Source organism: Oncorhynchus masou, chromosome 30 (genome assembly GCF_036934945.1).
Source record: "Oncorhynchus masou masou isolate Uvic2021 chromosome 30, UVic_Omas_1.1, whole genome shotgun sequence".
Taxonomy (NCBI): Eukaryota; Metazoa; Chordata; class Actinopteri; order Salmoniformes; family Salmonidae; genus Oncorhynchus; species Oncorhynchus masou.
In genome coordinates this window covers 29840099-29912187 of record NC_088241.1, presented here as the reverse complement: position 1 = coordinate 29912187, position 72089 = coordinate 29840099, and the positions used below count along the sequence as shown (strand labels likewise).

General features: G+C 42.4%; 2 protein-coding genes and 1 pseudogene across 4 annotated transcripts; 2 read left to right on the top strand and 1 right to left on the bottom strand.

Annotated features, from left to right (window-relative positions):
• Positions 1–1217: 1217 nt before the first annotated feature.
• LOC135521627 (lysophospholipase-like protein 1) lies at positions 1218–5156 on the top strand (annotated as a pseudogene).
• A 28989-nt stretch (positions 5157–34145) lies between these two features.
• LOC135522503 (prolactin regulatory element-binding protein-like) lies at positions 34146–41698 on the bottom strand. 2 transcript variants are annotated; one of them, XM_064948806.1, is made up of 10 exons: positions 41525–41698; positions 39991–40167; positions 39586–39775; positions 38971–39221; positions 38787–38867; positions 38518–38645; positions 38230–38403; positions 35144–35216; positions 34901–35060; positions 34146–34797 (listed from the first exon to the last, which is right to left on the bottom strand). In XM_064948806.1, the coding sequence occupies exons 2-10, from the start codon at positions 40123–40125 to the stop codon at positions 34703–34705; spliced, it is 1287 nt and encodes a 428-aa protein (XP_064804878.1). In that variant the 5' UTR covers positions 40126–40167; positions 41525–41698; the 3' UTR covers positions 34146–34702. The 2 variants fall into 2 exon arrangements, with proteins under 2 accessions (XP_064804878.1, XP_064804879.1); XM_064948807.1 differs by having other exon boundaries at positions 38971–39218.
• A 2665-nt stretch (positions 41699–44363) lies between these two features.
• Positions 44364–71605, top strand: LOC135522502 (adenylate cyclase type 3-like). 2 transcript variants are annotated; one of them, XM_064948805.1, is made up of 21 exons: positions 44364–44714; positions 45026–46539; positions 47783–47932; positions 56470–56612; positions 56725–56836; positions 57072–57199; positions 57644–57802; positions 58155–58320; positions 58697–58813; positions 59310–59452; positions 59799–59960; positions 60068–60155; positions 63169–63285; positions 63640–63908; positions 64145–64226; positions 64394–64552; positions 69115–69261; positions 69461–69574; positions 69916–70042; positions 70154–70278; positions 70759–71605. In XM_064948805.1, exons 2-21 carry the CDS (start codon positions 45865–45867, stop codon positions 70939–70941), a joined length of 3366 nt encoding a protein of 1121 aa, XP_064804877.1. In that variant the 5' UTR covers positions 44364–44714; positions 45026–45864; the 3' UTR covers positions 70942–71605. The 2 variants fall into 2 exon arrangements, with proteins under 2 accessions (XP_064804877.1, XP_064804876.1); XM_064948804.1 differs by having other exon boundaries at positions 58694–58813.
• Positions 71606–72089: the final 484 nt, after the last annotated feature.

Genomic DNA, 72089 nt, shown 5'->3' with positions numbered 1-72089 from the left:
TAACTCTACAAACTATGTGGCTTCAACGCAACTCTGAGTTATGATATGGCATACTGTGGCAAATTAATCATGAAGATAACAGTAGCTACGTAGATAAATTCAATTGAGTGGTCAGCATTGGGAAATGTTATTCTAAGGATACTTCATGTTTGTCCTTGATCACGAGAAAAAAAACCAGAATGCTATGTTTTTATCTGATATCTCCCAGATAAAATGAATGTTAAATAAAATAATCTATCAAATATTTAAAAACAAATATTATAGTAAAATCCTTTTCATCGAAAAAAAATGTGAGCAACTCAACAACAAAAAATATAATTGTGGCATCACCAATATTATTCAAAATACGGTTTATGCCAACAACAGTCAGCAACATGTGAAAGGGATGTTAGTGACACCACTATTCTGCTCTGTAAGCCTAGTGACAGGTGAGTCAGTTATATTGGCTAACTGTTCACTTCTGCCATGCAGGAGCCACATGACAGTGAGTGTGAGCATGGGTCAAAGAGGTTTCGTTACCAGACCTGGCTTTCCCCCACATCAGAGTGGTATATCCCACAGCCCTAGCCAGTTAAATGCCCTATACAGTCCTGCAGTCAAGCTGCTGAAACCCCTCAACACGGGTGGGTAATAATTTGTGGAACTTTCCAACAGGAATCTGTTCCAAAATCTTTGTAGATAAGGTTGCCAACAAACAACGTATACAAAGTTGTATAGCGGCAGAATAAGATACAGTGTTGGGAGCGGGCTATTTCATTACGTTTTTCAAAATGTCTGTCCTCACTCTGGTAGCCTAAACATTAAGAATAAGCTACGTGGTGAGTTGATGCCTATTCGGCAGCTAGTTAGCTAGGTGAATTGATCATGCTACTTTGTATGCTTTGTTTGTTGGCAACCTTGTACTTTACAAAGTTTTTGAAACAGGTCCCTGTTGGAACATTCCACAAATTATACCCACCCCCTCAAAACACAGACAAAGCCCTTCAACTGTCATCTTTAAAATAACTTCACTAACCCAGACAAGTAGAACATCTGGGCATGTATTCATAAAGCATCTCAGAGTTGATCTAGGATCAGTTTAGCCATTTAGATAATAATGATTACGATTATATATCCTAGATCAGCAATGCTACACCAATGCTTTATGAATATGGGCCCTGAACAGCAATTTAAATAGGCTACATAGCCTAATACCCTTTTCACACTACCGTGCCGAGATGAATGGACCATGTGAGTATATCATTTCCATGCCAGTGTGGTTCAGGTCAGCACGATATTGTGGAAAGCGATAAATCTTCTCATCTTCCCAGTTGACCCTCACTGCCCCAACCTTTCCTCGTTACATAACCAAACTTTGAATCTTGTTCTGTTTTCTGTTGACCCCTCAGGCCATACACACCCATGCGGGGGGTTCTGTCCAATGTGTGGTTTGACCGCTACAAAATCTCACAGGACTGTCTGGAGCACTTGGAGTCTATAGACGCCATGGCCAACTCCCTGGGAGCGGTCATACAGGCGGAGGTCAGGGCAGGAGTGCCTAAACACAGGATGATCATAGGTACTGTGTCTCTCACACACACACACACACACACACACACACACACACACGCACACACACACACACACACACACACACACACACATACATACACACACACACACACTACTTCTGCTGCTACTAGAGCTGTCTTACTTAGCCTGTTTTATTTCCCTGTCTCTTTCTGGCTGTATGTCAGATTTGGCTGTATGCTTTCTCCCTCACTCGTTGCCTTCCTCATGACATCCTAACTCCATGACCCCCCTGAATGTGTCTGTTATGCACCCCTCCACTTGCCCATTTGCTTGATCTCGCTCTCCACACTCTCTCTCTCTCTTGGCCTTGGTGTTCTCAACTCCCTCTGTCATGATATAAAATGAAGAATGCAATTTATCAGGTTTCTTTATCCTTTCATACGCTGCCAATTATGAACCGTAAAAGTATTTCCGGAGTGATTCTCAGGTTCTGCAAATCCTTTTCCCCAAATATTTTGGTTATCAGGTTCGCATGTAAATAACAATGACATAAAACCGCTCAGATCAAGTGCCATAAACACTATTTTAGAACCTAGGTAAGAGTTCCCACGGGAAATATGTGTGTGTGTGTAGGGGGGGGGGGGGGGCGGCATCGCAACGTTTTATGTCTTTGTAAGAGAACGAATGATAGCCGTCCATGAAAGGGGAAACCGATGGGAACAGTGGGAAAAAGGTTAACCTACAAGCCCTGAAATATATACATTTACAGAAATAGTTGTGAGTAGAAAAAAAGAGCTGAGCGTTTGTGTGAAAGGCCCAGTGTGGAACGCCAGAAAAGCCCCTGAACTCCACTCCCAGAGAAAATGATTTGAAAAACACATGTTCCTGAGAGACTGCTGAAATATTATCTTTCTAAATCATAACATTTTGTCATTAACTATAAATACCCATTGGAGTCACTCGGCAGACTGGAGAAACGAAGTGGTCTGTACCCAGAGTCCACTTGCAGGGCTGACGGATTGACAAGCGCCAGATCTTTCCGTGGAAAAAACGTTTTTCAAGGAAAATCCACTGCCGCAGGCTTTTGGGTTTATGTTTTTCACGCTTTAAGAAAAGCACGGATTTGCTGGGAAATCTCAGGAAAGAGAAGCTATCACCACAGTCGTGATTTCACACATATAGGCTCGCACACACACCGAAAACACACAGCAGCACTGTACCAAACAGCACCACGGAGGGGTTTAAGAAAGAAGGAGACATTAAAATGTGAATGTATGATTGAGGTTTGTTATCGTGGATTGGAATGAGAGATTGAGAGCATACCAGAAAGACGGTCTCAAAGTACACACTCTTAGAAAAAAAGGTTCTTCAGCTGTCCCCATAGGAGAAGGCTCTGCCTGGTCCCAAGACAGCTAAAGAACCCTTTTATGTTCTAGATAACACCTTTTTTTTCAACGAGTGTAGCCGGTGAAGTAAAGAAAGAAACCGAGAATCTCACGGACAAATGTTTTATTCATTGGGCAAAGCGTGTGAACTCCCCCTTCCCCTCCCCCTCATATCTCCGTTCTTCCCTTCCCCCTCTGACAGGATGATGGGTACTTGCACACTTTCCCAGATGTACGCTGTGTGCCCAGATGTACCCAGATGTGTGAGATTAAGGACGGGCTCGTGAACGGATGCCGACTCCTGAGGAGCGAAAAAGCTGATGATGTGGAACTAAGGAATGTTTTTTCTTTTCTTTCGCAGTCAAAGGCAGAGTATTTTCCACTTCGGACAGCTTAAACTGCCAGGATGGCTTAAGCTACTGTTACTCATACATAATAATAAATGAATATATTTATTATTATGTCGCTACATTATATTATTCCCAATATGCACCATTGAAAAATGTGATCTTCCCGTGAAAAGCACTTGGGATACAATATTCGATACACATTTTCAGTGAATACCTGCAGAAAGAGACCTAATGGACCCAGTACAATGACATGTTCTGTTTTGTCTTGTTCCTCGTCCAAAGGGGGTTTCTCTATGGGCGGAGCTATGGCCCTCCACCTATTGTGCCGTTATCACCGTGGCGTAGCAGGAGTCTGCTCTGTTCATCTTTCTCAACGAGGACTGTAGTATATCAGGTAAGGGAGGCTCTCACTGGGCATAATGTCCTGTCCAGACAATATTCTAAATCTTAACTAGAGCGCCAGAAATCTAAAACTATCTAGTAAACTGTCCTTTGAACGACAGACAGTGGTAAAGATGCTCCATGTCAGTCCCAAGACCTTGCATTTATTTGGAGTTGGCTGCACTTGGTTCTGACAGCGATATTGGACCTATAGTGTGTGCTCGTAAGCAGTCTAGAAGTATCTGACTGACTCTTCTCCCCTGCTAGGCTGTGGAGGAGAGGGCAGGGGCGGGGAGCCCCCTCCCAGAGCTGTTCCAGGGCCATGGGACAGGAGACGAGTTGGTGTTCCATAAGTGGGGAGGAGAAACTACGGCAGTGCTGAAGAAGGCTGGGATGACGACCACCTTCCACTCGTTCCAAGGTCTCCAGCACCAGCTCTTCCGGCCAGAGATTGAGCTACTGCGCTCCTGGACCCTCACCAAGCTGCTCCCGGATCCTCACGAAGCTGCTCCCGGATCCTCACCAAGCTGCTCCCGGATCCTCACCAAGCTGCTCCCGGACAGTCTAGATGCTAGTGGGCAGTGACCAGTCAGCCCCACACCACTAAACAGACACATTAACCATATGTTATTAACACGTTAATAACACGTTCACACTATTGAGCTGATTTAAACTGGGCCAAACCAAACTGTACTGCGCTGGCCTGGTAGAGCATTGCCCGTATTTTCTGGAACAAAGCTGGAAAAGCGAGACAACACGGTTTGGTCGGTATTATAGTGCGAAGGGGATATTAACATGCTGAGTGGGCTGTGGACCACCTCACAACCACTGTTGGACATAATACCGTTTAAAATTAAGTGTCAATAAAAAAAAATGTTTTCTGCTTGGACACTGTCCGTTGTGCTTGCTTAGTGTACTCAACAGCTGTGTGGTTCCCTTCAAAACAGAACATGTCATAGTTGAGTGTGCTTATAACCACTCCCTCTGCACTAGTACAGTCTCCACTCTTAACACTTCAGCCTCGTCTGTCTGTCTATGATAGGATATGGGAGCATGCTCTGCCTCCATCCCTATAGTCTATAACTAACACTGGAGTCAGATTAGTATCGTTTCTGTAGAGAGAACAGGAATTGTTAGGTCAATCTTTCGCTCGCTCGTTTTTTTTATTTTTATACACCATTATCGTTTTGTGCTGGGAAATGTGTTGAACATGTGTGGGGATGGAGGGAGCTGTTCTGTTTGCTCAGTAGTTCTGCTCCGTTAGAACACATCGCTTCATTGATGGTTAGTGGGAGGAAGCGGTTAGCTATTCCTCCCTTCTTCCGCCCAGCAGCCTCTCGCTCAGCGTTGGGCTTAAGGTAGTCCGGATGTTGGGCTGCCTTCACTAGTATAGGGCTGCAGGCCAGGGTAAAAACACAGGAAGATCATGAGTGAGCAGTAGTAACACTTAGGTGCCAAACATAATGAGAGTTATGTAAATTATTAACGTTTCTTGTATATAAATTAAACAACTGTCCACATCAGCAGTCACCTTTTGGAAAAGTTATTGATAAGCATATTTCAGCTTGTTGCACAGCTGTGTATTTCCTCACTGGCCTGTAGTCTGTACTCATCACTGCCACATAATGGGAGCCAATTTGAAAACAAACACACTCACATTCCTTCACCCCTCCACTTACTGTATGCGCTAAGAGGCCACTTAAGATGGGAGTTAGAGGAAGTGAGATAAGAGTTTTGATAGGAGGAGATGATATTGGTCATTGGATGTCATTAAATAAGACGTTAGTAGAAGCAGCTGCAAAGAACATAGTATGTGTGTGGGAGGCATAAGTTGATTCTGATTCCGATATATAACGATTGTTTTTGGAGGAAGAATGAAAAAGGTATGTTGAATTATGATTTTTGAAATTGTAACCACAAACTTTTAAAATGAACATTATTTGAATTACTTTATTATATATTTGTGGTTTACCTAATATAGGCTATAACAAATCAGCAGCTTCTTAGACATGAATAAGGAATGAAAAATTATAGCTGCTCAGTTGAACCAGCTACACAATGTAACATGGTCCCCCAACACACACGAACACCAAACCAAAATGTATCTCACTGCAAAAGAAAATCCAAGTTTATTACTTCACATCCGTGCATGCTTTCATTCAAACATATAAACTGTATGTCCAAAATGCGTTCACAGTGTTGGCAGCTGTTTTTACAGTAGCAAGAAGGCTATTTAAATTCAGTTGGAAGTTGTCCTCGACACCATTCACCATTTAGGAAGCGTTCACCTCCAGCATCTGTTTCACCAACATGTGTTGTACTCAAATCAAATTTGATTTGTCACATGCGCCGATTACAACAGGTGTAGACCTTACAGTGAAATGCTTAACTTACAAGCCCTTAACCAATAATGCTTTAAGAAGTTAAGAAAATAAAAATAAGTGTTAAGTAACAAATAGATAAGTAGAAAATAGAAAATAAAAGTAACAAATAATTCAACAGCAGCAGTAAAATAACAAGCCAGGCTATATACAGGGGGTACCGGTACAGAGTCAATGTGTGGGGGCACCGGTTAGTCGAGGTAATTTAGGTAATATGTACGTGTGGTAGAGAACTCAACACTGATCAAAGTCTCTGTGCTCCCACTATACTCTCTCCACTTTCTAATCACCCAACAAATCATGTGCAAAGTGTATTCGTCAGTCATGCTCTCTCCCTCTTTCTAGCTCTAGGTTTCTATTCTTTCTCTGTCTCACTCTCTCCTTCCACTGGAGAGGATGGAAACGTGAGTATCAGGTGAACTCGGATTAGGCAACAATGTTGAGATCATTCTTAGTGGTTTGGCTGGGATGGGAGGCTGAGAAAGGGAGAAGAGAATGGGGAGGTGGAAGATTAGGGTGCGCTCAGGGCCTCAGCCCATGTCGAGGGGAAGGGAGAGAAAGAAGAGAGGAGAGGTGCGGCCAAAGCAAACAGACTGAGCTATGAATTTTTATCTGGCCCTGATCACTGATTACTTCCAGCTATGTGTGAAAGAATGCTACTGTTGAGCGGCCAGCAGTTCTCATCCCCTACACCAACTGGCACACTCCCCCTCTCTTGTATGCCTCCTGAGCCATCACTCCTTACTCGCTCCCTCCCTCCACGCCCCCGCACTTTCTCTCTTTTTCTACCTCTCTTCCCCTGGCCCATGAGAGGCCGGGCTGTAGCCTATTGCCATCCGGGTTTTTTATGATATAATGGCGGGAATAGATGTAGGTAATGGAGGCCATGAGCGGTCTACTCTCTTGATAAAATGAGGTGAAGAAACAAGTGTTTGTCGACGGCTCTAAAAATGCTGCATTTTGAAACAAGGAGGATACAGCCTCCACCTTAATTAACAACCCTCTTACACTGTAGAGTCCTCTCAACACTCCTTATCAAATACCCTACTTTTCACCACTAATTTGCGTATGATATGCCACTACAATTGTATGACTATAACTCCTGTCACTGTTTCTGAGGCTATTAAAATTCTTATCGGATCGTAATGACATATCCACCCTAACTTGTAACTCGCCCCATAACCCTTAGCCGTCCTCACTCCTCTCTCACTGGCTTATCTAACTTATCCCTTCTCTTCTCCACCTTTCCTTCCCTTTGCTTTCTTGTTCTATATTTTCCTGAGGTATTCCCCCTTCCTCTCCTCCCCTGCTCCTCCTCTAAAGTGCGTCCCCTGTCGGCTCAGATGATAATCTGCTTCACGGTGCATGTGTCAGGGGGAAGGAATGCTAATCTGGAAGAGTTGTGGACTGCGAAGTCGGGGCTTTTTTGGCTGCCAGTTTCCACTGCGCACTACTTTCCATGTGGACCTGCTCCAGAGTGGCCAGGCTACAGCAGGAGGAATTCCCGGCCGAGGGAGCCGAGGTGTTGAAAGATTCCAGATCACTCTTCTGGTCACCCCCCCCCCCCCCCCCCCCCCAATTTAAGGTCACCACTCATTCGGTCTATCGCAGCGCTGGACCATCCTTCGTTGATTTATAATTTGATACTGTGGATTCCAATCCAGTATTAAATGATTTGTGGACTAGGGATTAGATTATTGTTGTATCTTCTAATATATTCTTCTAACATTTGTTTTGTACAGTGTGCCAGCCAAATCAATTAGGAAATGTGTGAGCAAATGTGCCAGAATCTGATTGTATACTCATTTTATTCCGAGAGCACATTTACTGCAGGCTAGGATTTATAAATAGTCTGAATTCAAGAATAGGGTTTAACTTGAGTTAATGTTACATTATAGAAAAACCGTTCCGACCAGCAAAAATAAGTTCTGAACCGGTTCGACCCCCAAAAAAGTGCTGGTTCCTTTCTGCTCCTTTTTTAACCTGTGAAATAAAGTTTTTTACATTCATCTCATTAAATTACTTCACCAATCAGTGTGGATAGAGCAGGCAAGCTCCTTGTTTATATACCCAATGGACTGACAAGTATAGCCTACGCCGCAAGATGCGACTGAAATTTTGCAGAGGGTTGAGGAGGAGGCTTGAAGTGCTGGGCATCTTGTTATGACATGCATTATCTGAATTAGGTCCACAGAATTATCCTGCACCTAGGATGAGCGGCTTCTACGGAGAAAGGTTGAATGTCCTTTGAGCTAGCTAGCTAACAAGCTTATGTGTGCAGAGCGGCACTAGAATTAAAAACATGTCTTACCTTTTTGTAGTTAATACATCCAACTTGAAACGTGATAACTAGGCCTTTAGTATCCGTAACTATCATTGAAAAAGTTCATCCATTCTTCTCTAGCTAATAAAGAAACTCTCTCCCTATCTTCTGAATCATGGTTGTAACGTCAGTAAAGTAGCTTATGCTTCGGAGGGGGAAGGGGCAGGTAGCCTAAACGCACACACACTGGTTAAGATTTTCAGCTTGCAGGCAGACACTGGAATGCATTTCTGAGTGACAGAGTGAGGGCTTTGCATTGGGGCTTTTTTGCATTTTTTTGTGTGGTTAGAAAAGTGAATGAAACGTAAAATAATGTTATTAACCTGTCCCCATGATTTTAAAATAACGGTTCTGTTCCCGGAACAGTATGGATCACTTTCGTTCCTGGTTCCATTTCTGTTCCTAGATAAATAGATATATTTTCCGTTTTTTGGTTCTGTTCCCTGTTCCAGTTCCAACCTCTGCTTTATGGGAGCTCTTTACTCCAGAGCTAGTCCCATTGAGCTTTTTAGTTTCAAACCAGAGTTGTCTTTTTATTAGCCTTTATCATATATTTAACTACACACACTATGGCTACTTGATGTCCTGCCCTGACCTCTCCCTTTAACCTTTGACCTTTCCTCTTTCTGTGCTTTGAATACATCCTCCGTGCCGTGAGACCACGGGCAACACACGGCCACAGGGGAGCGAGGCAGGTCTCATGTAAAAAGTGTTCATAGCTTTAGCTCTCCTCTCTATGACCTGAGGACCCAATAGACAGAGAGGAGCTGTAGCCTCTGGGCTTCCAGGAAGAGAGGCATTATGCTGTGTCTGTTCTCCCCCCAGAAGAACTGGACCTGGCTTTTACAAGAGGCTGGAGCTGGGCTCTGGACAGAGATGTCACTGGAGCTTCAGCCAGGGCCTATGGTGATCTCCCCACTCTGAGTTTAGTGCAGGGGATTTACACTGAGTACACCAAACATTAGGAACACCTTCCTAATATTCAGTTGGGGGCATGGACTCTACAAGGTGTCAAAAGCATTTCCCAGGGATGCTGGCCCATCTTGACTCCAATGCACATTTGTGTGGTGGACCATTCAACTCCAGTCACTTTAATAATGGGAATTGATGGGAATTTATGTAAAATATATCACTAGCCACTTTAAACAATGCTTCTTAATATAATGTTTACATACCCTACATTATTTATCTCATATGTATACGTATATACTGTACTCTATATCATCTACTGCATCTTTATGTAATACATGTATCACTAGCTGCTTTAAACTATGCCACTTTGTTTACATACTCATCTCATATGTATATATCGATACCATCTACTGCATCTTGCCTATGCCGCTCTGTACCATCACTCATTCATATATCTTTATGTACATATTCTTTATCCCTTTACACTTATGTGTATAAGGTAGTAGTTTTGGAATTGTTAGCTAGATTACTCCTTGGTTATTACTGCATTGTCGGAACTAGAAGCACAAGCATTTCGCTACACTCACATTAACATCTGCTAACCATGTGTATGTGACAAATAAAATTTGATTTGATTTGATTTGATTCTTGATATACACGGGAAACTATTGAGCGTGAAAAACCAAGCAGCGTTGCAATTCTTTAAAAAATATATAATATGTTTATTGTTGACATTCACTATAGTGTTGAATGGGATGGCAAATTTAGAGGACAAAACAAAACTTAACTCACGTATACAAAATACAAATCCTATTAAGTGGTACATATTATAAGAAGACAGTATATAGCCATTACAAGCAGTGTAGTTAAAAAAATAATATTGAGTGGAGTACAGCACTGAGTAGCAGCAGATTATCAACTCCGTTATGAAGGGGGAATAGACCATTTATCCAGTAGCTGCCATATTTAGTAAAATACTGTTCTTCTATTGGAGGTATTGTATCAAATCTTTTCCATTTCATTACATACCCTAAATCCTGTAACCACATTTTAAAGGTAGGTAGTCTCCAATTTCCAAGATCGCAATATAAGCCTTTTGGCTAATAGAGTTCAAAGAGAAACAGCCTTTCCGTCCTGCTTTTTCCCCATCAACTGTACCAAACTGAGCGATCAATTGGTCTGGGGCTATAACTCTATCAAGGGCATGTAACTTAGGACATGTCCAAAATAAGTGTGTCAAAGTCCCCTCATCCTGATTGCACCTCTCACACAGTGGTGAGGTGTCTGGGAATATTTTATGCAGTTTCACCTTTGAGTAATGTAACCTGTGCATGACCTTAAACTGAACAAGGTTTTTATTTTTTATTTTATTTTTTATTTCACCTTTATTTAACCAGGTAGGCCAGTTGAGAACAAGTTCTCATTTACAACTGCGACCTAGCCTTTGCTTTCCTAACTGACTGTGTGTATTAGTTCCTTGTTGTATCTGGTTGTATCTGGCTTTCACTGAACTGTGGTTTATATTCATGAGAGCTTCTACCCAGTCCTCATCTGAGATTTATGAACCAAGTTCCTGCTCCCAAGCCCTTTTAATAGTGTCTGTAGATACCTCTATGTGGGCCTGTAGCACATCATAAAGTCTAGAGACCGACCCTTTTGAATGGGGTTTGACAAGGATCAAGCTATCTAATGTACGATTCTTTGGCTTAATGCCATACTGTGGGATATCTGTCCTTAAGAAATTCCTGATATGAAGGTTTCCGAAAAAATGGGTTGCTGGCATTTAAACTTAACCTGTCACTGTTGAAATGAAACTTAACCTGTCACTGTTGAAATGAAACTTAACCTGTCACTGTTGAAATGAAGCTAATTGACCATCAATGTATTAGTTATTTATTGTTGTGAGCCCCTTTTCCCTCCACACCGTTTCATCCAATGCGGGGTGGAAAGCATGATTCAGGCAAATTGGGCTGTCAATGTATACATTGGGTATGTTAAGAAAAGACCTAATCTGTTTCCAGATCCTAAGAGTGTGACAAATTACTGGGCTATAGGCATAATTGGCTTTTTTAACACATGCTGGGCTATTAATAATTAACAAGTGAGGAGTGTCAACAGGAGGAGTGTCGACAGGAGGCCTGCTCAATCATAAGCCATATCATATCTGACAGATACCAGGTAGACTTTCCCTCCAGAAAGACACGATGTTCAGATTGGCAGCCCAATAATACAGTTTCAAGTGAGGAAGGCCAAACCGCCCCTCTATCTTGTACTTGCATAAATGCTTCTTTGAAATTCTGGCTGCCTTGTTATCCCATAAAAATGGAATTACTATTGAATCCAGTTTCTTAAAATAGCTCTGTGGTATGACATTGGGTAGACATTGGAAGAGATAACGAAACCTGGCGAAGACAACCATTTTAATAGTGTTTATACGACCAATCAAGGAAATAGGCAGAGTATTCCAAAAATCTATATTTTGCTTAAGCTGATCAATTTTCATGTCCCAAATCGTTTTCAATAGCTGATCAAATTTTCGTGTCACTACAATGCCAAGGCATGTGAACTTGTCTATCGCAGTTCTAAATTTGATATTCACAGGCCGTGATATTGGCATTAATACGCTTTTTTTGCCAGTTTATCTTGCAACCAGAGAAGGAGCCAAATGTATTTATCAAGTTAAGTAAGGGGGGAATAGAAGTTTTAGGCTTGGATAAAAACAAAAGAGCATCGTCTGCATAGAGGGAGATTTTGTGCTGCGTGTCTTTAATTTTAACGGGAGCTATATCGGCACGTACACAAATGAGAGTAGCGAGGGCTTGTTAATGGTGTGTTCCTTTGAATCAGCCATGTCTGTATAAAGAACATGCAAAGTTTGTAAAAAATGGCTATAGCAAAGAGAGCAGGCGAAATAGGGCCCCCCTGTCGACATCCCTAGAACACGCAGACTGCGACATCTCCTGATGTGATTGGGTGTGCATAAATAATTCTTATCCAATTCATAAATTCCTTTCCAAAACCGAAATGCTTCCACTCAATCTGATCAAATGCCTTCTCTAGATCAAGAGCAATCACTTCAACTTCAACTTTATGATCATGATACTATGGTATCCCGGGAGGTCTACCCCGGGGGTTGGTGATAGACAATTGGATTGTTTTCTGTCTCATCCAAAATATTTTGTTTAGCACCTCCTTTTTTTGATGCCTTTTCCTTTGTCATATTGCCAGACAATGTTTGAAATTATAGGTGGTGACAGATTAAGATAAATATTAATTTGTTTCAAAATCTCTAACAAAACACTTCTATTCCATAGCACGCTCTCTAGCGCCCCCCACGTTGCATTTCTTGACATAAACTGGTGCGCCTGGCACCTAATACCATACTCCATTCAAAGGCACTTAAATGTTTTCTCTTGCCCATTCACCCTCTGAATGGCACACATACACAATCCATGCCTCAATTGTCTCAGGGCTTAAAAATCATTCATTAACCCGTCTCCTCCATTTCATCTACACTGATTGAAGTGGATTTAACAAGTGACATTAATAAGGAATCATAGCTTTCACCTGGTCAGTCTATGTCATGGAAAGTGCAGGTGTTCTTAATGTTTTGTGTACTCAGTGTATCTTATCACGTGCCTATGCAAATAGAGAAGATACTTTCTTGTCAGTTTTGTGGACAACACACTCAATTACACTGTTCTCTCTCCCCCGATCTCTCCTCACGCACACTCTCTCTCCCTCTCCTCTCATTTTGCTCCATTCACCCACTAACTCTTATAACCTGCTGACGTAGTGAAGCAGTAGGACGGCCGAGAAATTGTTCATAATCAGATGGCAACAGAATGCCGTGTAGTCGGTGATAATAGTAGCTAATGTGACTGGCAGACCACCCTGAAGTTCAAAGTGTCCAGTGCTTACTTATTTCCATTTTTGGACTTTTTTAAAATGCCTTCCAAAAGGCATCATTGGCAGAGTTTAGTGAGAGGACATGAAAACATTATACCTCCTTTACCCCAGAGGCAGTACACAACCACTGGCATGGAACCTCCATCCTGGCACATCTCCATGGGTACGCCCCCCAAACATTACACCCCTACCCCCCTGCCCCTCTCTATCTCCAGGGCACTTTTCCAACAAGAGATCATTAAGAGGCTGTTTTAACTTAGCTCATCAGAATTCTTTTAATTCAATTTGTCTGTTCCTGTTGCTAAAGAAGGGGGTGTATGACCATTAACACACCATTAACAAGCCCTTAAAAACCAACTCAATACATTATGCATAAAGCTCTAGCCACATAAACAAGTTAATATTACTGTTTGGCAACATTGACATGCCGTTCCAGCAACAGCTAAATACTCCCAAATCGCAGAATGTTTAACATAGGTCATTGACGTTTGCACTGTTCTAGTCCATTCATGTATTTTGTACAATAATATGATGTCATATTTGATTGAATGATCAGTTAAATGTTTTTTCTGTATCGGACTACTGGAATATTATGTGATTCCTTTGAATCAGCCATGTCTGTATAAAGAACATGCAAAGTTTGTAAAAAATGGTACCAATAACAACAGAATAGGTGAGATAATTTTGACTTATCAGCAGACCCTTATAGTGGTTGACTTCCATTCAAAGCTATGCTTCCCGACTAGAACATTCTTTGAAAGTTGTAATATATAATGTTTGTGGTGTCACTCTTCAATTACTCAATTTGTATGCTCTCTGTCCAAGAAGGCTTGAATCTTTGTTTGACGCACATGTTAGTAAATAGAAAAAATAAGATGTGAATACCTTACAACAAATCAGACTGGTCTTACGATGATGATGACACTCGGAGTGGAACTCATAATGTAGGCATTAGTCATCCAGGTTTTTTGGTGTTTGCGTCCGTCTGTGTTTGTGTGTGTGTGTGTGTGTGTGTGTGTGTGTGTGTGTGTGTGTGTGTGTGTGTGTGTGTGTGTGTGTGTGTGTGTGAGTGTGTGTGTGTGTGTGTGTGTGTGTGTGTGTGTGTGTGTGTGTGTGTGTGTGTGTGTGTGTGTGTGTGTGTGTGTGTGTGTGTGTGTGTGTGTGACAGAGAGACTAGAGATAGCGTGGAGTATGTAGTCTGCTGGTCTGTGTCCACACTATGCTGCAGCTGATAGGCTTTCCTGTGATTAGAAAAGCAGCTGCAGGCGTCCGCCAGTGTCGACTCAGGGCCCTGCGGGGGCCACCATGTTTTCTTTCACTGTTTAGGGGGCTGGGCAGCTGGAGCACCCAGGGTGACAGAAACTCACCAAAGAAAATTTGACGTCCACTGCTTTATTTGAGCCTGTTTTGGTCATCCCTGCCAGAGAAACCTTCCTGAAGCGGAGAGTGGGGCCCAAATGCAGGATAAACACTAAACCCTCCAATCACAATATGCCCCTCCCTGCTGCTGCTTATTTTGAAGAGGGATCACATTCAAATTTTGACCTATTAACATTTCAAAGTGTGATCAAATAATGAAATACCTCAAGTTCTCGTGCAGAATGGGTGCACCTTGTTTGAAAGTGAAACCTCGGAGCCCAATAGGAGGAGGAAATCTTATTTAATGTCGCTTTTTATTTGCAATCTCCCCCCTCGTTGTCCATTACAGTGATTCAATTTAAGTGTTTCAAAAGGCCTTTGACATCAGAGAGAGAGAGACACTGAAAGTCCTCTGAAGTGTATACAACTGCCTTGAGTAGGCTCCATCTTTAATAATGGGCCCTCGTCCAACGTATATATTATTCTAACTTTCTTACTGCCACGAGACAGTGCCTGCTCTGTGCACATAGAGCCCATAGATGGCCCTCCCCATCCGCCACTCTCTGCTCCAAACTACTCTACCCAACCTGTCTAATCACACCGCAGCCGGTGGAGCGCACACTGATTTGCAGTTCAAACACTTCCCGTGTCTTACGCTGGGATGTGGCATCATGCACTTTTTAAGCTAGCCCACTCAGGAGCACACTTGTACATTTTATATTTTCATTTACACGTTCCTTTTCATCATGCTGTTTGCCCAGGAAATACTTAGGTTAATGTAATGTGCAAACAAACGCTGTGCCCTTTCATCTTGAAACGTTTTGCAGTCACCTTGTTTTCAAAGAGAAGACCGATTTTCAGGATGTCTCCTGGTCTCACAGACAGTGCTGTAGCTACGCCACTTTCCACCATAAATGCAGAAAAGCCTACATTGGTGGATTGAGATCCATGCAAAAAAAAACAAATATCTTTAGTTTTAAACCGACAGATTTTTATGGGAATTCTTGTAATATGTTAATTAGATTGACGCACGGGTGCTTCAATCGACTCTCATTTTTTTTTTTAAGATTATGCAAGGCTCCATAATTTAAATTAATGAAACAAACAGTCTGTTTGGCTTAAGGCTTGAGAAAAAAAAGACTTGAGGACCAAAACATACACTTGTGTTTCCTGACCAATCGTGTGGTGTAATGACAAGCAATGCCAATAGCATTAGACTGCACTCCTGCAGTCTGAGACTGTCCAGTCATTGACACACAACATTATGTTTCAGACAGATTGTTCCTGTATTTGTCATGGGGTTTTTGGGTGGCTGTCACTTTCCAGATTCAGTGCGCTGTGACATTTAGTGCCATATTCACAGGGGCGTTTAGGGGCGTGTTGTTTACGAGACCACTGATTGTTTTACCAGAAGATCCTTTTTTATAGTTTTATTTTATTTATAGAGGAATAGTCTAAACCTGTGCAGTTGCCTCACCCCCCCCAAAAAAATCTATTTAATGTATTTCATAAGTTAAAGATGATTACCAATATATGTTTTAATGCGGTGTGGGATGGGTGTGACTTTTCCAACATGTACACTAATCCCATGCAAATAAAATGGCTGTGTATGAGTATGTGTGTTTGTGTTGTGTTAGTGAGTATGTTTGCAATCGCCAGTCAGATGCATCTATCAGGAGGTATAGTCCAGGTGAAAATTGCTAGTCAGCTACCTACGTTCCTCTCTGATGCTGAGACTGAGTGCCAGACTACCGGTAGTAGTGTGGTGGTTGTCTCATTCAAATCAAATCTGATTTTATTGGTCACATACACATGGTTAGCAGATGTTAATGCGAGTGTAGCGAAATGCTTGTGCTTCTAGTTCCAACAGTACAGTAGTATCTAACAAGTAATTTAATAACAATTCCTAACAACTACCTGATACACACAAATCTAAAGGGGTGAATGAGAATGTGTACATATGAGTATATGGATGAGCGATGGCTGAGTGGCATAGGCAAGGTGCAGTAGATGGTATAAAATACAGTATATGCATGTGATATGAGTAATGTAAGATATGTAAACATTATTAAAGTGGCATTATTTAAAGTGGCATAGCAGGGTTGAAGGGGAGATGTTTGGGATTCAGACCAGATATATTTGGGATCACCACCCCCACTAACACTGTAGGGACACTATCCAGGGAGAGTGGGACTGTACTCTTTTAAAAATCCTGGTCCCTCTCATCCCAGCATGGAGAAATGGACCTCTAGCTAGCCGTTAGCCACGTGTGATCATCACCATCACAGGTGGTCTGCAGACTGGTACCTTACCTCCAAGTAATGAGCCTAACAGCCCACATGTGAGAGCCCCACTGCCCCCCAGCACTGCTTCCTCAGCCTGACTCAATCTGGACTGGACTAATCGAGGAACAGCTGGAGAGACCCTCTGATTTATTTCACCTCACAGGAGTCAAAATGGCCCCTGCTCGTGTTTTCTCTGCTAACTATCCAGTGCTGCGAGAGACAGAGGCCCGCCTGTGAGAGGAGGATGTCTCATCACTGCAAACCAAAGCTTAATCGCTGATCTAACTCATCAGCCCTGCGGCAAACGCACACACATAAACATACATGCTACCTCTCTCGTAGCACCACCACCACACAAAAATCATACGCTACTACTAGGGATCAAACCGCGTCACGTTGAATCACACAATGTTTGCCCTGGGCTAGACATATAATTTCATTGTGCCGTTTGTGTTTTAAAGAGTGGGCGGATGAGAAAGTGGTGCCGTCACCAGCAGGGAGCCCCCCACCACAAGCCCCACAACGGGTGTCTGTGACGTGCCACACATGGCTTTAGCTCCATGGGCTGGCTGACCAAGTTGACCCATATCTCTGTCATCACTGCGAGTTTACCAGGCCAGACTGTGGGTCTGTGAGAGATACCAGAAATAACCCATGATGCAGTAATATATACTTTCTAAATGTTGACAAGTGAAGATGTGAGTCGTTTTAGAAGACTTCAAACTTGTCTGTGGAACATAATGATCCAGTTACCCCTGTCCTGTCGCAGCATCAGTTTTCCCACTGTCTCGCCTCAGCAGGAAAGCCCCATGCTGCTCAATGGGCCAAGACTGTTCAAGTCACCCACAGCCAGACAGAGGGAAAGGGAAGGAGGGAGTCAGACAGACAGTCGGATAGAGGGACATAGTTGTTCCACTCAGCCTGTTATTTTCTTTTGTTTCATTACCCTTTTGTTAGAAACCAAAGCACTTCTCTTAATGCGACCATGTTGTCTTTTCCATGTTTGTGTTCGGAACTCAAAATGGCAGCAGCAGCAGGGCCAGGGCGTGTGCACCCAGATTCCCATCATCTGTGTTATTTAGTACCCTGTCCCTCACTCGCGCACCATACCCACCATGGTGACAAAAAAAGAGTAAAAATTATTCAGTCTGGTACCGATAACCAGACGCCCCCAAAACGCCCCCATTCTCTCGTGGCACCCTGTTATCACCAGAGTGGTATACAGTGGGGAGAACAAGTATTTGATACACTGCCGATTTTTCAGGTTTTCCTACTTACAAAGCATGTAGAAGTCTGTAATTTTTTATCATTGGTACACTTCAACTGTGAGAGACGGAATCTAAAAAATATTTTACCAAAAAATCTATCAAAAATCAAGAAAATTACATTGTATGATTTTTAAGTAATTAATTTGCATTTTATTGCATGACATAAGTATTTGATTACCTACCAACCAGTAAGAATTCCGGCTCTCACAGACCTGTTAGTTTTTCTTTAAGAAGCCCTCCTGTTCTCCACTCATTACCTGTATTAACTGCACTTGTTTGAACTCCGTTACCTGTATAAAAGACACCTGTCCACACACTCAATCAAACAGACTCCAACCTCTCCACAATGGCCAAGACATCTGAAGTTTGCCAATGACCATCTAGATCAGGGGTGTCAAAGTCAAATGGACGGAGGGCCAAATAAAAAATTTAGCTACAAGCCGAGGGCCGGACTGTTCGAATGTTCATTGAAAATTTTTTAAATGACGCATATAGTCTAGTGAACCTAATTGAACCTACTGAAAACCTAACAAATATATTCCAATATGATCAGATAAATAAAGCAATATTTTCTTATGGCTCTGTCAGTAATCTTTAATTTTCAACAGACACAAAAGACAAATTTCCTTTATATAAAAATCCCCATAACATGAACATTAAATGAAAGAAACCGGTATTCAAGGCACCATCAGTAGCCTATATTTTCTATTTTAGCAAAAGTGGGCTAAATTTACTTCAAAGAAAAAAACAATAATAGCAATTTTCTATCATCCACTCAACTGAAATATTTTTAAAATATAATTGGATTGAAATACAATAAAATAAAGTGCAAAAATCTATTAATCAAAAACAACACTTTGTTTAAGGAGAAGTAACATGCAGTGAAAACAAATATTAAACTTTAACTTTTAAACTTGAACTGAGTAAAAACTCTAAATATGTGATTGCACAGTAATGTTCACTTGTTTGAGGTTGAGGGTGATACTTGGTGGTGTCCCATCTTTTCCACAAGTTCATCAATGTTCGGGGTAAGGCTCTGAGCTGAGGAAATCCTCAGAATTGAGTGGAGAATTGAATGTCGGTGCTCTCATCCACAGCCAAGGAATATGCAATGAAATCTTTTCCCTTTTTCACAAGCTGCTCTTTTAGATTGATGGACAACTGGTCTACTCTCTCGGCAATGGTGTTTCTGCTCAGACTCACATTTAAAAAGAGTTGCCTTTTTTCTGGGCAAACTTCGTCACAAACTTTAATCATGCAGTTTTTGATGAAATCCCCCTCCGTAAATGGCCGGGCTGATTTAGCGATCTCTTCTGCCAAAATAAAACTGGCCTTGACAGCAGCCTGGCCTTGTGATTTGGCTTTTTTGAACAGAGCCTGTCGAGATTTGAGGCCTCGTTTTAATTCCTCTGCCTTTTGTAGCCTTTGTTCCATGTCCATATTCTTGTTTTTGTCCGCGTGTTTCGTTTCATAATGTCGTCTCAGATTATACTCTTTCAGTACCGCCACACTTTCTCCACACAGAAGACACACAGGTTTTCCAGCTACCTCCGTGAACATATACTCCGACTCCCACCTTGTTTGAAACCCCGGTTCTCAGTGTCCACCTTCCGTTTTGCCATTTTTGATGGGTATCTGAAAGTTAATTTTACTGTGATGCTGACGACTGCTGTGCCAATAAATATTGAAATGAAGCAGCCTACTGCTCGGTGCGTCACCGTTGCATTGTGGGAAATGTAGTATTGGTGCGTGTAAAAGATCTGCGGGCTGCCGGCTTGCTGCGGTCTGCGGGCCGGTTCTAATAATAAATCAAGATCATCCCAGGGGCCGTAAAAAACCTTCTCGCGGGCCGGATGTGGCCCGCGGGCCTTGACTCTGACATATGTGATCTAGATGATCCAGAGGAGGAAGGGGAGAAGGTCATGTGGTCTGATGAGACAAAAATAGAGCTTTTTGGTCTAAACTCCACTCGCCGTGTTTGGAGGAAGAAGAAGGATGAGTGCAACCCCAAGAACACCATCCCAACCATGAAGCATGGGGGTGGAAACATCATTCTTTGGGGATGCTTTTCTGCAAAGCGGACATGACGACTGCACCGTATTGAGGGGAGGATGGATGGGGCCATGTATCGCGAGTTCTTGGCCAACAACCTCCTTCCCCCAGTAAGAGAATTGAAGATGGGTCGTGGCTGGGTCTTCCAGCATGACAACGAGCCGAAACACACAGCCAGGGCAACTAAGGAGTGGCTCCGTAAGAAGCATCTCAAGGTCCTGGAATGGCCTAGCCAGTCTCCAGACCTGAACCCAATAGAAAATCTTTGGAGGGAGCTAAAGTTCCGTATTGCCCCGCGACCGCCCCGAAACCTGAAGGATCTGGAGAAGGTCTGTATGTAGGAATGGGCCAAAATCCCTGCTGCAGTGTGTGAAAACCTGGTCAAGAACTACAGGAAACGTATGATCTCTGTAATTGCAAACAAAGGTTTCTGTACCACATATTAAGTTATGCTTTTCTGATGTATCAAATACTTATGTCATGCAATAAAATGCAAATTAATTACTTAAAAATCATACAATGTGATTTTCTGGATTTTAGATTCCATCTCTCACAGTTGGAGTGTACCAATGATAAAAATTACAGACCTCTACATGCTTTGTAAGTAGGAAAACCTGCAAAATCGGCAGTGTAGTTGGTGGTTGAAGATATCCCTCTAGTGGTGTGGGGGCTGTGCTTTGGCAAAGTGGGTGGGGTTATATCCTTCCTGTTTGGCCCTGTCCGGTGGTGTCCTCGGATGGGGCCACAGTGTCTCCTGACACCTCCTGTCTCAGCCTCCAGTATTTATGCTGCAGTAGTTTATGTGTCGGGGGGCTAGGGTCAGTTTGTTATATCTGGAGTACTTCTCCTGTCCTATTCGGTGTCCTGTGTGAATTTAAGTGTGCTCTCTCTAATTCTCTCTTTCTCTCTTTCTTTCTCTCTCTCGGAGAACCTGAGCCCTAGGACCATGCCTCACGACTACCTGACATGATGACTCCTTGCTGTCCCCAGTCCACCTGGTCGTGCTGCTGCTCCAGTTTTCAACTGTTCTGCCTTATTATTATTGGACCATGCTGGTCATTTATGAACATTTGAACATCTTGGCCATGTTCTGTTATAATCTCCACCCGGCACAGCCAGGACTGGCCACCCCACATAGCCAGGTTCCTCTCTAGGTTTCTTCCTAGGTTTTGGCCTTTCTAGGGAGTTTTTCCTAGCCACCGTGCTTCTACACCTGCATTGCTTGCTGTTTGGGGTTTTAGGCTGGGTTTCTGTACAGAACTTTGAGATTTCAGCTGATGTTCGAAGGGCTATATAAATAAATTTGATTTGATTTGTATCAAATACTTGTTCTCCCCACTGTATATCAGGCTGGGAGAAAGTGCTCAGACCGATAGATGGGTTGGTTGTTTAGCAACAAAACCAACATGTGCTCAGCTATGGGACAAAACAGATGGGGTTGGCTTACATTGTTCACAACATGTAAACTATATTTAGTCTCCAATGTTAATTGAAAACATAAATAAACAAACAGACTTCTGCCACATTGAAGCGTATGCATTGTTTTCGTGATGCTGTCAGCTAATCCGTCTATGGCCCAGACAGACTGTGACTAAATGGGTGGGCAGAACCGTAGTTAAGGTTCGCCACCAAGGCTTTCTTGTAGGCCAGACTCTACGCACATGGCACAATGCACAGTATGATTAGAAACAATGACGTGTGACACACAAACAAACATCCTACTGCTGGTTATATATAGCTTGGTTGACACGTAGGGCTATGCGTCACAGCCTCAATAACATGTCTGTGGCTTTCTGTACAGCTTGGCTGCCATGGTCCAGTTCCGCTCTGTGTCTACTGTCTACTGTCCTGTGAGCACAAGCCAGGAGAGTCATAACGTCAATACTGTTCTGCCAGCAAATTCAACTTACTGTAGCTATTGGTTGTGTGTGTGTATGTGGTGGTGTGCCAATTAAAATGGTAATATTTAGCCTACTATTTTATATGTATAGGACATGCTTGGTCAGGCATTGCAGGGTTATGATTTTTTTTATATCGAAAGAGTTAAAGAGATTTGTTGTTTGTCTTGGTAGATTTTGTTCATGAAAAGGAAAAACAGATACTTTTACATCCTTCATTTCTTGTTTGTTGTTTTTCTCCTCTTGTTCATGTGGTCTTCTATTTGGGCTCTGGCGTATTTACACACACATCCACAGACATGGCTACTTTTAGCTGTGTGCGACAGATTTCCACACCAGCCGTGGGCCGGCTGGCTCCATGGCTGACGTCAGTGACGTGGGGCCCCAGCGCAGACACTTGTGGCGTGTCTGTGTTGTGAGTGTGTGGGATGGGAGACAGGGTTTTCTCGCTGGAAATCCCGGCTTACTCACTGCCTGGCTCATTGTGGCTAGGTCACCACTGGCCTGGGTTCGCTGCTAGGGGAAGAGCTTAGACGCTAGACTAGACTATAACACATGGGCTTTAGTTATCTCATCAGGTGTCATTCCATCCCATGTAATCTGATTATAATTGACTTCTCCTGTGGGGAAAGTTATGATGTTTTGAAATGGCATTGACAGATACCATTAGAACACCAATGTTTAGAAAGACATAGGCCTGCCAGGTTTTGGGTAGGACTTGGCGTCTACAGAGGCACACCTCTCTATCAAGTCTACAGCCTATATCTGTCTGCTGTGCGCATGTGGCTGTATGTATATATGCGTGTGTGTGTGTGTGTTTGTTTAATCCGTGCCAGCAAGACTGCCTGTTTAGCATACCACCCTGAGTTGGTGAGATGGGTCAGCAGTGTTCAAACAATGGCCGGATGAGAATAAACAGCGCATGGCCACTGGAAGGTATGGGAGGAAGTTCGAGATGAGGTTCTAGTCCACATTTAAAAACGGACTCACTTTTTGCCTCCCAGACATGGGGGTGAATCATTCCAGATTAAGGGGCCATACAATTAAAGTCCCTGACACAGAAATTTGCTATTTTCTTTCCAGCCCATCCCTACAGCTTCTTGTCAAAAACAAACTCTTTTTCTTTCTTTCTCTGCCCACCACAAAATTAAACTCAGGGCTGATAACGTTTTACTGTACATTCGACCACCAACAATCTCAAGCAGTATTTTTCTGTTTCGTCTTACATTGCCAAGTGCACAGGTTTGGAAGCCAAATGAACACACACACACAGACAGATACAGTATGCACATCCACACAGCACACAATACACACACACACACACACGCACGCACGCACGCACGCACGCACACACACACACACACACACACACACACACACACACAGAGACACTCACAAAGAGACAGGGTTGAGCGCAAATTAAAATAAATGTATAATTTATCTGTGGAATTTAAAGCTAACCCCTAAACCCTTCCAATTCAAACTGGTTGTGATTAGGTGTGAGTGGGAGTGAAGTAAAGTGTGGGCTGAAACATGCTGAAGCAATAACACACTCTAATGTGTTCCATCTCTGATAAAGCACTGTACCTGGTGCCACTCTGGCTACCCCTCCACCTCATACAATCACACTGCTAGACTACAGCACTCTCCCACACACACACACAGTCACTCAATCCCCAAGCACATAGTCACTCCATCCCCCATATGCTGTACTCACCTCAAATACACAGCCACACATACAGTGCACTCAAATACATATTCACTCACTACACTGCAAACACACACAGAAAGATACATAAGCACACTACACTGTTTCAGTTCTATGCCACACAATTACACTCACTCTAACAAACACACATAATCAAAGTCAAACATGAAATAGCCTACACACACATGCATGCAGACACAGCCTATGTATTGTACTCCTTATGGTGCTGTACAAAGGTATGTTACACATTTTGTTCAAAGTGGTTTCTCGCTCTTTGTCGGTTCCCAATAATGGATGAAAAGACCTTAAGAGTGATCGTGTATAATTAATATAAAACATTTTATATCTATAGAGAGGACCATACGATAATGAGGAATTCACTCTCTCCCATCCAAGAGATGGCTGAGAGATGGAGATGAGTAGACAGGAGGTTTCAGTCAAAGGCAGCTGGCCTGGCCTCTCCACTGCTGTGCGCTATGCTGCTGTGATGTGGCTATGAAAGGTTAGGCTTCTGGGCTGCAGAGGCTACCAGGAGGGGGCGACTTCTTCAAACTAGAGCTCTGCTACCCGACCCGAGCCCAATGGGCCCCAACATTATACATTGGGTTAGGGCCAGGTAGGGCCTGCATTTTCATCAATAACTAGAGTATGGGCAGGGCTAGGGTATCACTAAATTGATCATTAACATTTTGAAGCTGAGCCATTTGCTCGTGCTCTGCTGCGTAGTACAGTCATATCTGACTAAGATCATGACATGGTATCAGAAGTGCTTCAACTATGTCAAATATGAGGCAGGAGAGATTGTTTCAAAGAAAATATTGATGTTCCTTGAGTTTTGTCTGAGTTTAGAGAGACAAAAAGTAGCTAACAGCTCTCTCATGTCTCTTCATTGAGCAGAGCAGCCCAAGCAGAGCAGTTGCTATAGATACTCACAGACTCTGAGCTCCATGAGCAGAACGCATACAGAGTGAGCTGTGCACAGGGAACAAGTGACAGACAGAGAGTAGCAGTTAATGGATGTACTAATAAGGGAAGTTATTTCGGGTTTCAGGCAGGGCTGGGCCTTTAAGCAATCAGGCCTGGGTAGGGTAGAGCCTGAACATCGCGGGCATAGGCTTAAAATTCATGCCTGTGCAGGGCTCTACGTCAAACACGGTCCTGATAGCCACAGCCAGAGAAAAAGCTCCAGTGTAGCCTTCATATGCAATACTCAATTAACAGACACATGGGATACCAATGTTCCGATATGGCTTTGATGCATATGATGATCGAAGGAGAACACAAGGATGTAAGGGTTGTTGTAGCAATTTGTACAATATTTTTACGGATTTCCAAAACATTATTGTTATGATTTCCAATTTGTTGTGGCTAAATGTTACCTAAGTGGCTAATGTTAGCCACCAAAATATGTATTTCATAAATTTTGAAGTCAGGCTGTAACACAACAAAATGTGAAATAAGTCAATGGGGTGTCATGACGTTGGCCTGGGGGTAGGTTTATGACAGTCATAAATACCTCTTCCCCCCTTTTTCTCTCTCTACCCTACTGATGTTACATTTGCAAAACCCTTGGTTAACATAGAGATTCTGGGAACATCAGTAGGTGGGGGGAAATGAACTATATTCTGGTAATCCGACCAATTGAACATATGCGGTGGTACTTAATGAATATGATGTCAGTTCGGTTGATAAGATGACATAAACTCTAAAGTGGAAAGTCTACACATCAAAGTTATCGGATTCACATGGAATTGTTGTTCAATTTAAATGTTTGAATATGAAATTATTCGTGACAGGATGAAATGTGATTTTAACTTATAAAATGTGAGATTTGGGTTTTCATGAGTGAATTAGGCCTGACCCAGTGGCCCGCCCACGTGAAGAGACATAGGTTGTAAACTACGAAACACACCCCTTTCCTCCCTTCCTATATAAAGCCTTGACGACAATTGAACCTCCTGTTCCGAGGATGTGAGGACGACGATCCGATGTCAGAATGGTTCAGATAATAACTACAGAACAAAGCCAACATCAGCGTGAGCTTTGGTTGCGAATGGTATGAATTTTGAACTCTTATTCACTACAGAAGTGATACCTCCTAGCCGTTGAGTTAGCAACAGCAGCTGCAAACGCAGGTTAGGAAGGAACAGACAGAGTATCCCATCTACCACACAACGTCGTTACTACAACGTATCCAATTGACCACCAGAGACATTCTTCAAAGGTCTCAGTTTGGCAACACGGCCTTCCATCTACCACCAACCTACCGAAGCGCATCTCAGAGTAAATATTTATTGCATTTTCCTTTTCCAAATGGGCGGTAATTTAGAATGCATAAGATACTGTATTTACGATAGCACAGCTTCTCCCTTTGTTCCTCAGTCTTCCCGCTCTTTCACTCAAACCCAGCCCCTTTTCTTTTGCGTAACAAGCTGTCATATCTGTTCAGCCCGCTAGGTACGTTTTCCTTTATGACGTAATTTGTAATCAAGTTATGATTAATTATGTGCATGTGTAATTCTGTGAGATTAGTTAGGTATTTAGTAAATAAATAATTAAACCCAATTTTGTATTGCTGATTCAACTTGTTAGCCAGGGCTCGTGAAGATAACCAAGAATTTACAACTTTCAGATGAGACTGAATTAAGGTGACGATTAATATTGACTGCTATTGATATAAAATATAACTAGGTCTTTAACAGTTTATTCGGAAGATAACAGCTCTATAAATATTATTTTGTGGTGCCCCCACTCTCTAGTTAATTACATTTACATGATTAGCTCAATCAGGTAATATTAATTACGGAGAAAGTATTTTATATTTGTCACGCCCTGGTCGAAATCTATTTTGTTTATCTTCATTTATTTGGTCAGGTCACAGGGTGTGACATGGGTTATTGTGGTGTGTTTTTGTCTTGGGGTTTTGTGGGGTGTCTAGCATAGTCTATGGCTGCCTGAGGCGGTTCTCAATCAGAGTCAGGTGATTTTCATTGTCTCTGATTGGGAACCATATTTAGGCAGCCATATTCTTTGAGTGTTTCATGGGTGATTGTTCCTGTCTCTGTGTTTATGTTCACCAGATAGGCTGTATAGTTTTTCACATTCCGTCTGTTGTTTTTGTACATTCAGTTATTTCATGTCTAGTCGTATTTTCATTATTAAACATGAGTAACCACCACGCTGCATTTTGGTCCGCTCCTCCTTCAACAGAAGAACGTCGTTACAATATTATAGCATGTGTGTGTGTGTGTGTGTGTGTGTGTGTGTGTGTGTGTGTGTGTGTGTGTGTGTGTGTGTGTGTGTGTGTGTGTGTGTGTGTGTGTGTGGGAGGGGGGTCTCTTTTATATCTTAGTTGTTTGCTGTGCTGATAGTGGTAAAGGCAGGTATAATGTTTGCCCTGCTTGTCTGTTTCACATTACCCTTCATGGTTGCTTAACTGTACTACATTTAAGACTGTATTTTATGTGCTTTTGACCCCGGGTAACCTTTTCTTAATCCGGGAGAATGCATTTTTTTCCTTCCCTAATTTGAAATGCTTGATCTTCAACACACCTGAAACAGCAACGGTAGAGGCCTGCCTTTATAGTGGAAACATGCAAGTTTTATGATTTCTATCACACATTTTTTTACACGAGAAGCGAAGAGAAGTGCATAGAAGATCAATGTTTCCCTGTAATTCAACATGACAATATCTGAACCAGTGGTCCCACTCAGCCTGTTCTCATAGACTAAACGTAACAGTAAATGTAAATCAGGGACCCTCCAATTAGTAGAAATTTATTTGATATGTTATGTTTGTGATGGTTACATAAGACAGAAGGTTACTTAAGGCAAAAAAACAAAAGTAGAGTGGCTGGTCGGGGTGGATGGGTAGGCATATAACGCAAACGTTCAAATCTCATCACAGACAATTTTAGCTAATTAGCAACTTTGCAACTACTTACTACTTTTTAGCTACTTTGCAACCACTTAAGCATGTTAGCTAACCCTTCCCCTAACCCTTTAACCTAACACCTAATCTTAACCCTAACCTTAAACCCTAACCCCTGGCTTAGCTAATGTTAGCCACCTAGCTAGCATTAGCCACAACAAATTGGAATTCGTAACATATCATGCATTTTGCAAATTCGTAAAATATTGTATGAATTGCAATTCGTAATATATTGTTCAAATTGCAATTTGTAACATTTCACACAAATTGTAATTCGTATGAATTCATGATTTATATGAAATGGATAATGGACATGCATAAATTAATACATACCATAAAAATCATTACCTATCATGCTAATTGGAGTGTACCACATTTACATTTGCTATGCTACATCTACCCCTGAGTCCATGTTGTCCCACAAGTTTTGATCCATGAACTCACATATCCATTCATGAAAACAATAGTGTTTTAGTAGTCTCATTTGAACAGGAGTCCCCAATGCTCTGTGCAGACCAGGCTGACTGGCCAGCCAACAAAACCCATCCACTGAGACACATGACCCTGGTCTGCATTATTACTGTATTACTGTATTATCAGAGGTACGCCAAAGCAATCACCACGATGAGACAGATAATCATGGTCACTGGCTTAGTCACCACTATGGAGAAAACAAACTTCCCCCTCTCTGTCTAGCCATTTTGCCCCATGCCACCAGTCAATTCCTTAGACAAATTGAAACCATTTTACTGGTCTGGCAAGTTTAAGACAGCGGGCCGACAGGGTATGTGCGTTGTTGGGAGGACAGGAGGTGAAAAAAGAGAAAGAGATGGTGTTTCTTCCTCTTCATGGAGTTTGAGACACTGGCCTGTCTGGGGAATTCATTTCCTGCTGGGCTGCGATGTAGGTGAGAGGTGGGAGTTGGGTTTCCTGCCTTGTGCTGATGTAGGGGCGGGTCGTGGGGTGGAGGAGGCTGGCTGGAGGGCGGGGGTGTATTTGGGGAAATGTCTGAATCGGCTTCACAATTTGGTGAGAAGAATGATGTTTTGGAGGGGCGAGGGGGTTGCGCAAACATGCTGCTGACCTTTTAGGACGTAATTTTGTCTCACTGATGGAGCTCAGGATTTTCAGCACAATGATGACTGATACTTGCCCCTTCGATCTCTCATATAGACAAGTAAAACCAGGAATGGCTGGCTGGACAGACAGCATTTAGAGAGCTTCATAATGAAACACACACTGCCATTGTGAGGTGGCCTTGAACTTCTCTGGAGAAACCATAGACCTCTGAGTCTGAGAGGTCTGAGTCTATCCCCCCAATCCGTGATGACTGGCTTGGATGTGTGGGAAGGTTGTGCTGCTTCAACTGAATCAGAATGTAGGTTAGATCAACAACATGGGGACTTTCACCACTGTACAGCAATAATTTGCCAGACACACAGTGCCACCTGCTGGCCAAACACACTGTGTGAGTACACACATGCACACATTTGTTATCAATGAAGGCCTTAAAGACATGCTCCGGTACTTTAGCGACTAAGTCATTTTTAAACCTCTCGCTTTGGGCTGGATGTGTCAATGTCTAGTTCATATTGCTGGAGCTGCAGGAGCTAGGAACACAAGCATTTAGCTTCCCCCCAATAACATCTGCTAAAAATATGTATGCGACCAATAAAATGTGATTTGATTTGGTGTAGTTCATGCATGTGTAACAGCTGTCCAGCGAAGACAAGATAACTGGTTTCAGCACCAGTAGTGTAACAGATGTGATCATACTTCGTGACTCTCTTGCGTTGTGTTTTTAAAGAAAGGACTGTCCAGCCAGTGATGCCAGTTGATTTGTGTTTATTCTGACAATAGACACAAGGACGCGCATTGGATGTGCAGGACAACAATATGTTTATGGCTGTAGATTTCTTGATTCGTCACTTGAATGTCAATATTAGACAGGGTATTTTATAATCAAACATCATAACAATGACAAAAATAGTACAAAATACAATAAATGTAAGTACCTGACAATAGACACACAGAAGCACATTAGATATTCAGGACAACAGTATGTTGATGGCTGTAGATTCGTGATTAGTCTGTTAGCATGGAAATAACTGTGAATTTGCAGGGAGCTAATGTGACCATTACAATTAGAGCATGCTAGCTAACTCGCTCTTACAGCAATAACATACAAAAGCAGATCCCAGGATTCCCCCAATATCTAACAGTTACCATACACATATATACAGTGCCTTGCAAAATTATTCACCCCCTTGGCGTTTTTCCTATTTTGTTTCATTACAACCTGTAATTTAAATTGATTTTTATTTGGATTTCATTTAATGGACATACACAAAATACTCAAAATTGTTTAAGTGAAATTTTAAAAAGAACTTGTTTAAAAAAAATGTTTTAATTAAAAAAAGAAAAGTGGTGCGTGCACATGTATTCACCCCTTTGCTATAAAGCCCCTGAATAAGATATGGTGCAACCAATTACCTTCAGAAGTCACATGATCTGTCACATGATCTCAGTATACACCTGTTTTGAAAGGCCCCAGAGTCTGCAACACCACTAAGCAAGGGACACCACCAAGCAAGCGGCACTATGAAGACCAAGGAGCTCTCCAAACCGGTCAGGGACAAAGTTGTGGAGAAGTACAGATCAGGGTTGGGTTATAAAAAATATCATAAACTTTGAACATCCCACGGAGCACCATTCAATCCATTATTCAAAAATGTAAAGAATATGGCACCACAACAGACTTGCCAAGGGAGGGCCGCCCACCAAAAAAACTCAGACCAGGCAAGGAGTGCATTAATCAGTGAGACAACGAAGATACCAAGGATAACCCTGAAGGAGCTGCAAATCTCCACAGCGGAGATTGGAGTATCTGTCCATAGGACCACTTTAAGCCATACACTCCACAGAGCTGGGCTTTACAGAAGAGTGGCCAGAAAAAAAGCCATTGCTTAAAGAAAAAATAAGCAAACACATTTGGTGTTTGCCAAAAGGCATGTAGGAGACTCCCCAAACATATGGAAGAAGGTACTCTGGTCAGATGAGACTAAAATTGATATTTTTGGCCATCAAAGAAAATGCTAGATCTGATGCAAACCCAACACCTCTCATCACCCCCAAGAATCTCATCCCCATCCCCAACACCAAGCATGGTGGTGGCAGCATCATGCTGTGGGGATGTTTTTCCATCGACAGGGACTGGGAAATTGGTCAGAATTAAAAGAATGATGGATGGCACTAAATACAGGGAAATTCTTGAGGGAAACCTGTTTCAGTCTTCCAGAGATTTGAGACTGGGACGGAGGTTCACCTTCCAGCAGGACAATGATCCCAAGCTGCTAAAGCAACACTTGAGTGGTTTAAGGGGAAACATTTAAATGTCTTGGAAAAGCCTAGTCAAAGCCCAGACCTCAATTCAATTGAGAATCTGTGGTATGACTTAAAAATTGCTGTACACAAGCGGAACCCATCCAACTTGAAGGAGCTAGAGCAGTTTTTGCTTTGAGGAATGGGCAGAAATCCCAGTGGCTAAATGTGCCAAGCTTATAGAGACATACCCCAAGAGACTTGCAGCTGTAATTTCTGCAAAAGGTGGCTCTACAAAGTATTGACTTTGGGGGGATGAATAGTTATGCAGACTCAGGTTTTATGTTTTTTTGTCTTACTTGTTGTTTGTTTAACAATAAAAAATATGGTGGTAGGCATGTTGTGTAAATCAAATGATACAACCCCCCCCCCCCAAATCTATTTGAATTCCATTTTGTAAAGCAACAAAATAGGAGAAATGCCAAGGGGGGTGAATACTTCCGCAAGCCACTGTACACATCAGGACATATGTGCATAGTGAACTCTTACGCATTATAAATATGGAAATAGAATACAGTATTTTAGAATGTGACCTACCACTTGAATGTCAATATCAGAGTGGGAAGAATTTAAATTTGCGATCTCCCCTTATCTGCAGGCATGACCGATGGCATAACACCTTATTGATATGTAAATTCAACCAAGCAAAATGTGTACATAAACATCAAATACATATTTCTGCACTGTTAAGTAGAAACATAGCCAACGTTGTTACACATTCATAATCAATGAGCAGAATGACTGTCTTACCACAATTAGCCACAAAATCCCTAGTTTCTTGAAACTGTCCCGTGACATTTTCCCTACATTTCCTCTATATGGGACAGCCCCCTAGCAATTTGTGTTCTAGCCAATGAGCTTCAGCCCCTCGCATTTGAGTGACAACTGGCAAAAGGCCTGCCCAGCGTTATCAAACGAGGTTGCAGGGCAGGCCCAACGACTCAGTGTTCGGCAGAAAGAGCGCGAGAGCAATGAGGTGGTACACATATCTGCACATAGTAAGCAATTTTCAGGGACTACTTTCAGACCACTGGCTAAAAAGTATACAAAAGTACCAGAGAATGTCTTTAAAGGCCCAGTGCAATCAGAAATGTGATTTCTGTGTTTTACACTGTATATACTTCCACATTATGAGGTTGGAATAGTATTGTGAAATTGTGAAAATTATGATAGTACCCTTTTAGTGGAAGAGCTGTTTGAAAAGACTGCCTGGAATTTCTGACTGACTTGGTGGGATGGAGTTTTGGCCTGCCAGGTTAATAGAACAATAAGAAAGAGTTCCAAACCTCTCTGCCAAGAACAGATAGTTTTCAGTTTTCCCCTCCCCACTCCACAGTCCGAACAAAATTCTTTCTCGAGAAATTGCTCTTTCCTAATTTTTTATTCTTTTTGATAATTTTAATTTAAAATAATCACTTAAAGGTACTTAATAGTTACCCAGAAATTATTTGATATTGAAATAAAACCGTCTTCATTCAACCTTTTAAAGGTATATTCTGCCTGCCGCTGTAACAGAAATTGAACAGAGGTAGAGCACACACTCCTTGAAGTTCTACCCATCCGTGATCAAAGGCCTTTAAGTAGGGACAATTGGCAAGTCAATTCTGATTTTAAAAAAATGTAATCCAACTGCTGGCTGGTTTAAGGCTAAAACCCCATCCAATGTGTCGTGTATGCCAAAGCCAAACAATATTGTGGCCAACATGCCAGCAATGCAAGCCTCTCAAGGTTTCTTGTTTCCTAAAGAAGTGTCTTTGTTGTCACTGGCAAAGCACCTATAAAGGTTATGATGTGAACTGGTGGGACCAAACATTTAAAATGTCCCAGATTACAAAGTTATTTATTCCACATGGTAGAAAATGTCCATTTTATACCTCTAATTTGTATCTCTAATATTTTCAACCTTGTGCCGTTATTATGCCCCTGGGTCATGTTCAATAAGGGTACACAACGGAAATCATTTAAAAAAAACGTTTTGCAATGGGAAACTAAAATGTGCCTTTCTTATTGGATAACTCCAGGTAGTCCCTCCCTGTTTTAGTCCGTCGTCTTCCATTTGGTGCTTAATGAACACGTCCCAGTGTATCACAGCAACCTTTCCATCTCTGCAACAACGCAAGTGCATATGCCAGGCATGTAGAGGGATGGTGGTAAGACGAGGGGCCAGAACCAAGCCGTTACATATTCAGGTACCCAAGACGGGCTGGTGGCATTATTTTAAAGAGTGTGGAGAAAGTGGAAGAGAAAATCATTAAAGCTCTTTAGTTGAAGGCCATTAAGCCTCGACAATAGAGATTCCAATAAAGTGTTTAATTGGTTGAAACAAACACAGATGAACTATACAGCTTGATGATAGTGTTAGTCAGCCATTTGAAACAAACCAAACACTCTCCATGGTGCTTTGGTCTAGAACATGCAGAATCTTGAATGCCATGCTACAAAAGACCATACAATGCTAATATAAAGTATGTAGACTCTGCAAGATACAGAAAACCATCACTTACACTGGATCATAGCCTGCCTCATCTTTTATTTTGGAACATTATCACTTTCTACCATCTTAGCGAAGTAGTGTTAAATGACATGTGAGTGGCTAGAGCACCCAGGACCACCACATTAATATGAATCAGTCGGTCCAGCTCTGACGAATCAGAGCAAGCCCTGGGCCCAGACTGAATGGTTGTACATAAACACATCTGTGGAGCTGTGTGAAGCAGAAAAAGACCACTCTTCCACCTGTCAATCTGGTTTAATGCTGGAATAGGCCTGAAAGGAGACGATTAGAGATACTATACAGGAGCCTTCAGAGAAAAACTTGCCAGGTCTTTCAACATTGGAAATGGAGCAAAAGGGGAGTCCACAAACACAATTTATTTAGTTTTTCCTGAAGGCCATGATGCCCTGTTGCCTGGACTGCTTTCCAGTCTGGGATGAACAATATTAGATAAAAACATTTGGTCTATGATACCCACTAGTGGACAAAGCAGGAAAAACAGGCCTCAATGGAAACTGGTACAGAAAGTCCATATGCAGAAATCTTATCCAACAAACTTTCTAAAATTACAAGTGTGTGTTTATGTATGCACAGGACAGATGGAGACAGACAGAGCAATGATTCACATTTTATATTTATAATTGTACATTTTCTTAAATATCTACGATAAAAAGGCCCCATCCTTTGCGCATTCATGATGATATAGAACTGAAGCTGAGCCCTTAACTCCCCACCATGGTATAAAATCAAAAAGAAGATTATGATTGATTGATACAGATCAAGAAAAAAAAGAGAAATTCTTGAGTCTTGCAGAATTGTGGGTGGAAGGAGCAAGGATGGTTCACTGGGCTGTCCTGAATCAGGGCTAGGGGTGACAGGGAAGGATGGGGGATATAAATATTGGTTAACGGTATAGTCATTGATATGTTGTTGGGTTGGGAGGATAGAGTTAAGAGTGGGTAAATGGCTCTAGTAGATGTAGTCCAGGGTTGGGCAAGTGTGGTTAAAATGTTCCATGGTTCGGTAAGTGTGGTAAGATAGGTAGGAGATGGATGCATGTTCCAGGGTTGAGTTGCGTCAGGGGAGTTCCTCAGAGGTTGTGGTTGTTGAAGATGATTGTAGGGCGGTCTGGGATTCCTTCATTCTCCCTTCAATTAACATCCCTGTCAATGTCTAAATGAATCCTGGGAAGAGGTGCTGCAGGAGCAGGACGGCTCCCACCACCATGAGGCCACAGAAGAACAGCACTAGCCAGATAGGGAAGGATCCTGGGACAGTGAAGATACAGGGAGAGAGAGAACGAAGGAGGGTGAAGGAAAAGACAATACTGCTCACAATGCTAAATCAATGCTACCAATTCAAACCACTTACTTCGGTTTCGTACCGTGTGCATCTGACAGCGGCTGTCCACAGCCACACTCAACATGGCTGCCTCGTTGTTCCCTTTGAGGCTCTGGCCTTTGGGAGTGTCAGGCAGGAAAGCCAGATCGGTCACCACAATGCCGTGGGACTCCTGCACATAGTACAACTTCTACAGAGACAATGAGACAAGATAAATAGGGAGTTACACAGGGATAAGCAAAGGCAGCTAATTATGTGTGTGTGTTTGTCTACCTGTAGTGAAAATGCGACATAGATTGCTACTGATCCCGTCACTGTCCCAAGGCCAAGAAAAGTTCCAGAGTCACTGTGGAACACAGCGAGAATTTAAAAAAAGAGCCACTGACTCCTGGTTAACAGGGAAGAACAAATATCGACAACAATTACATTTATTCAGGGATAGGCAGTATACCGTATTGATGCACATACCAGTTTGAATTTTTACTTCACCTTCTGTAACGGTATTTCAATGTTTGGTTTGTTAAAATGTGATACGCCACTCCATTTTTTTAAATAGTTTACTCCGCAACTTGAGTCGTCTCTCTCCCCAAGCTCTGCCCCATCACTGAAGGAGCGCAGTTGCTGTTAGACCACAAGATCATTTGCCGACAGTTCACTGCATGGTCAATGCAGCAGATTAAACAATATGTTGATGACAGCGATGCTGCTTTCCACTTTGCTTCTTAATATAAGTGTTCTATAATTACACTATTAGTTTGTATCTTACTGTCTGCAAAGAGCTAATTTGTATTTTCTTAGAACGTTGTGGCTAAAATCGTTTTAGCCGCTAATGCAAATCGCTAGTTAGCTAATAAATGTACTGAGTTTGAGCAAATGTAGCTAGCCAATACAGCCTGATACCAGTGCTGGTGTAGGCCTAAATCAGCATGTTGTTTATGCAACAGTATTTTCTAAATCAGAGAGGAATAGGCAAAGCATGAATATATTAGCTAGCTACATGAAGTAAGAGAAACTTCTAATGTAGCCAAAGTTTATAGGGTTCCACTCTCATGGGAAACACTTACCAACACTTTGGTTCCTACCCAGTCACAATAACGCCTCCAATTAGTATTAAAATTCCAAGTTCTATGAACACTTGCTTGGCCTTTTCATTCATTGACCTGTCAAATAGTGTATTCAAAGTGCCCACTATTACATTCTAACGCTCACCAGACAGTTTTAGGTACACCCAACTAGTACTGGGTTGGACCCCCTTTGCCTCCAGAATTGCCTGAAATCTTTGAGGCATTGATTTTACAAAGGTGTTGGAAATGATTGTTGATCAATTGGTGTCAAGGGACCTAATGTGTGCCAGGAATAAATTCCCCACACCAGTACACCACCACCCTTTACCATTTACACCAGGCAGGATGGGTCCATGGATTCTGCTTACATCCAATCATGACTCTGCCATCAGAATGACGCAACATCAGTCATCAGACCAGGCAATGTTTTCCCACTCCTCAATTGTCCAGTGTTGGTGACTGTGGCCACTGGAGCCGCTTCTTCTTTAGCTGACAGGAGAGGAACCCGGTGTGGTCGTCTGGTACAATTGCGCATCCATGAGTTGTGCGTTCCGAGATGCCATTTTGCACACCACTGTTGTACTGCACTGTTATTTGCTTGTCAGAGGGCAAGAATCTTGCCATTTTCCCTTCAACCTTTCTCATCAACGAGCTGTTTCACAGGACTGTTGCTGACTGGATTTCTTTGTCGCACCATTCTCAGGTAAACCCTAGACAAAGTCGTGCGTTAAAAACACCATGAGGCCAGACGTTTGAGATACTGGATCCGGCATGCCTGGCAGCAACGTTCATACCACACTAAATGTCACTTAGGTCACTCGCTTTGCCCATTCTAACGCTCAATCAAACAGTAACAATGCCTCAATGCCCGTCTGCCTGCTTTATATAGCAAGCCACGTAACACACTGTCTGTAGGAGCAATCCATTTTTGTGAATGGGGTGATGTACCTAAAACTCTCTAGTGAGTGTAGAATAATCATTCTATTTCCATGATTCCAACACCCAAGTGTTTTGATCTAAAATCTCAATACTTAGTTAAAAATAAGGCCTCGATTTTTTTTGTGCATATATTGTGCGCACCTACGTGGCAGTGTGGAAATGGTCAAATTAGATTAACTTTTGGTTGAATTTTGATTGTACATGTTACGGATACAGTTATCCTGTGAGTGTGTGTATCCTGTGTGTGTGTTTCATTTCCCTCCTTCTCCCCTCTCAGGTGAAAATCATCACTCCCCAATCAGTCAACAATCAATCATCAATCAATCATCAATCAGAAGACACACCTCCTCCTATTTCCTGACCTATCACAGTTCCTTCCCCATGGTTTAAAAACCCCATCATTTGTTTGTTCTAGAGCTCAGCTCAATCTCTCTGTAAATGTCATGTCTGTAGGTCTCTGTTTCACTCTCGCTTTGTGTCTTAACCTCTCTTTTGTTTAAGCACCTCATAGCACTTTGTCATCACCTGTGAGTATTGTTTTTGGTTATGGTGTTTGTGTTGATTGCTGGTGGGAAAAGGGGGAAACCAAGACAAGTCGCCCTTGGGCATACACTACCCGTAGGTGAACTTTGTTAAATACACTAGTTAGAACTGGGCGGACCACCCACTGTATTTTTGGTTAGTTAGTTAGCTGTTGTTAAAGTAGGCTAGTCTAGCTTAGGGGTGTTTTTGAATACTTATTGTTTCTTTCCTTGGGTCCAGCTCAGCCCCTTTTCCTGCTCCCCCCATTACCGTGTGTTTATAATTAAACCTAGAGTTTGACGGTAGATTTCTGTTGTCGTGGTTATTTCGTTCACACTTTTCCTTTGTCACAATAATTTGCATGAGTTATGTTACGGGTCTCATTACCATCCCCCCTAGACTGTCGGGCCAAAAGGGATTCGTAACAGTACAGAACAGAGAAAGCTCCTTTGAAAATCACTTCAAATGTATGTGTAGCCACCCTAGGATCATGCACAACTAACGCATAAAGCAAATTTAGAAATGTTACTATTCAAAAACATATCATAAATGTGAGAAATATTGTGATATGATATTTTGGCCATATCAGCCCTACATTTATGACACAGTAACGTCACAGAGAAGTACCTGCAATGAGCAGTTACGCAACCTTATCAGAGATTAACAAATAAGGCTCTTTCTCAATTCATCTTTGCTCAATTCCTCGCAGACTTTCTGATTTGCCTCCTCAAAATGCATTGGAAAAGGTGTGAGGGGAGGGATCTTCTCCAATTCAGAAGGGGGGGGCAAGGAAAGATTGATTGAATCCTAGGTATCATCTCCATCCTCCCTCACCTGACAGCCAGGGTGGAGATGACCTCAGTGCCGCAGGGGTTCGTCAGCATGGGTAGGAAATTCTGGCCGTCCCATTTAGAAAGGTAGCATTGTGGAGGTTTTCTGTCTCGTTTGTGGGGGATCTGGACGGTGTAGAGCCTCAAGGTGTCTTTCTGGTCCTCGACTTTTCCAAACCTAAACGGGAGAATAAAAAACGTGGTATGCTGGTGTGGCTATTGGATCAGAGCCATATGTCAGTGATGTAACCGGGTATATGAAAATTTGTAGGAGAAAGGGGTATGTGCTTGCCTGCAAGACATATAGCGGTATGACTTTGCTGCTATCTGAGGCATCTTCTCATGCCAACAGAGGCTCATGGCTAGCTGGTTGCCACTCCATATACTGCAGGCAAAGTCCCGGCCCACCGTCACAAGGTGCTACACAGACACACAAAATAACACACACAGGTCAGAAAACACTTACCAGTTTAGCTTGCGCATTATGTTTATAACCTTCTCATTACTGTGATTCCAACACAGACAAACATTGAGGACATATACTTATTAGTTGTTTAGTACCTTGTTATTCGGACTGATGTCCAAGTCTTCAATTTCCCCCTCATGGGCTTTGAAGTCCAACTTCTCTTTTAAGGAGGGGTACTGGTGAGAGAGCAGAGGCATTACAGTCAAGCTCAAAACCTGCACAGTAACAATTGGGGAGAAGTCGCAACATGGCGGCTATTTTGGCATAACTTAAACTCACCTCCCACACTCTGATGTGTCCGTCTGTCCCGCCAGTCAATAGGAGGCTGAGATCAGGACTGAACCTCACACACTTCTGGAGGGGGTCCTGGGGGTTGAGGTCCGACTGCACCTCCCCAAACGTGTCAACAGAGATCTGGGTGGTGTTATCATTCATCTCAGACACATTGCCCCTAGCAGCAGCTCCCTCACTACCCTTACCCCCTTTCCCAGCTCGTCTCCTAGCTGCACCCTGCTCACTGCCACCCCCTGCTGGAAAATAAGGGGCATAGTGATGTGTTAATGTAAGGCAGTGTTGCCCAATCATTCTCCTGGGGACCCAAAGGGATGCACATTTTTGTTTTTTTCCCCTTACCACAAACATACGTGATTTAAATAATCAAAGGCTTGATGATGACTTAATTAGATGAATCAGGTGTGTTAGTGCTAGGGCAAAATTAATTATGTGCAGCCCTTTGGGTCACCAGGACCAGGATTGAGAAACACCGATGTAAGAGATTAAATGTAAGATAGGAATGATGTTACAGTAAATATATCTGTAAAGATAATTTGAACTTTGTGTATGAAGAGGTTTATAAAACTGAATGGCAGGTTTTTGGGGGTGTCCCTTCCTTACCGTCTTTGGCTGCGGCCTTGCCCCTGGGCTGGCGTTGTCTGAAGCGCATGAGGCTGCATCTGCCGTCCTGCCCTGCGGCAATCACGTCCCCGCCTATTGCCAGGTTCATGGTGGCACGCGTGTCTGTGTCATGAGAGTGCACCAGGGTGGCACAGTGCTGGTCTCCTACCAACTCCAAACCCAGGAAGTGCTGAAAAGACAGTCCCAACTTAGCAAATACTGTACAACATTACTCAGATTTAATTAGATCAAAATAAATGCTGAATCACAATGTTTCTACATTTTCACACTTACATAATGCATGCAATGTAAAAGGGTGTGAAGACAGAGAAGAGACTAGAAATTGAGAGATTGTGCCCATAGAGCAAAACCATTACATGATCACCTAAACATTCAGTCGCTTACCACTGCATTCTTTATGCCTGTCTTGGAACCGCCTCCCCCTCCTGCAGTGATCACCCATCCTGTTTTGGGGTCCACTTTGATTGTGTAGAGGGGGAAGGGAGCCCTATACAGGTCTGGCATCCTCCGTTTGCCCATGGCTCTTGAAGGAATCAATCCACTTCAGGGCAAATTCCTTGTCTGTAGAAACAGATGCATGAGTACTCAAAATACAAGACAAAAAAACTATAATTGCTTTTAGCAATGCTGGTGTATTTATATACACTAGTGTTGCTTTCAATTGTATTTGGTTGCACAAAACAGTCCGTGTGAAGCCAGAAGTTAAATACAATTTTCGGACAACTTAGGATGCTGCACACCCTTGGCTGAACACAGTTTGCAACATCCTAAGTAGTCTGAAAATTGTGTATTAAAGACAGTACACATATTTTTCATGTTTTAGAAGATCCTGACCCTACCATTACAGGTGTTTACACTGAGCTGGGAACACAATCATAATTACATTAAGACCATATGGAGCCGGTGTGAGATTTGGGTCAGAAAACGTACCTCAATGCAGGGATGGGATATGCCACTGTACTCCAAATTGTATCTTCATCCACACTGCTCCATTGAAAAGATACTGCTAGTTTTCCTGGGAAACTGCCATATTTGGCTTCAAACTAGCTGAGGATGAAAAGTGACGTTTGGAAAAACTAGCAGTATTTCAATCTTCTCGATGGAGCAGTGTGGATAAATGTAACATTTGGAGTACAGTGGCATAACCCATCCCTGCAATTAAGTAGGTTTTCTGACCCATATCTCGCGCCGACTCCAAGGTGTGTTAATGTAACCATGATTGCGTTACGACCTCCGGTGCAAACAAGAGTAACTGTAGGGATGGTATCTTCTGTCAAGCCTAAGGCGCTTGCTACATCGTTTGCTAACTACCTAGAACAGGGGGTGGGTATAATTTGTGGAACTTTCCAACAGGAATCTGTTCCAAAAACTTTGTAAATAACAAGGTTTCCAACAAACAACGCGTACAAAGTTGTAGTGCGGCCGAATAAGATACCGGGTAGGGAGTGGGCTATTTCATTGTGTTTAACTCACCACGTTTATTCCGAAAAATGTCTGTCCTCACTCTGGTAGCCTATGGACAAACATTAAGAATAAACTACGTGGTGAGTTGATGCCTATTCGTTAGCAAGGTTAATTGATCGTGCTACATTATATGCGTTATTTTTTGGCTACGAAGTTTTTGGAACATATTCCCGTTGGAACGTTCCACAAATTATACCCACCCTAGAACAGGTGTTGTTATTTTAATGTTAGCTCGCTTAAACATCACATCGCGAAAGTCTTGTTAGCTAGCTACATAACTTGAAATCTTTGCAATTGTCGCTGCACAATAAATCTGTACAAGACAGTTTAACTAGCTAGCTAACTCGCCATCTAAGCTTTTAGCATGCCAGCCAATCATTAACGTTAACTAATTGAGCATGAATGGTGCACTGGGTAGTGTATGCTCATGTATTTGAGGTCTTGCAAACTCTACCTGTGATTTCTCTTCTGATGTCAATTAGTTGGCTACTATTCCCATTATGAGCTGTCACTGGCTGCACATATCTAATGAAAATAACGCTAAAGTTGCTAGGTAGCCAGCTTGCTACTTCCCTACATACACGTCAGCAGCGTGCAATCTGAGCGACCACGTCATTAAAGACGCCGCTGTACGTACACTGTAAAAAAAACACATTTGAACTAGACCTAGATAGACCACACCCCGTCGTTTCCAATGGGCGAAAAGTAATCATAGTGGACAGAACAAGCAAGGTGGGCAGAGCCGAGCACGAGTTAGCGAAATCCTATTGGTGCGTTCTAGCATATATTTGCATATTTCCGTTAGGTAACGTCTACTCTGTGGCGTGTGCGTGTGCAATAACTCAATTTGTTCTTGCGCTACTAAACAACGCATTTTTATACATGCATTTTTAACTTTGGCAAAGGGTAAAGTCTACAAAACTTGGTCCACCCTGTTCATAACAGATTCTAACTAGAATCTGGGGAACAGAAAACTGTATTAAGATCTCGATCTAAATCCAAAATCCATCTCACTCCATCTTCTCCCACTGCCAGCCACTGGGCTTCCTCTCATAACCATATTTGGTGGTGAGCGGAAATGCCAACCGGAGGCTTCAGATTTATATATCCGGTGAAACATATATCTCATTCGTCTGTGACACTGTATTGATTTAACTGTATTGTTGTTGTTTTTCTAAACACAATAAACATTTTAATAGCATTGCGAAACAAGAGACAAATATTTGCAAACAAATGTTTTACATAGATGCATTCTATTCTGCATAGAGCTAAACCTTCTGTAGATCATGGACAGCAGAAAAGATTTGCACAGGCCTATATTGGCCAAACAATGTATTGATAATAACACTTTCCTCATGCAAATAATATGTTTTTCGTTGTCCTCTGTGGCCAATGCCATGTAAAGCAATATGCACATCTGATGTTCTATTCTGATTCTGCCCAACAGGGTCATTCAAATAGTTAGTGTATTGGCTTAATCACATGAGAGGGGTGATGAAAAAAATGGTCTCTCTAAAACAATAGTGATACTGAGAGCATGATTGTGATTTTGTTATAGGACAATGTTCATTTATGAATCTAGAGAAAACCCTCACCTGATGAGAGACACGGTTAGACACAATCAACAGGATTCATTTGTCAGTCCACTTCCCTTGCCCATTTCTACTGGGAAGAGATCATTCTGAAAACCGGACTTGTATAATCCGCTTTAGCAAAGCAATCAATTGTTATGCCTCTGAATAAAATCATGACATTACATAATCATCTGTCAACTGTTAAAGGATGTACCCTAATCCATTGCCTCCATTGCCTCCCAATCTGTGTCTAATTTTGCACACCATCCTCATCTGTCCTACCTCAGCCTTTGCTGGTGGTTAAGAGCACTGTTTAATAATTATTGTTGGCTGTTCTCTGGGGAAATCTGTCTCTCCACGGCAACATCAGTCTTGGGATACAGCAATTAATGAATCACTTTTACAGAGTGTTACCTACAAGCCTCATCTATTTCAATGGGCTGCATCGAGGCACATATCAGTAGCGGTAGGTTAATTCTCCATTCTCAAAAATATGTCCACATGTGTTCTCGTGGTCTCTAACCTCTGCTTCCTTAACAAAATCACTTAAAAAATGAGGCAAAGGTTAGATCAAGGGGTGTGTTTATGGGGGGGGGGGGGGGAGCATGGTGACAAGGGAGAGGACCTTGTGATATGGGGTATCAAACACCCCAAGCTATAGATAGAGGAATGAATTCAGGGGGAAGTATGATTGTTCAATTTGGACCTGAGAGGAAGGGAGGGAGTTGTTGATGAGTTTGTTTCCAGTAAAAAAAAAGGTCCATGGTCTGGGTATTGACCACACGTTCAATACGGGGTTTCAGTGGAATAATCAATACAGGTCTAATGGCAGTGTCAACGAAAGAAGCCTGTCTCGGCAGGTTCGGCACAGCCAGTAGTGTTTCTGGGACACAAACAAATGACCAGACACAACAACCTGAACGCATCTCATAGTTAAAAAATAATAATGAACAACGACGCCATATGGTGCATGAACAGCCCTGGAGCACATAGACTAGACTCAGTTCCTGCTCCACACACACACACACACACACACACACACACACACACACACACACACACTGTTTGGAATTTTACTGCATTGTTAGCCCTAGTAACACGCATTTCGCTGCACCCGCTATATGATTTTCTAAACTGTGTAAGTGACCTTTGACTTAAAATAGGGTGGGCGTGAGCAAAATAAACTAATGTTGTGTAATGGACTGCTGCTCTTGTTTGAATTGTTCAAGCCGATGCGGGAACAGTTGTCGATAAGTACGCTATCAATTGTTCCCTCCCAAAGACTGGTTCAAGTGACATGCATATTTCTTTTACGGTGTTTGTTGGCTCCAGGGGTAGGCCCAAACCTCGAACCTTTTTTCCTTCTTTTTTAAAACTTTATTTAACTGTAGAAGTTGATCATTTGGTGTGATAATGGTCAGAGTCAATTAGTGCACTCAGACATTGTGCTGGTATGGCTAGAAGGCGGGAAAACATTATGCGAACTTTAATGGCAATTAATCCATAATATGAAATCAAGTGTCATATTAGTTCATCCAGTCATAATGAATAACCATATGCTATTTACATTTAGTTATCCTATTTGGAATTGTCTGTCCTAATTTCTGACTTTGTACATGGGAGGCAAGGGGGGTGATCTAAAGACTGGGACGGGCTTATCAGGGGTGAAAGTGAAGATCGAGGGCGAAAAAGCAGAGCTGTTCCGTGTTTTCTGCAGAAGGCGAGAGTCCATTGTTGTCTATTACTCGTCGAGAGGGACATGTTCATGTTATTCTTATAACAAACACCCCAAACGCACTGTTTTGATTACAAGTGACATCTAATCCTTAAAAGAGCGAGCACCACCTATAGGAGATCGAAAGTGGCTTTTTCATGGCTCTGTAAGCGGATGCAACAATATGCGGATGGTTTTTACAGCATCTGGTACAAAATCTCTGTTCACATGCGGCATTTTAAAAGGGATAGATAGACAGGAGATGCCAAACGTCGAGTCACTGGAGAATGAAAACCTACATTGAAAGATCACGTTCATCTTTGGCCATCACCACATGTTAAATGGATACCGAATGGGTAAATAATGACGCTTATTATTTTCAGTCATTCGATCATTTAAGTGGGTATGACAATAGCAGTCCTCTAGCACATTTTCAAAATAGAAATGTAGCCACGCGATTTAACCCTGTAATCACAGGCAACAAACTCATCAATATGTGTAATGAGGGCAAGAAATATGTAAATATGATGTCCTTATACTGTAGGCTGGAAAACCGTGTTGCTTAATAACACGGCAAAACATACTTAAGTATTTTAAATGGATAGTCTCGATGGTGTCATTTTGGACATCCATTTTACAAGTTCTAACGTTTTTGTCTTTTTCATAGAGCGCAACATGTAGCCGATTTCCTGTGTGCACTGTAAAATCAGAAGTCCCGCATAGTGCTCCGGGGTTATTATCAACTGAGGACAGAGGCGCAGTTTTCTCAAGCTAAATATTGGAAGGGAACGAAAGACATTGCTCTCGGGATCAGTCTGTCAACTGCAAAGGAGAAACGAATCTAGGCCTTTTTTTTGCAAAACTTGCAAAGGCTGTCCATATTTCCCAGTAATTTTCTTAAAAATCCCTGTTTTTCCCAACGTGGATTGCTAGTCAGGCGTTATCTCAGGTGGAGGGGCCACAATTCATGATCAAACAGCATCCCATATTCTTCACTTCTTTTGAGTTTTCACCATGGAAACCCCATGTGAACATTGGTGACGACCTTGATGCAATGAATATGGAGAGAAGGGTGGCAATGTAAACAAAGTTTTGTATTCGAAAAGAAACGAAGCTATATTATCACCCCCACTTTATTCTTAGTGAATTTTCCATGGGCTCCTTTTGCCTTAGGCCTACATTTAGAGAACATTGGATTGGTGAATCAACTGACACTGTCAGAGGCGTGTAACTAACAAATATGTGAGCAAAGCTATTCCAAAGTGCAGATCCTGATAATCAAGACACTACGTGGGATTTAAAGGACATTCGTGACACCTCAGGGCAAAGGGTTCAGTTTACACGCAGGAGAATAAAAGGAAACCCGATGAGAGAGCACGATGTAGGCCTACGTTTGAACCTTACAACAGTACCTTGAGGAGTTTTACACCTGCAGAACTACAAACAGATTTCCACTTTTTTACGACGAGGTCACAGGAAGAATACAAAACGTAGTCATTATTCACGATGCCTCGCAACCGGGCCTTCTCAGAGCCGGAGTACTCAGCAGAATATTCCGCGGACTGCTCTGTGACTCTACCATCGGACCCAGGCCATGCCGTGGGGCGCTCGCACGAGGTAACGGTTCGCAGCCAAGGGTGCTGCCTCTGCCTCCCACGCTTCATGCGTCTCACCTTTGCACCCGAGTCTCTGGAGAACCTCTATCAGACCTATTTCCGGCGGCAGCGACACGAAACCCTACTGGTTCTGGTTGTGTTTGCTGCCCTGTTTGACAGCTACATAATTGTCATGTGCGCTGTGGTCTACACAGGCGAAAAGCTGGCCTCTGTGGTGGTGGCATCACTGGGCCTGGCATCAGACATCCTACTCTATGTGTTGTGCCGCTACGGCCTGCTACCCGACCGCATCTCGAGACGTGTGGTGCCCTATGCCCTGTGGGTGCTCATTGCGGCCCAGATCTTCTGCTACCTGGGCCTGAACTATGCCCGCTTCCACCAGGCCAGTGACACAGTGGGCTGGCAGGCATTCTTTAGCTTCTCCTTCTTCCTGACACTGCCCTTGCGGCTCACGCCCATTGTGCTGATCACATCCGTGTCGTGCGGGGTCCACACCCTAGTGCTGGGGGTCACCATTGCTCAGCAGCAGCAGGAGGATATCCAGGGGGCTGCCCTCGGGAGACAGGTGAGAGTGGGGATGGGGCTGAGGACACGCCTTGGGTGGAGGATGAATTGCAGCGGGAGTGGGAGTGGGTGAGTTGTGATGGGGAAGGAAGTTGCAGGTGGAGAGGGAGACGGGTGAGAGTGGTTCAGGAAACACCTGGGGTGGGTGGACACATAAGAGTTGGATGAAGTTGCAGGCGGAGTTGGAGACAGGCAGGTGTGTGTGGGGGGGGAGGCACGGTAGATAGTAGGGTGACAGGTAGAGAGATGTGAACATATCTTGTGAAGTAGCTCATAAAATAACTAGGAACAGTGCAACATGCCATACTTGCAACTCGAGGAATTATGAGCAATTACTAGGGTATATACAGCAGATTTAATAATGTTAAAATGACAGTGCAGGTAAGTCATGCAAGCTTTCCTGATCACAAGAAATGGTGTGTTGAAATCATTTCATCATGCAGAAGATTAGCCTCAAGTCTATGTACTATTTATGTCACATTATGCCCTGTAATTGTCTTACAGCATCTACAATGAGTAGGTATTACTGATGAGTCTGCAAACAGGCTGACGCTATCAAATGTTTCGGTGACAGAGCAGAGGCTGAGGTCTCAGTGTCTCCTACCAACTAAAAGAGTCTTAGGTAGAATTATCAATGGCAAAAAAAAGTCTCTGTGGTTTTGTCATTTGTCTATATTTGTTATTTTAAAGGTCATTCTCTTGTTTGACATCAATACTGTTCTCAAATGGTCCACAGTTTTTGATTCTCAGTATGCTCATGTCTTTATCATAATGTCACATAAATCCAATGAGAGGCAGGCAGCCCAATAAAATGCCAACCACCCTATCAGAGCTTCAAGATGAGCGAATCAAAATATTATTCAATCAAAACAGTGCAGTATCCAAACTTTGTTTGAAATTTAACTCATCAGTAGCCACCTAATTGCAACCTATAAGAGTTTGGTAATGGTTTATTTAGAGTGCTGGTTTCGTTTTGCCTGTCTGCCACATTCATGGCTGCAGCAATTCAGTAAGATACCACTAGCCTAGATCATGATAAGTCTACACAAGGCTCCTCCCCACAGCGTTCAGAGTGTGTCCGTATGTCAAATCAAATTTGTATTTGTCACATGCTTCGTAAACGACAGGTGTAGACTAACAGTGAAAGGCTACTGTGCGTGCCTGTTTGTGTGTTTGTTATAGTGCAGGTGGTGTGTACATGTCGTGTGTAAATGTGTGTGTCTAATGACTCTGGCTTTCTCCAGCTGCTGGCCAACATAGTGATCTATGTGTGTGCCATCACTGTGGGCGTCATGTCCTACTACATGGCAGACCGGAAACACCGCAAGGCCTTCCTGGAAGCACGGCAGTCCCTTGAGGTCAAACTCAATCTGGAGGAACAGAGCCAGCAACAGGTGAGACTGACAGACTGAGACAGGGAGGAAGTGTTGGCAAAAACATATGGTGGGAGGACAGAGGGGCATATACAATATAGGGCAGGAGACAACATGTGCAGAGAGAGAAAAGTCACAGAGGTTGGTAGGTTTGAGTGGTAGGTTAGAGAGTGGGGGGCAATAAGGATCATGTGGCAGTGCCAGAGTAGTGCCCTGGTTTGAATGTATGTGATTCTGATTCAGACCTGTTTTATTTATGTTGAAGCCAAAGGGAATTGAAACAAAATTCTTAGTATCTACAGCTCCATTTGATCTACTGTTACAGTACACGTATACTAAGCTAATTACGTGTGTGTGTGTGTGTGTGTGTGTGTGTGTGTGTGTGTGTGTGCTTGTGCATATTTTGTTTGTTTGAGTTAGCACTGTGTCAGCAGTCATTTCCCCTCCCTCCCCGTCTCACAGCTGTGGCCATTGGGCATTCTTGATTGCTACTATTTATGGAACAGACGGTCACTGCTATATAGAGCTCAGAAAGCGGGAGAGTGCTGAGAGGAAAGGGGTGATTATGGAAGTGAGGGAGAGGGAGGGAGAGAGAGAGAGACTCTCCCAGAATACTAATGGAGAAGCATGGGCTGCCGGGATACAAGGGCCGCCAGCCAATCAAGGAGCATCCGGTCGCTGCAGGTTACTATAGCGACCGGCCTCCTGAGACGATGTCCGCAGTAATCACTCTGCTGACTCGCTTGCCGATTTTTTTTTGTCTCTCTCCATCAGGTTTTGATAAGAACGTAGAAAACCCCCGCCACGTTATTTGTTTTCCTCCCTCCACGTGTGTGTGAACTCAAGGCTTTTGTTTGCCTGATGCGTTTGTGTTTTCCAATGTTTATGTTTCTGGTCTTGGGTCATCAAGGGTGGAATCTGTTCAGATGGACTTGAGTGATAGTTTTAGGCCAATCAGATTTGTGTATAGGGACAGTGCTTTTAACAGGGAGAAAAGCTATAGGTCTATATGTCTATGTACTGTGTAATATGTGATTATATATCATGTTTGTCCGTTGGATGTTTATTATTTCATCAGGGAGTCATACTGAGACCAAGGTCTCTTTTACAGATAAGCCCTGCATTACAGAAATGACAGAAAATACACACATCAAAATGCAAGCAGAAAGAAACACGGTTCTAAAATACAAACACATTCATCAGTAATAAGCCTTTGTCAGGTTAAAAAAATAGAAAATAAGGTTCTCAATCAGTTTACTGAATTTCCCTAGAGGCACCCAGATATCAAATGTAAGAACATTTTGAAGATTATTCCATAAATAAGGTGCAATGAAACTAAAAGCTGATTTACCTAACTCAGTAGCAACCAAAGGATTTTCCAGAGTTAGCCATCCCTGAAACAGTGTGGTAACTCATATGTCTAAAGTTTAGTAAAGAAGTTAAGTACAGTGGGACGTTTTGTAAAAGGGCTTTCTAAATAAAAACATAGCAATGTATCAACCTACGTGACATCAGAGGGCCAACCAATTGTCTGTCGGACCCCAGTAAGACAAGCTGTCGCTAATGGGGATCCTAATAAATCAAAAGAATGCCGTGACTACGAGTACAAACATTTTAGCCCGTATTAAAGCGCAGTGCACTATGTTAAACTGCATCTAACAGCTTTAATGAAGTGGCAGCTGACTTCATATAGATGATGTCGCCATAGTCTAGGACCGATAGGAACGTCGACTGAATAATCTGCTTTCTACTATTTAGCGAGAGGCAGGACCTATTTCTATAGATGTTATGAAAATTTTGTTCTCAATGTTCATAAACTGAACTTCACTTAAAATACTCTATCTATTACTAAGAATTTCTTATTGAAATGAAATATACAGAGGCCAGTTTACAATAGTCAGTAAGGTTTATTTACCAGTGCGCTCCTGTACATATACAAAGACATTCCTTTTATAACTTTCTCTTACCCTACACACATACATACACACCAACATAGGGATTTTCTCATGAGTTTCACCACAGTCTATTACCACTCAGCTGACAGTTCCAGTCTGGAGGGGCTCTCCCTATCCTATCTTATCTTCCCCAGAGTTAATGCTTCTCTTCGTTCTCTTTCGACACACACATACATTCCTTTCTTATGTTAAATGTATACATCATTTAGTCATTATTCATAACAATCATAACAATAGAAGACCATTTTTATTATCAGCTTCATAACTCATCAATATGCTTTTTAAAAGACAGCTTTAAATCTAACCAGATATTTGTAAGCAGGGACACAATCAATATGGACACTATCCAAATGACATGCTTCAATCATCAGAGTTATTTCTATGTGCTCTAGAGAACAGTTTTACCTGCATGCAATACTAATTCCATGGTCAATAAAGTTTTTCTGTAATACAATGAAGGAAGACTGTAGTTCAGATAGAGCCTGCTCAACCTTGGGAGCAATAGCATACACAACAGTATCATCGGCATACAAGTGCAGTTTCTTCTTAAAAAAAAAAACATGTCGATATTGTTAATGTTAAAAAGCACAGGACCAGAATCGACCCCTGTAGGACACCTTTCGTAATATCCAGGAAACCTTATTTAACACCATCAGTAGATATACATATTGAGTTTTATCTGTCAATACATTTTAAAACCAGATACATGCAATCTGGTCTAGGTCAATTGAGGAAAGACTCTGAATTAGCCATGAGTGATCAAAAGTATCGTAAGCCTTTTATCCATACAGTTAGCTACATCATTTATAACTCGGGATCCAGCAGAGATTTTGCTGTGAGCTGGTCTAAAACCCGACTGATGTACATTTAAAAATAAGAAAGATCTTATCTGAGATTAATCAAAGATTCTAATATTTTAGCAAGGCAAGAAAGTTTAGAAATAGGGTGATTTAATGATTTAGATCACAAGGGTCTGCACGTTTGTGAAGGGGGAGTACATGGGCCACCTTCCAAATCTTGGGGATAGTACCAGATATAATCGTCAGGTAAAAAATATGGGTTATTGATTCAGTAATCAGTGGGGCAGAGAGCTGCAGCAGGAATGGATCAAGAATATCAGCCCCAGTGGATTTTTTTTACCAGTCTTAAACAAGGCATTTAGCACATCACATATAGTAAATTGTTGAAATGAAAACAAAGATTCACTAGAAGTTGATGGGTTAACCATCAGAGGAAGAGCAGTTGATTAACTTACCAGGGTCAATTTAACCACAATTTCTGGCAAATAAAAAGCCTGCCTGGATAAAATTATGATTAAAAGCATCGCTTATCCCATTCTTCTCAGTTATGATGCCAGAGTCAGACAGAACTTGCTTAGGCAGGGAAGAAGAGGAATTTGTATGCTTCAGTGCATTTACTATTTTCCAAGATTTTGAAGGATCACCAGCAGATGGATATAGAGTTTAAAAGGTAGTTTGATTTAGCTTTCTTAATCAAGACTGTACATCTGTTTCGCAATTGTCTGAAACATTTCCAGTTCTTTTTCCTTGCTTTGGCCCAGGTCTGATTTCGCATCTGAATGAGCTCAGATTAGAAGTCGACCGATGAATCAGAATGGCCCATTAATTCGGGCCGATTTCAAGTTTTCATAATAATTGGAAATCGGTATTTTTGGATGCCGATTTTGCCGATATTTATATATATATATATATTTTTTTTACAACTTTATTTAACGAGGCAAGTCAGTTAAGAACACATTCTTATTTTTAATGACGGCCTAGGAACGGTGGGTTAACTGCCTTGTTCGGGGGCAGAATGACAGATTTTTACCTTGTCAGCTCAGGGATTCAATCTTGCAACCTTACGGTTAACTAGTCCAACGCTCTAACCACCTGCCTCACGAGGAGCCTGCCTGTTACACAGTAAGAAGCCAAGGAAAGTTGCTAGCGAGTATTAAACTTATCTTATAAAAAACAATCAATCAATCATAATCAGTAGTTATAACTACACATGGTTGATGATATTACTAGTTTATCTACCGTGTCCTGCGTTGCATATAAATGATGAAGTGTGCATTCGCAAAAAAGGACTGTCGTTGCTCCAATGTGTATCTAACCATAAACATCAATGCCTTTCTTTAAATCAATACACAGAAGTATACATTTTTAAACCGGCATATTTAGCTAAAAGAAAGGTTAGCAGGCAATATTAACCAGGTGAAATTGTGTCACTTGTCTTGCGTTCATTGCACCCAGAGTCAGGGTATATACAACAGTTTGGGCCGCCTGGCTCATTGCAAAGTAATTTGCCAGAATTTTATGTAATTATGACATAACATTGAAGGTTGTGCAATGTAACCGCAATATTTAGACTTAGGGATGCCATCCGTTAGATAAAATAGGGAACGGTTCCGTATTTCACTGAAAGAATAAACGTTTTGTTTTTGAAATGATAGTTTCCGGATACGACTATATTAATGACGTAAGGCTCGTATTTCTGTGTGTTATTATGTTATAATTAAGTCTATGATTTGATAGAGCAGTCTGAATGAGCGATGGTAGGCACCAGCAGGCTCATAAGCATTCATTCAAACAGCACTTTCGTGCGTTTTGCCAGCAGCTCTTCGATGCGCTTCAAGCATTGCGCTCTTTATGACTTCAAGCCTATCAACTCCCGAGATGAGGCTTGTGTAACCGATGTGAAATGGCTAGCTAGTTAGCGGGTGCGCGCTAATAGTGTTTCAAACGTCACTCGCTCTGAGACTTAGAGTAGTTGTTCCCCTTGCTCTGCATGGGTAACGCTGCTTCGAGGGTGGCTGTTGTCGATGTGTTCCTGGTTCGAGCCCAGATAGCGGCGAGGAGAGGGATGGAAGCTATACTGTTACACTGGCAATACTAAAGTGCCTATAAGAACATCCAATAGTCAAAGGTATATGAAATACAAATGGTATAGAGAGAAATAGTCCTATAATTCCTATAATAACTACAACCTAAAACTTCTTACCTGGGAATATTGAAGTCTCATGTTAAAAGGAACCACAAACTTTCATATGTTCTCATGTTCTGAGCAAGGAACTTAAATGTTAGCTTTCTTACATGGCACATATTGCCCTTTTACTTTCTTCTCCAACACTTTGTCTTTGCATTATTTAAACAAAATTTAACATGTTTCATTATTTATTTGAGGCTAAATTGATTGTATTAATGTATTATATTAAGTTAAAATAAGTGTTCATTCGGTATTGTTGTAATTGTCATTATTATAAATAAAAAAAAAAAAAAAATGGTCCTCCAATAATCGGTATCAGCATTGAAAAATCATAATCGGTCGACCTCTAGCTCAGATAGCTCTGAAGATCTAACCCTTGGTTTTCTGTCTTTGACTCTCAATTGTTTAAAAGGGGCTTGTTTATATGCCAAAGGAATTATATGTGGAGGATACATTTTCTAGAGCCAACTCTGGGTCAGGAATACAGGAGACAGTGGCTAAATCAGAGTATAACCATGTAAAGGATTAGTATTTTGCAGTTTCGTATCTCTAATACATACCATGGGATGTGATTTTTAACATGTACAATGCATTTGGAAAGTATTCAAACACTTGACTTTTTCCTAATTTTGTTACACTACAGCCTTATTTCTAAAATTGATTCAACAATTTAATACATTTTAGAATAAGGCTGTAGCGCAACAAAATTCTCATGAATCTACACACAATACCCCATAATGACAAACCAAAAACTGTTTTTTTTGTGCAAATTTAGAAAAAATGTAAACGGAAATATCACATTTACATAAGTATTCAGACCCTTTACTCAGTACTTTGTTGAAGCACCTTTGGCAGCGATTACAGCCTCGAGTCTTCTCAGGTATGAAGCTACAAGCTTGGCTCACCTATATGTAGGGAATTTCTCCCATTCTTCTCTGCAGATCCTCTCAAGATCTGTCAGGTTGGATGGGGAGCGTTGCTGCACGGCTGAATAATTTTGCACGCCAATTTTTCAGTTTTTGATTTGTTCAAAAAGTTTGAAATATCCAATAAATGTCGTTCCACTTCATGATTGTGTCCCACTTGTTGTTGATTCTTCCCAAAAAAATACAATTTTATATCTTTATGTTTGAAGCCTGAAATGTGGCAAAAGGTCGCAAAGTTCAAGGGGGCCGAATACTTTCGCAAGGCACTGTAGTTGCCGGTGATGTCTGGTGAGGACCTGCTTTACAACAGACCTACAAGCCCTCAGTACAGCCTCTCTCAGCCTAATGCGGACAGTCTGAGCACTGATGGAGGGATTGTACGTTCCTGGTGTAACTCGGGCAGTTGTTGTTGCCATCCTGTACCTGTCCCGCAGATGTGATGTTTGGATGTACCGAACCTGTGCAGGTGTGGTTACACGTGGTCTGCCACTGAGAGGATGATCAGCTGTCCATCCTGTCTCCCTGTAGCGCTGTCTTAGGCGTCTCACAGTACGGACATTGCAATTTATTTCCCCGGCCACATCTGCAGTCCCCATGCCTCCTTGCAGCATGCCTAAGGCATGTTCACGCAGATGAACAGGGACCCTGGGCATCTTTGTTTTGGGGTTTTTCAGAATTAGTAGAAAGGCCTAAGTTTTCATAACTGTGACCTTAATTGCCTACCCTCTGTAAGCTGTTTAGTGTCTTAACGACCCTTCCACAGGTGCATGTTCATTAACTGTTTATTGAACAAGCACGGGAAACCGTTTTTAAACCCTTTACAATGAAAATCTGTGAAGTTAATTCGTAAAAATCCAAATATCTTTGAAAGACCGGGTCCTGAAAAAGGAACATTTATTTTTTTTGCAGAGTTTATTAACAATCAAAACATATAGCCCAACGTTTGTAGAACAACTAAAGTTACAATATTAACTCTAAATTAAGCATATAGGAGTACCTATTTCTTTGTTAACCACTCAACACAGAAGAGCCACGTCCGGACTCCCTCAAATCGCTTGGAGAAAATATCCTTTCTATTTTATTCAGCTTTGTTCAATTGTATTCTTTATACTATAAAATAATGCCATGGAATTCAAAGCAAATCTTGTCTGCTGAATGAACTCGTGTAGCCCACAGCCATTTGGCATAGCCAGATCAGGACCTAACATAAGGAAAACTCAGAGTATGCACTTCTGTTCTTCTGAAATTTACTACATTTTCTAAAATATATCATGGATTTATTGTGAAGGTGGGGTTGTTGTCCTGTTCGAAGGTGAACCTTCGCCCCAGTCTGAGGTTCTGTGTATTCTGGAGCAGGGTCTCATCAAGAATTTCTCTGCACTTTGCTCCGTTCATCTTTCCCTTGATCCTGACTAGTCTCCCAGTCCCTGCCGCTTTTAAATTTCCCCACAGCATGATGCTTCCACCACCCTGCTTCACTGTAGAGAGAGTGCCAGGTTTCCTCCAGATGCAACGATTGGCATTCAGGCCAAAGAGTTCAGACCAGATAATCTTGTTTCTCATGGTCTGAGTCCTTTAGGTGCCTTTCGTCAAACTCCAAGTGGGCTGTCATGTGCCTTTTTACTGAGGAGTGGCTTCCGTCTGGCCACCCTCCCATAAAGGCCTGATTGGTGGAGTGCTGCAGAAATGGTTGTCCTTCTGGAAGGTTTTCCCATCTCCACATAGGAACTTTAGAGCTCTGTCAGAGTGACAGTCTGGTTCTTGGTTACCTCCCTGACCAAGGCCCTTCTCCCCTGATTGTTCAGTTTGTATGAGGGGCCAGCTCAAGGAAGTCTTGGTGGTTTCAAACTTCTTCCATTTAATAATGATGGCGGTCACTGTGTTCTTGGGGACCTTCAATGCTGCAGCAATGCTTTGATACCCTTCCCCAGATCTGTGTTTCGAGAAAATCCTGTCTCGGAGCTCTACGGACAATTCCTTTGACCTCATGGCTTGGTTTTTGCTCTGACATGCACTGTCAGCTGTGGGACCTTATATAGACAGGTTTGTGCCTTTCCAAATAATGTCTAATCAATTTACCACAGGTTCACTCCAAACAAGTTGTAGAAACATCTTAAGGATGATCATTGGTAACAGGATGCACCTGATCTCAATTTCGAGTCTCATAACAATGGGTCTGAGTACTTATGTAAATAAGGTATTTCTGTTTTTATTTTTAATACATTTGCAAAAAAGTTTAAAAAATATATTAACTGTTTTAGCTCTGTCATTATGGGGTATTGTATGTAAATTGACGAGGGGAAACAGTTATTTTTTAAATCTTTTTTAGAATAACAAAATGTTGAAAAAGTCAAGGGGTCTGAATACTTTCCAAATGCACTGTATGTACTGTTTGAGCACATCTATTGGTTGAAGGGTGATAGAAGTAGATATAAATGGAAGTGGAGGCTTTGGGATGGCAACGGACAGTTTCCTTTGGACAGTTTCCAACTGATGGTTTCCTTTGTTATAGAAAGTGGTTTGATCAGGTCACTGAATCTTTTCTGATTCTGATTGAGTCAAAGATTGATTCTGCTGCCAATCACACACAATGAAGTGCCTTTATTGTAAGCTGTGCATGCATCTATTGAGGCTCTTTAGAGTCTCCTCAAATCGACTGAAACCTCACCACTCTCCCTGTCATCCACAGGAGCGTCTCTTGCTGTCCATCCTGCCCAAGCATATAGCAGACGAGATGTTACAGGACATGAAGAAGAAAGAAGCCAGTCAGACTGGACAGAAGGAGATGCAGCAGTTCAACACCATGTACATGTATCGCCACGAAAATGTCAGGTAAGACTATAGACCTATGGCTAGGAGAACATAACTTATATAGTATACTATGTTATATAACACAGAGGCAGGATGACGTGATGACCACATGTAAATCCCCTTTCTCCTTCAGTATTTTGTTTGCAGACATTGTGGGATTCACTCAGCTGTCATCATCATGCAGTGCCCATGAGCTGGTCAAGCTCCTCAATGAACTGTTTGCCCGCTTTGACAAGCTGGCTGCCGTGAGTCACTCATACACACACACACAGACATAAATATATTACTTACTGATTAAAAATGTATATTGGTTGGCATGTATACTAATCTTTTAAACAGATTTATTTATAGATGAAAGTTAATTTAAATGAATAATCACATCATTTCACACACAGATGAAATCACTTATTTGAATGTTCCAGCCTCTCCACTACCTCACTGTGTGTGTGTGTGTGTGTGTGTGTGTGTGTTTCTGTGTAGAAATACCACCAGTTGAGAATAAAGATCCTGGGAGACTGTTACTACTGCATCTGTGGCCTGCCAGACTACAGAGAGGACCACGCTGCCTGCTCCATCATGATGGGCCTGGCCATGGTGGAGGCCATTTCGTGAGTAGCACCCAATGGAAATGTGGACTGTAGAAACGTTAAAGTGGTTTGTGGTATAGGCTGCATGTGTCAAAGGACATCCTATTCACCCACTTAGGGCCAAAGGGAGCATACTACTGTAGGACATATTACTTTCATGTGCTGAAAACAGGTCTGACATCTACAGTATCTGGATAAATGCTGAGAAAATAATACACAATTCATATTTTCTTAAAAGGTTTGATGCGCTTTTAAGTCCAAACCTTTCAGTACTCCGATTGACTTCCTTTTCAGACATGTTCACATCTCAGAGGTCCTGTACTTGTGGTGAATAGGGTGTCATTTGAGATTTGCACATAGAGTAGGAATAATGTGATGTGCTGGAGGCAAAACAAATGGTAGGGGAAAGACTGGCTAGGATGGTTATTTTTGGCTTTGTGTCACGGTGACTGGGTTGTCCTGTAGGTATGTTCGTGAGAAGACCGGGACAGATGTGGACATGCGTGTGGGGGTACACACTGGCACTGTCCTGGGGGGCGTCCTGGGACAGAAGCGGTGGCAGTATGACGTCTGGTCCACTGACGTCACCGTGGCCAATAAGATGGAGGCGGGGGGAATACCGGGGTAAGAAGGAACTGGTTAAACCCTTCGAAGTTATTACATTTTCCCTAACTCTATTTACAGATCTTTACTACAACCTTAGATGATGCACAGGCAAGATTTACCTGCCTCGTGCACTCATATTTGTCAAATGTGTTTGTGCCCAATACAAACCCTACATACCAGTACAAAATGTATTATTGCTAGCAATAAGTTATGAAGTCTGTAAGGAAATGTTGATGTACTGTATATCAAATAAGAGGGTGACAGCAGGAATTATTCAGTTTGCAATAGGGAGGGCATAGGGTCAGCCTCCACCCGCCCTGTCATTGATATGCCAGGCTCTCTGACCTATAACCCCTGACCTTTGTGGCAGGCGTGTGCACATCTCCCAAGCCACCATGGAGTGTTTGCACGGGGAGTTTGATATGGAGCCGGGGAACGGGGGGGACCGCTGTGAGTACCTGAAGGAGAGGGGCATCGACTCCTACCTGGTGGTGGTGCCCAAGGGCCCCCTGGGAAAGAACGGCATCAACGGGGTGGTGAGTATTGCCTCAGCACCTAGTTTTATTCAACCTCTATTCTTACAGGTTCTTCACACTGAGATAAAACCTCTGTAAAACTTTCTTTTACAACCAGGTAGTAGTTACTAAGAAATAACTTTTGTCTTTAACTTTGGTACCAGTCACCAATTTAGTTGAATTCTTTGAGGTATTTACCAGCGTAGTTTCCTAGTTAATACCATGAAAATACCAGGTAAGTAACAGCTTACAACAGGCTGTAAAAGAAAGCGTTGCAAAAATGTCAATATTTTCTTCTCTCCAGATTCCTCCTGTCAACACACCACAGTCACTGTAACACACCTCACATTCTCTCTCTCTCTCTCCTCCTTCCTGTCTCTTCGTTTCCTATCAGAAGTTGTCTGTGATGTCATCCAATGGGAACTCTCCATTGTTGATCAACACCACTGAGTGTAATGGGAGTGTCCACACAGCCTGCACCACACCAGACGAGCCAGAGGAGCTGGACACACGGGTAACATATGACCTTTACTGTAACCCCTAACACACAGGATTGCAACTCTGTGTCCTACAAGTGCACAGTGTGTGCAGGCCTTTGTTCCAGTTTAGGATTAGTACACCTATTCAAATGATTAACTCATCATTGTCTTATATTTAGACCTCGATATGTAAATTCAGGGGTGTGCTGGCTAGTATAAAAACCACCAAATACTTTGGCTGTCTCCAAGACAGGAGTTGCTCCAACGTGTGCTACCTTCTCCACTTCAAACCTGAATGAAGAGTGGCTACTTCCAGATTCTCCACCCTTCTCATTAAGTGTGCACTTGCACACTCCCCATCATGGATCTAAAAGCATTGAATTGGTGTAAGTATTGGCTGGAGAGAGTTTCGACCATTGTTAAATCCATGAGGGAGTGTGCAAGTGCACACTTTAGAAGAAGTGTGGAGAATCGGGGTGCATCCAGTGGGTGGTGTATTGACAGAACAGGAATGCCACCTTGTGACTCCAGGTGGTGAACCCTTCGTTCCCCAACCCTCGGCGGAGGCTAAGACTGCGGGACCTGGCCGAGAGGGTGATTGATGCGCAAGAGAACGAACAGGAGCTCAACAAACTGCTCAATGAGGCACTGCTGGAGAGAGAGACCGTACAAGCGTGAGTAGACAGAGAGTGAGGGTGTGTGTTGGGTTACAAAATTCCAGGAACTTTAAATAAATTCCCTGCTTTTCCTGAAATCCTGTTTGGCGGATTCTGGATTTCATGCTTATTCCCTCCTGGGAATCCCCCAACCAGGCATTTTGGGAAAACCAGGGAATTTATTTTAAATTCACAGAATTTTGCCAGCCTGTGTGTATCTATGTATGTGTGTGTGTGTGTGTGTGATAGTCATAGAGAAACAACCAGTAGCAGAGGGCGTGTGAGTGAGCCTTGTGCAGCCAGGTATGAATCCTATGGTTATGTGAGCAGACAGAGCATGTGAATCCTCCCTCTGCCCTGTCAGTTTGAAGGGGAAACGCACCAACCGTCTGTCCCTGCGCTTTGTGGACCCTGAGCTGGAGACCCGTTACTCTGTAGAAAAGGAGAAGCAGAGTGGAGCTGCCTTCAGCTGTTCCTGTGTAGTGCTCTTGTTCACTGCAGCCATGGAGGTCCTCATAGACCCTCGGTGAGTGCACCTTAACACTCTGTCTCTGTCTCTCTGTCTCTGTCTCTCTGTCTCTGTCTCTCTCTCTCTCATGTTCCTTATGTTCTGTGTGTTCTTGCGGTTGACAGGATGATAGCAAACTACGTGACCCTAGCTGTGGGAGAGGTCCTGCTGCTCGTCCTAACTGTCTGCTCTCTGGCGGCCATCTTCCCTCGAGTGAGTGCCTCCTCCCCCCGCTCCACTGTCACACTTTGCTCAACATCCAACCAAAGAGCAGCAAGCCTTTCAGAGCGAGCAACAGTTAACCCACAGCCAAATCATATTTTATCATAGAACATTTTCCACAACATAATAAATTTGTAGATATGAAGATATTTGTTGTGGTATACTCTTGACTAAAAATAACGTAGTTGTGATAGTGGATCGTAGTTAAATAACTTAGATGTGCTAAGCATCTCATGATGCTGTGCATTTGATTTGTACATACACTCCCAATGTTATGTAAGCTGAATGTGGTAAAGCATAGGTCTAATCAGCACCCCATACGTTTATTCATTTGTCACGCATCAGCACTTTTGATCTGACCTCATGAGCCAGGTCATGGAAAGTCACATTTATTGACTGCTACAGACAGTTATGTAGCTACCACTATCGACTGCTACTATCACCCTAACAGCAACACTCCTCCCCCATCCCCACATTGCCCACAAGGGTTTTGGACCCCATGCACTGTATCTGTGCACTGTGTGCGCACAGACACACACACACACACACACACACACACACACACACACACACACACACACACACACACACACACACACACACACACACACACACACACACACACAGACACACAGACACGCATACAGTGCATTCGGAAAGTATTCAGACCCCTTGGCTTATTCAACATTTTGTTAAGTTACAGCCTTATTCTAAAATTTATGAAAATGTTTCTCCTCATCAATCTGCACGCAATACCCCATAATGACAAAGAACTAGAGAATCTTGTGAGTCCTTAAGGTGCCTTTTGGAAAACTCCAAGTGGGCTGTCATGTGTCTGTTACTGAGAAGTGGCTTCCATCTGGCTACTCTACCATAAAGGCCTGATTGGTGGAGTGCTGCAGAGATGGTTGTCCCTCTGGAAGGTTTTCCCATCTCCACAGAGAAACACTGGACTCTGTCAGAGTGACCATCGGGTTCATGGTCATCTCCCTGACCAAGGCCCTTCTCCCCCGATTGCTCAGTTTGGCCGGGCGGTCAGCTCTAGGAAAAGTCTTGGTGGTTCCAAATTTCTTCCATTTAAGAATGATGGAGGCCTCTGTGTTTTTGGGGACCTTCATTGCTGCAGAAATGTTTTGGTACCCTTCTCCAGATCTGTGCCTTGACACAATCCTGTCTCGGAGCTCTACGGACAATTCCTTTGACCTCATGGCTTGGTTTTTGCTCTGACATGCATTGTCAACTGTGGAACCTTATATAGACAGGTTTGTGCCTTTCCAAATCATGCACAATCAATTGAATTTACCACAGGTGGACTCCAATCAAGTTGTAGAAACATCTCAAGGATGATCAATGGAAACAGAATGCACCTGAGCTCTATTTCGTGTCTCATAGCAAAGGGTCTGAGTACTTATGTAAATTAGCTCCCAAGTGGCGCAGTGGTCTAAGGCACTGCATCTCAGTGTTAGAGGCATCACTACAGACCCTGGTTCAATCCCAGGCTGTATCACAACTGGCTGTGATTGGGAGTCCCATAGGGCGGCGCACAATTGGCCCAGCGTCGTCTGGGTTAGGGGAGGGTTTGGCCGGTGTAGGCCGTCATTGTAAATAACAATTTGTTCTTAACTGGCTTGCCTAGTTAACAATCTATTTTAGAATAAGGTATTTGTGTTTTTTTTTAAATATATATTTACAAAAATGTATATTGTGTGTAGATTGATGAGGAAAAATATAATATAAAAATATAAGGTCACAAAATGTGGAAAAAGGGAAGTGGCCTGAATACTTTCCGAATGCACTGTACATACATAAACAAACAGATAAACAACTACTATATCGAGGGCAAAATGCATGTCCATGTCGACATGTCTGTGCCTGTCACAGTACAATGTCAACCACATGAACACCAGAAACCACACACATACATATACAATTCACCCCAGAGCCTATTAAAAAGAGCTTTTAGTGCTACATAATGAAATGCTTTTACTTGAAGCTAAATGGACCAGATTATTGTTCAGCTGCTGAGAGAATGTACTGTACCCAATGAGATCAGATTTAACCTTGGATATCTGAGTCCCCTCGCGCGACAGTAGTTCCACTCCAGTGACTATTCTTTATCTATGGAAAATCAATCCCTGCACATCATAGATGTTCATAGAGAAGCCCTCTGGTTGGACTGATGTATGACTCCTAATGGCATGGTTGATGGTTCAATGAGGAAAACCAATATGTTTCGTCCTCGGTTTGTCACAGCTCATCTGAAATGACTGTTGACAGATACAGCACTATATAGTAGTATACTGTACTGTCACTAACATGAAAGTCACTAATAGTACAGAGGTAGGCTCTTAATTTGAACACCCTGTTTTGGTTCACCTTTATTTAACTAGGCAAGTTAGTTAAGAACAAATTCTTATTTACAATGACGGCCTACTGTTGCAGGAGAACATTCCTGCAATGCAGGAAATGTACAACTTGTAGTGTATTTGAGGTTTAGAAATGCTTCTGGAGTTTACCACTTTGACATTCCAGACTTGATTTTCTCTTATAAGAAATGCATCAATCCCGACAGAAATGTCCAATAACTATAATCCACATAATCATTTTTTTTTATCCTGTAGCAAACTGGTGCAAATTAATAATCTTCATCTGTACTAACTCACTCGGAGAAATACCCTGACCTCTACTATGGTTTCCATCTGACGATGCGTTTGAAAACTGAACATGATTACGATGATGATTACAATTGTATTACTTTGTTGGTTACAGCGAGCAAAGACGGCCGTCACCATCAATCATAGTTCAAACGTTTTTCATGTTCCGCCATTGCCCCACATATACCACAGGTGTCATAAAAGAGTGTTGTAAAACATTACTCAAAACCACATCAATACAACAATGGTGGTGGTGGTGGTGATGATGATGATGATATATATTACTGGTAGTTCACGTGACTGGTTAATGATATTTCTGTTGATGACCAACATGTTATTTTTCCTCCTAGGTTTTCCCTAAGAGGCTGGTGTCTTTCTCCACATGGATCGACCACACCCGCTGGGCACGGAACACATGGGCCATGGCAGCAATCTTCATCCTCACCATGGCCGACATTGTGGACATGGTGAGAAACGTTCATCGTTAGTCCAGTAGAAAAAAAATCACAACACTGAGGACAATGGCTTTCTGGTGTTGAATTATGCAGTAGCATGCCAACACACAAGCCTTCCCATAAACCATGGTTTTGCTTAAGGGTCCGTTTTTGGTATTGACATGCATGCATACCATCCATATGCAACAGCACGCATTGCAGTTAAATGTTTTAAATTCATAATAAAGCCACAAGATGGGAGTGAAACCAAGGATTTTTAAAAAGGGTCCAGGTAAGTTTGGAGGAAGCACTAGAACTCGATTGAGTGGTGGCTTGGGCCTTGCATTGACATTTGGCCTCTATCCCCTCTCTGTCCACGACCTGTAGCTGAGCTGTCCCCGTCCCTCGGGAAACGCCACAATTTCCCCTCCTTCCTCTGTTGTCCAATCCGGGGCAGAGGGCTGTCTGGACAACCCCAAGTACTACAGCTACATCGCTGTGCTGGCACTCATGGCGACCACCATGCTGGTGCAGGTCAGCCACATGGTCAAGGTCACACTCATGCTCCTCATCACCATAGCGACGGGCATCGTCAACATCTACAGCTGGAGGGACATATTTGACCGCTACGATATGGCCCGCTTCCAGGACTACAGGTGGATGTGGTTGTGGTGTTATAAGCTGTAGAACAGGTGTGGGTGGTGGTCATCAGTTTATGGATGTGTGGTCATAATTTCTTTTCAATTAGTAAAACTCTAATTGGAATTTCAGTTGACTGAATTGAAATGAAATTAACCGCAACTCTGATTGCCATGTTTAGTGTGATATTGCTGTTCTGTAAACAATGTGAGCATGCCGGTGATTTCTGATTATCTCTGTGCTCTGTTTTTAGGTCTTACCTGGTTCCCTCCAAATATGCCATGACTGTGATGATCTTCATGATGATGATCAGTTTCTACTACTTTTCTCGACATGTAAGTTGCTGTGGCAGAAATCTACTAGTTATATAACTTCCAACCTCACTAAGTCATCACTACCTTATCTATTTTACACATGTTCTGCTTCCTCTCCATTCTTGTTAACCTCTCCACCTCTATTTGAACCTATTTCCTGTCTCCTGCCACCATGTCCCTGACTTTAGGTGGAGAAGCTAGCCCGTACTCTGTTCTTGTGGAAGATTGAGGTCCATGAGCAGAAGGAGAAGGTGTATGAGATGAGGCGCTGGAACGAGGCGCTGGTCACTAACATGCTGCCAGAGCACGTAGCACGCCACTTCCTGGGCTCCAAGAAAAGGGACGAGGTGAGACAGCTTTACTACTGTAGAGGCAGTACCTGGTTCCCCCTTCATGGTAAATATACAGTGCCACGAAAAAGTATTTGCCCTTTCTAATTTTCTCTACTTTTGCATATTTTTGATACTGAATGTTTTCAGATATTCAACCAAAACCTAATACTAGATCAATGGAACCTGAGTGAACAAATAACACAACAATTACATACTTATTTTATTTATGTCATAAAGTTATGCAACACCCAATGCCCCTGTGTGAAAAAGTAATCCCCCCTCACACTCAGGAACTGCTTGTGCCACCATTAGCTGCAATGACTCGAATCAAGCACTTCCTGTAGTTGATTATCAGTCTCTCACGTTGCTGTGGAGGAATTTTGTCCCACTCTTCCATGCAGATCTGCTGTAATTCAGCAACATTTGTGGGTTTTCAAGCAGGAACTGCTTTTTTCAAGTCCTGCCACAATATCCCAATTGGGATCCAGTCTGGACTTTGAGTAGGTCATTCAAAAATGTTGACTTGTTTGCCTTTTAGCCATTTTCATGTAGACTTTGTGTTTTTTGGATTCTCATCTTGCTGCAAGACCCAGTTGTACTTCAGCTCACAGACTGTAGAATGATCTGATACAGAGCAAAATTCATGGTTTGTTCTATTAAGGCAAGTCGTCCAGGTCCTGAGGCAGCAAAGCATCCCCAAACCATCACACTACCTGCTTGACCGTTGTTATGAGGTTCTTACTGTGGAATGCAGTGTTTGGTTTTTGCCAGGCATAATGGGACCCATGTCGTAAAGTTATACTTTTCAGTCATCTGTCCATATAACATTCTCCCAAGAGTTTTGATGATCTTCCAGTTGTGTTTTAGCAAACATGAATCAACTTTTTGGACGACATGGGTCCCATTATGCCTGGCGAAAATCAAACACTGCATTCCACAGTAAGAACCTCATACCAACAGTCAAGCATGATGGTGGTGGTAGTGTGATGGTTTGGGGTCGTATCCATTTTTTTTTTGTTATTTGTAAATTCAGGTTCCCCTTATGTTATATTAGGTTTTGGTCTGATAACATTCAGTATAAAAAAATATGCAAAATTATATAAAAACCCAGAGCTCTAAATTAAAAAATGTCATTTGATAGCACTGAAAATATATATTTTTTCATTGATTAAAATATAGCCTAAGGTATATTGGGCCTTGAAGTATTCTAGCTACTTCTGAAGCACATGTTTTTTTATTTTACTAGGCAAGTCAGTTAAGAACAAATTCTTATTTTCAATGACGGCCTAGGAACAGTGGGTTAACTGCCTGTTCAGGGGCAGAACGACAGATTTTGTATCTTGTCAGCTCGGGGATTTGAACTTGCAACCTTCCGGTTACTATCCAATGCTCTAACCACTAGGCTAACCTGCCGCCATGTTGTGTCCTTGAAAGTAATATGTAACCCTGTAAATGCATTTAGGACCATATGTGACCAGAATTGTCACACTTTATTGCCCTGACCGCACCTACAATGTAAACTCTAGGGCTGAGACGGTTGAATTCTGGATGACAGTTATTAGTCAGCCAAATAAACGTGTTCACCGTTATAACCGTTCGAATAGCAAAACAATTATAATAGATGTACGAAACATGTGAACACTAAGTGTACAAAACATTAGGAACCCCTTCCTAATATTGAGTTGCACCCCCTTTTCCCCTCAGAACAGCCTGGACTCTACAAGGTGTCGAAGGTGTTCCACAGGGATACTGGCCCATGTTGACTCCAATGCTTCCCACAGTTGTGTGAAGTTGGCTGGATGTCCTTTGGGTTGTGCACCATTCTTGAAACACACAGGAAATTGTTGAGCCTGAAAAACCCAGCAGTGTTGCTGTTTTTGACATACTCAAACCGGTGAGCCTGGCACCTACTACCATACCATGTTCAAAGGCACTTAAATATTGTCTTGCCCATTCACCCTCTGAATGGCACACATACACATACCATGTCTCAAGGCTTAAAAATCCTTCTTTAACCCGTCTCCTACCCTTAATCTACACTGATTTGAAGTGGATTTAACTGGTGATATCAACAAGGGATCATAGCTTTCACCTGGTCAGTCTGTCATGGAAAGAGAAGGTGTCCCTAATGTTTTGTACCCTCAGTGTATATATATTTTTTAAAGGCACATTTTCTCCTCTGCTCCTAACTGCATTGTGCTGCTGCTGCAGGGAGTGGGGTGTTGCCTTGGCAACCAAAGCCTTGTTTGCTACAACACATTGCATGTTTCAGCAAGGAGCAACAAAGTTTCATCACGTTGTAGAGTCCATGTTAGAGCAAAAACTGACTCAACTGCACAAATGGCCGGCCATCCTGTCTTCAGTCAGGTGGTCGTTCATATACGGTACCAGTCAAAAGTTTGGACACACCTACTCATTCAAGGGTTTTTCTTTATTTTTTACTGTTTTCTACATTGTAGAAATATAGTGAAGACATCAAAACTATGAAATAACACACATGGAATCATGTAGTAAGCAAAAAAGTGTTAAACAAATCAAAATATAATTTATATTTGAAATTCTTCAAAGTAGCCACCCTTTTCCTTGATGACAGCTTTGCACACACTTGGCATTCTCTCAACCAGCTTCACCGGGAATGTTTTCCAACAATCTTGAAGGAGTTCCCACACATGCTGAGCATGTCTGGGAAGACTCATCGCAAACCATCTCAATTGGGTTGAAGTCGAGTGATTGTGGGGGCCACGTCATCTGATGCAGCACTCCATCACTCTCCTTCTTGGTCAAATAGCCCTTACACAGCCTGGAGGTGTGTTGGGTCATAGTCCTGTTGAAAAACAAATGATAGTACCACTAAGCGCAAACCATGCTAGTTAAGTGTGCCTTGAATTTTAAATAAATCACAGACAGTGTCACCAGCAAAGCACCTCCACACCATCACACCTCCTCCATGCTTCAAGGTGGAAACAACACATCGTTCACCAACTCTGCGTTTTACAGAGACACGGCGGCTAGAGACAAAAATCTCAAATTTGTAATCATCAGACCAAAGGACAGATTTCCGCCGGTCTAATGTTCATTACTCGTGTTTCTTGGCCGAAGCAAGTCTCTTATTATTGGTGTCTTTTAGTAGTGGTTTCTTTGCAGCAATTCGACCATGAAGGCCTGATTCACGCAGTCACCTCTGAACAGTTGTTGATGAGATGTGTCTGTTACATTTATTTGGGCTGCAATATGAGGTGCAGTTAACTCTAATGAACTTATACTCTGCAGCAGAGGTAACTGTGGGTCTTCCTTTCCTGTGGCGGTCCTCATGAGAGCCAGTTTCATCATAGCGCTTAATGGTTTTTGCGACTGCACTTGAAGAAACTTTGAAAGTTCTTGCAGTTTTCCGGATTGACTGACCTTCATGTCTTAAAGTAATGATGGACTGTTGTTTCTTGTTGCTTATTTGAGCTTATCTTGACATAATATTGGCTTGGTCTTTTACCAAATAGGGCTATCTTCTGTGTACCACCTCTAACTTGTCACAACACCACTCATTAAGGAAAGAAATTCCACAAATTAACTTTTAACAAGGCATACCTGTTAATTGAAATTACATTCCAGGTGACTACCTCATGAAGCTGGTTGAGAGAATGCCAAGAATGTGCAAAGCTGTTACCAAGGCAAAGGGTGGCTACATTGAGTAATATAAATTCATTTGTTTCACACTTGTTTGGTTACTACATGATTCCATATGTGTTATTTCATAGTTTTGATGTCTTCACTATTATCCTACAATGTAGAAAATAGTAAAAAATAAAGAAAAAACATTCAATGAGTAGGTTTTGTCCAAACGTGTATATATATTTATTTAATGGATATGACAGTTATTTAATTGTCATGATGGTCTTCATCCATAGCCATGGGTTATATGGTAATTGTGCCAGCCCAAGTAAATACATAGGTTTTAAGGCAGTCAATGTGAAGTGGGACCAATACATGTATAGTTCCTGAAGTTGAGAAAGAGGTATCAGCCACGGTCACTGTGTGCGGTGATCATCCCCCATGTTATCACAGTGGTACTATCAAGGCACAAGGAGAGACCAAAATGCAGACACAGGAGGCAGATGGTTGGAGTCATACAATGTTTATTAATCCAAAGAGGTAGGCAAGAGAATGGTATGTGGACAGGCAAAAAGGTAAAAACCAGGTCAGAGTCCAGGAGGTACAGATTGGCAGACAGGCTCGTGGTCAATGCAGGCAGAATGGTCAGGCAGGCAGGTAGAAAGTCCAGAAACAGGCAAGGGTCAAAACCAGGAGGACTAGGAAAAGGAGAATGCAAAAATCAGAACGGGGAAACCGCTGGTTGACTTGGAAACATACAAGACGAACTGGCACAGAGAGACAGGAAACACAGGGATAAATACACTGGGGAAATTAAGCGACACCTGGAGGGGGTGGAGACAATCACAAGGACAGGTGAAACAGATCAGGGCATAACAGGTAAGGTTTGTTTAGCTATTGCAATGGTTACAGCTGGAGTTATACTCTTGAGTTATCTATGTCTGTTAATCCGAAATGTATGCCACTTCCAGGAGCTGTACAGCCAGTCATATGATGAGATTGGGGTGATGTTCGCCTCCATCCCCAACTTCTCGGACTTCTACACAGAGGAGAGCATCAACAACGGGGGAATTGAGTGCCTCAGGTTCCTAAACGAAATCATCTCCGATTTTGACAGTGTAAGAAGCTCATGAATGCATAATTTCATTTTGTGACTTGTAACAGTCGTGCAAATGTTGGAACTAGCTTGCTATAACAATGGAGGTACTGTATGTTATTACTCCCTATTCCCGATGCATGCCACTGTATAGGAATTAAAGATGCTGCCTAACACTTTGAGACTTCACCTTTCAACCCGTGACCTTTAACCTCTGACAGCTCCTGGACGAGTCTCAGTTCCGCTGCATCACCAAAATCAAAACCATTGGCAGCACCTACATGGCAGCATCAGGTGTCACTCCCAACGTCAGCAACGGCTACGCCTGTCTGAAGGTCAGCTCATTACCATGGTCATCAGCCAATGGGTCTGGGTCAGGGGAGGCTTAAACTAGCCGTGTAAACTATATTAGGTAAACTCCTATAGTATGACATAATCATGTGAACTCCTATAGCTAAACAGCAGAACTCCTGATGAACTCAGTCTAGAGCATCTTCTATTGTTTGTGGTAGCAGGTCAGAAATGTGATCTAGAGCTTTAGTACTGATCTTTTACCCTCTGTAATTTTATGGGTGATGATGATCGTAGTGGTTGCGGTGGTGGTGGTGATCAAATTAATTCACTTAACTTGATGATGGTGATGAAGATCGTTAAGGTAGAGGGCTCTGTTGTGCAGAAAGAAGAGCTGACTGACAGAGAACGCTGGCAGCATTTGGCAGATCTGGCAGACTTTGCTCTGGCCATGAAGGTCACACTCATGAACATCAACTACCAGTCCTTCAACAACTTTATGCTACGCATAGGTCAGTGCTAACCTTTCAGCCATATATTTTAAGATGAGAAGAGAATGGAGAGCGTGTCCTAGTTTTGTACTGCATGCATATCATGTATCCCATACTTCCTCCTCTCCCCAGGTTTGAATAAAGGGGGGGTGCTGGCAGGAGTGATTGGCGCCCGGAAGCCTCACTATGACATCTGGGGCAACACTGTGAATGTGGCCAGTCGCATGGAGTCCACAGGGGTCATGGGTAACATCCAGGTAAGGCCTCTCCATAACAGGGTGCGACGAGATGCAGGATGTGATAAGTAGTGAGGTGACAACCAGACAATCGGTTATAGCTGTAGCGCATTGGCCCGTAAGGTCGTTGATGTACCTGACTTCAGGTGAGGACTGAGCAGGAACACTTGATAGCCTACAATGATTGATGCATTGCAGTCACCTGCAAGATCTCAAACCCACATATAGCAATCTGATACCCGACTGCGCAGTCGATGATGTGACATGAAACCATTGGTTGACTGAAATGTAGTCGGCCTGGAATGCAGCCATTGTCTCTCAGATGGCTATAATAACACAAGAATAATCCTACTTTGTTTGATTACTATTTAGATCGTGGGATGTGACATCAGGGAATATCTTTAAGTGGATTACCAAATCTGGGCAGAAAACATGTTGGCTGGATCTGTATGCATACTGAGATTCAGCACCTAAAATTCAATGTGATTCTGCTTCCCCCAGGTGGTGGAAGATTGCTACCACATCTTGAAGGAGTACGGATTCCGTTTTGTGAGGAGGGGTCCCATCTTTGTGAAGGGGAAAGGAGAGCTGCTTACCTACTTTCTGAAGGGTAGAGAAAAACAGGGATCCTTCATCAACGGCTCCTCGGTCACCCTGCCACACCAAGTGGTGGACAACTCCTGACCTGCGTGTCAACGCTCACAGAAACACAAACGCACACACATAATCAGAAATATACATTCTAATGTATAAGTGAGATCTGAAATAATGCTTATACCAACACTCCATCTTTCAGAATTGCAAAGAATGTAAGAGGATATGTCACTCTTGCAAAGAGAGAAGATTTGTCCCGCCTCCCCCACCCTGTCTGTTCAAATATTTTTTTTTGCAAACTACAAAGCTTTTCAAAATAGTGCTCAGCTACTTCCACTACAGACTTATGAACACATATCACGCTACTGTATAGTTACACATATTTACACACATTCTTAGACAAACACTCTTCAGACACAGACCGTCTGACAAACACATTAATGAATTCACTACAATGCCATCACTCAAGCCAGATGCAGCCAGGCTGTTAGACTAAATGCCTAATTTTGAATACTTTCACCCTTTTACAAAATAATTTATATTTGGAAAATAATGGATTTCATTGTGTTTATTACAAACTGCTTGGAGATGAAGATGACCTGAGATAAGATGGTAGTGTGTGTGTGTGTGTGTGTGTGTGTGTGTGTGTGTGTGTGTGTGTGTGTGTGTGTGTGTGTGTGTGTGTGTGTGTGTGTGTGTGTGTGTGTGTGTGTGTGTGTGTGTGTGTGTGTGTGTGTGTGTGTGTGTGTCTGTGTGTATGTGTGTGTGTGTACACTGTATAAGCCTGCAGTGAAAGTGTTCTTTCTCACTTTTTTTCTGATCTGGAATCAAGTAATGTTGCCATGCTCTCTTTCTGTTTGCTATGAATTTGGAACACATGCCTTCTCTGCTCTTCCCCCCTGGGCTTACATTGGCACATTTCACTTCTTTACGGCATCTGAGGCTATTCTGACAGTGGGTACAGAACCCAGGTGTGAGTCCTCAGCTGTGAAATTGGAGACAGGTTGAATGTTTTTGTGTTTTTTTTGGAGGCATTGCAGGTGTGTGCATGCATGTTGTAAAGCAAGAGTGATTCATGGTATTTTAGAGTTTGTGGTCACCAGGTCTTTGTGAGTAGCTGACACCTGTGGCCATTATGGGTATTCCGGTGGGTAGAAATGCAGTGCCCTGAAAAGGTATTTGCCCCCTTTTCGGATTTTCTCTATTTTCTATTTTCTCTACATGTTTTTGATACTGAA

What these genes read in the sequence shown, in the direction of transcription:
- LOC135522503 (XM_064948806.1), bottom strand. Translation starts at nt 40,125, where the DNA reads ATGGGCAAACGGAGGATGCCAGACCTGTATAGGGCTCCCTTCCCCCTC. An exon ending in TACCGCTATATGTCTTGCAG is followed by an intron (nt 38,404 to 38,517) that starts GCAAGCACATAC and finishes TCTCCCGTTTAG; the next exon opens with GTTTGGAAAAGTCGAGGACC. An exon ending in ATCTCCACCCTGGCTGTCAG is followed by an intron (nt 35,217 to 38,229) that starts GTGAGGGAGGAT and finishes TGTGTTCCACAG; the next exon opens with TGACTCTGGAACTTTTCTTG.
- LOC135522502 (XM_064948804.1), top strand. Translation starts at nt 45,865, where the DNA reads ATGCCTCGCAACCGGGCCTTCTCAGAGCCGGAGTACTCAGCAGAATAT. An exon ending in GGGCTGCCCTCGGGAGACAG is followed by an intron (nt 46,540 to 47,782) that starts GTGAGAGTGGGG and finishes GGCTTTCTCCAG; the next exon opens with CTGCTGGCCAACATAGTGAT. An exon ending in AGAACGGCATCAACGGGGTG is followed by an intron (nt 58,321 to 58,693) that starts GTGAGTATTGCC and finishes GTTTCCTATCAG; the next exon opens with AAGTTGTCTGTGATGTCATC.